This window comes from Strix aluco, chromosome 2, assembly GCF_031877795.1.
Source record: "Strix aluco isolate bStrAlu1 chromosome 2, bStrAlu1.hap1, whole genome shotgun sequence".
Classification (NCBI taxonomy): Eukaryota; Metazoa; Chordata; class Aves; order Strigiformes; family Strigidae; genus Strix; species Strix aluco.
The window spans coordinates 104,598,291-104,670,379 of NC_133932.1; the positions used below are offsets into that span (position 1 = coordinate 104,598,291).

General features: G+C 41.6%; 1 protein-coding gene across 1 annotated transcript; it reads left to right on the top strand.

The window, feature by feature from the left end:
* The first annotated feature begins 29,116 nt into the window (after nucleotides 1-29,116).
* TNFSF11 (TNF superfamily member 11) lies at nucleotides 29,117-51,887 on the top strand. Its single transcript, XM_074816950.1, has 5 exons — nucleotides 29,117-29,335; nucleotides 36,849-37,016; nucleotides 43,755-43,800; nucleotides 43,883-43,981; nucleotides 51,267-51,887. Exons 1-5 carry the CDS (start codon nucleotides 29,117-29,119, stop codon nucleotides 51,686-51,688), a joined length of 954 nt encoding a protein of 317 aa, XP_074673051.1. The 3' UTR covers nucleotides 51,689-51,887.
* Nucleotides 51,888-72,089: the final 20,202 nt, after the last annotated feature.

The window sequence follows — 72,089 nt, forward strand, 5'->3', positions numbered from 1 at the left end:
TAAATATCTAAAAATAGATAGTATGAATTCTCCTTGCTTAGAGCATCATTTCATAGATGCAGCTAACTGCTGAGAAAACAAAACCCAATCAAGGCACCCAGGCACTCGGGTCTCAGTACCCGAAGATCAACGTTTGGCTTCAAATCCATTTTCCTGCTTCTTAGGTTATACGCTGCATGCTGTAGCAGGTAAAGGAGCAGGGAAGCCAACCACCATTCTGCTTGTCTTTGTGCTGAAAGGACACAGGTTCAGCCCTGCCTGGCTGAAACTACGCTGTACTATAAAACCGTGTCTTTCACCATACCCCATCCCCTGACTATGGTGCACCCAAGACTCAGCAGGATGGGCCAGTCTCTTACTTGTATTCGGGCAGTTGGTACATCTGATGCCTTTGTCAGGGTCAGTGTGAAGCCATCAGCACCACAGCACTCTCTTCCGAAGAGAATGGGACCATGTTTGGGGGGGAGGAGGGGGAAGCAATGTATAACGGTTACAGGTGCTCAGAGATTTCTGCCAGAGATTTCTGGTGTAGGGGAAAAAAGGTGGCTAAAACATATGACAAGGTCCCAAAAGGCACCCGAGTCCCCTGAGTGACCAAGCCCAAGTGCGTGTGGACATCCTTAACCTCTAGAAGGGGAGAGGACAAGGTATTCCTGGGTCCCCAGGATACTTCCAGAGACATGAAACATCTAGCTACCTAATGACGACCTCCCTTAACTGGAAACACAGTTCTGGGAAGTGGGAAATGCCCTTCTCCAGTATCATCCCTCCCCTCACAGCAGTCCCCACCCGGCAATGGGCTGCAGCCAGCAGAGCATTTTAGAAGTGCTCTTCACACAGCAATGAGCTACTGTCCCCAGAGCCATCAGCTTTTTCCAGCCTTTTCCTCCTGGCAGCAAGCCACCCCTTTGAATCTTCAGGGGGACATGGTAGCCAGACCTCCTCGCAGAAAAAGCCTTCTGCCCTCAGCCCCATTCCTGCAGGGTGAAAATGCCCCCTCTGACTGCGGCAGCCTCTGCTCAGTGCCAGAGCAGAGCTGGGGCACATGTTGAGCCAGTATCCTGGCGGACAATCTCTCCAAATGGTTTAACTTCTGTGCTACCTGGCTTTGCAGCAAATCCCAGCTTCCCACAGGTGCAGAAAGAGGCCTGAAACGTGCTGTTCCTCTTTACTGCACAACAGTTTGGAACCAGGAGTAGACAGACACCCATCTGATACCCTGGGAGCTGAATCGAGATCCAAAAACTTGCATCTTTGGGTGATTAAAATAATGCTTTTTTATGCAGAAGAAGGAGAAATGGTACATCTGGAATAAGAGGACAATATTTGTTTGTCCTTTTTATTTTTGCTGTGCTAACAAAAATGGTTAAAATAAAATACCTTCTATAACAAAAATAGACTGTTTAAAAACCTACCAGACCTTTAACATGTTCTTAAGTTTTATTAAATACATTTTCCTCGTATTTCTTGTTCTATTCATCTGCATTCAGAAGTATCATGTTATTTCACTTTACAGAAAATAAAACAAAAAGAAAAAAAAAATAATTGAGTCACCCGGCATACCTATAGAATATTGGCAAAGTAGTAACATATTCTAAAAATGAAAAGACAACTGTTCCAAAGTCAGCACCTGCTGCTTTGAGTTTCATATTACTGTTTTTGCTGGTACTTCCATTTCTTATGGTTTGTAGAAGCAGATGTTGCCATTTGGGAATGTCTTTAGTTAACAAGACGACTCGTAATCAATCAGAACATCTTTCCAACAGTTTTATTCCTAAATGGTAATGTATGCACTTGCAGAGAAAATTCACTATCCACAGGATCTGAGCTGAATGAGTGTAACATAGTTCCCCAACCCTTCAAGCAATAATAGTAAATGACACAGTTAATGCAGTTCCTCATTAAGAGAATGCAAGGACTGATAAACACTTCACTCCTTCACATCTGAGACCAAGGCACCCACATTCCCACAGGACATCAGAATATTTTCCTTTACCCTTGTCAAAACTGTACAGTCAGAAGGTAATATGGCTGTCTCCCCCAGGCTACTCAGCTACGTTGGCAATGTTTTTACAAGAGAAGCCATACTACGATGACTCAGTCTGCAGTACTTGTCTGTTCGTATTGTGGGATTATGCTGCTTGCTTTCGTGTGGACAAAGTGAGCCGGAGTACTCACTGTTTACAAACAACACATCAAATCAATGTTGGTACAAATGAAAGCTGAATTTGATGAAGCTCACAATGTAAATCACTGCTGTGGGATTTTATTCTGCTTGCTATTCACTGCTTGAATGGGCTGCAGACAAAGGTGCTGAGCTCGTCTGGAAAATCCATGACCACATGGAGGAAATGAAACCCAGAGAGTTATTTGTGGTTCTTACCACTGTAGCTAAGCGTGGCATGAAATTAATTGCTTCAAAATTGTGCCTTGCCCTAATAGTCACTGTTCAAGCATAACATTCATCAGATTAGATTCATGGCCAGATAATGTACTTGGAGATGGTGATGCAGGTGTGTGCCTTGCCTTCTCCCATAGCCACAGCTCTTACACTGTGGTTTTGTAACAGCTGAAGATCACGTAAGCTGAAGATGATGTGATCCAGCTCTCCTTCCCTTGCCCTTGAATGGCCATTCCCATCCATTTCCAGTGCTGGTACTACTGAGTGTGAACATGTGGCAAGTCAGTTCAGGAAACTGAGACAGCTAAAAAATGACCTGTCAAAAAAAAGCCACTAAATTTATTTGTCTCAGCCAGATATGTTTCACGAACCACACACTCTGTGATCATAGAGATCACAGCCTGGGACACAGCTGGTGGGAAGGCAGTCACAGAATGTAACCCCCAAAATGAGATGAAGAGGCGTGAGTGTCCGTGAGTACATTCAATGAGGACAGTTGCCATATGCTGATTTATTCCTGTTGTGATTCCAACTATTTCTAGTGTAGCAGGATGGGCTTGATTTTAGATGTAGGCAGAGAAGACAACTGCCTTTGGCAGTTTTCTCCCTACTTTTGTCTCTGATAGAATCCTGGAAAGGTAGACATACTGTTGAGGCATGTTGTGTGGCAGCTTCTGCTGGTGCTGAACCCCCTACAAGTTATTACTTTATGGCTTGTTTCTCCTAAGCAGTAGCACAAGCCACAAGCATGGCTACGCAAGACTTTCCCCACCTCTGCTCCTTTTGTACCAGTCCTCCTTGAAGTGTCATGACACTGGCTGGGCGCTAGTTTTAACCATACTGTCAGCTCCAAAAACTCCCAAAACTCAATTTTCCCCTGCTCTGCTGAAAGGCTTAAGCTGATGTTGAAGTAAATCTATGGTCATCCTAAAAAGGAGCATAAAAAGAAGAAAATAAAAATTATCTTAATGAATGCAAGTACATGTGAGACACTTGTAAGTTGCTCATCTAGGCATGTGCTAACTTTTTATATCAAATGAGTTTCTTTTTACTGAACCCATCCTTTTCTCTGTATGGTTGTAGGAAACCTCCACTTTTCCCATTGATCCTAACTTTTCACAGCCACTCTTCTTTTCTTTTTTAATGTCATTTTATTCAAGACAACACTGCTCATCCTAAGCCTAAAGTTAACATCAAATGCTCTAAAAGAGTTTGTTACCTTTGGCCATGCTTTAGCAGAAATTAATGTGGCCTAATTGTAGGACAAGGAGTAACTCTTCACTGAGAGGGTGGTCAGTTGCTGGAACAGGCTTCGCAGGGAAGTGGTCAGGGCACCAAGCCTGTCAGAACTCAAGGACGGTCTAGATGATGCTCTTAGTCATATGGTTTAGTGTTAGGTAGTCCTGCAAGGAGCAGGGAGTTGGACTTGATGATCCTTATGAGTCCCTTCCAACTAGAGATATTCTATGATTCTATGAACTCCGGTTCATGCTTTTGTGGACAAAGTTGGAAAGCAGAAGAAAACAGACAACCAAATCCAGATTTAAATAACTAAGGGGTGGCCAGATATTATGCTGATGGGGAGCAAATGGTCCCCATGGCCAGAGGCAGACCGAGAAAAAGCTCTCTGCCAACCTGTATTGACAGGACTGCTGGGCTGGATCAACTTTTTTTTAATTGAAAGGATACATTCCTCTCCCCTGTCATTTTGTTACCTGACAACTTTGCAACCTCAGCCCTGGATAGAAAAAGTCAGACTTTGTCCTTTTCTATCATCTTATGCATGCCCATGAAGACTGAAGATTGCATGCCTGGGACTTGGCAATAACAGCATCCAGCAAGAAAAGAAGCAATAAACTTATGTGTGTCAATAAAGTCAGCAAGTAAAACTTGGAACACACACATGGAGCAAAACTGCTGAGTAAGGGAGAGTGACTTTTCCAATTATAACAACACATTAACATGTAGGTCAGAGGTTGAAATATTAAAAAGCAGTTAAAAGGTCTCTTGAGAAGCACCGCTAATGCACAGAAGCTCTGCATACTTGCAGACAATGTAAAAAGCCACAACATTATCCCTTCAAACCAAACACTTATGTGCAGAGCTCAATTAGTAAAAGCTGTTCAGGAACTGAAATGTTAGTTCTGCTGGGAGATGCCCTGCCTGGGAGCAGAAGTAACAGCACTGTGATACCCTCCAGGAGCCAAAAGTGCACTGCCAGGAAAGGAGCCTGCTAAAGGCTGAAGTAAAAGCTGTCAGAAAGCCATCAGCTGGAGAAAAAATTAATGGTTATGGCACCTTTTAACACAGATGAACAACCCTTCTCATGACTGGCCTTGGGTTTTTTATTGCCACAACTGCTTGAAGTATCAACACTTTGGTATTGATAATCTTAAATCCAATTTCAAGCCTGTGGTGCACCTCCAATTAGAGCTAGATTTTTTAATAGAAAGCTCTACTCCCTTTTAGTTATTATAACCTATCTCTTACGGTTTTTACACAATTCATTACTATCTTCCAACACACAGATGGACTGAGTGTCACTCGGAAACACAGTATGTGTCCTCACAACCTCTAGCTGAAGGGTTCTTATCAAATATATTTTCCAATATGAATGGTTTGGTGTAAGGGGGTGCTGTCAAAAGTACCCCAGGCTCCATGCATGACCTGCCTGAGCTCAGGTGTCCTACTTATCTCACAGCCCTATGCTATGGATGAGCCCATAGCCAGCTTCTCTGACCTATATTGTTTTATGATTTTGACATCTGCTCTATGGCACATATGCAGATGGACTAAGGTCAGTATGGAAGTCCATGATAGTTTCTAGCTTATCTGATCTGATGTATACATAGAGGGAGAGTTCAGATTTTCTGTGTTGTGCTCTGAGGTTGTTTGAGCAGGAGCTTGATTTCACTCTGTTTGAACATATACTGAATTTGAGATCACTATATGTGCATCCATGCTTGGCCTGAAGACAGGTACACATGTGAAGTGACAGTCTTACTAGCTATTCTCCGGTTTAGGGAAGAAACTAAGTCCCTGATAAAGCATATTTGCTTGCTTAGTATTATACTATAACTGCATCTAAGCCACTGGAGAAGAGGCTTTAGTTTGTCTGTAAAGTCCATGGCCTTTGTGGTTTTGTTACAATGATTTCATGCCCTGAATTGAAATAAATTGGGAAATAAGAGTCTGTTCTAAAGCCCACCCAAAAGATTGGAGGTCTTCCCAGCACACTGATCAGGCAATATGAAGGGAATGCAAAACCTACATCTGACCAAAACAGTATGTAACCAGAGTTTCTACATGCGCCGTGCCAAAAAACCAAATGCTGAGCCTGGCAATTTTTACAGTCAATATGCTCCATCATCTACATGATAACTTGATAGATGCAGTTAGATCAAAGGTTTCCTTTCAGTCCCAAAGCAGAGGATGTTCTACAGTGAAATCATGACAGTTGTTTCTGCTAAGCAAAGTACCGCCTGGCTCTGTCTGAGATAAAGCTCTGTCTGTTGGAAGGAAAATCTCATTCACTCTGTGGCTATGTCATCCTTGCTCTGGGTGGAAGCTGTTTTGATGGGTAACAGCTGTTATTTTCATTGAAATCTGAAAGACCTGTCTACATGTTTTGATGGTTTTTTTCTTCCTTGGTATAGGATGTGAGGGAGGGAAAAATAACTAAACTGACCTTTCAGTTGACTGAGATGCAGTGTAAAAAGACTCAAAGAAATGAATATCCTTACAATTATGCATACTAAGGCATTCTTACTCAGTTTTCTCATGTAAAGAAAACCAAGAAAAACAGAGCTATTATGACTTTACCCACCTACAGACAAAGCCTGAGAAGATCCTATTTCTCAGACCTTTGTCAAATTTTCAGTCTATTTAGTGGGAATTCTTTTTCCTCCCTTAAAAGATAAATATGTTAAGTAGTCACAAAAGACAATAGCTTTTCATCTGAGAAAACAAATGTCATCACTCTCTCTCATTCTCCAATCCTGTCTTCCTTCCCCTGCTCCATCTTTTAACCTTATCCCTCTGGCCATAGGAATACATATTCTCCTTTGCCATTAACCTCTCCTCTACTGGGATTGTATAACATTTGGGGACAATATATACTGAGACAAAAATTGCACTTTAGGAAAATTAGTACAACTATAACCTATCTTTCAGTTTGATTTAAGTAAAATGTAGTAGAAAACAAAAAGAATGGGAGACTTGCAGCCATTTAAATAAAGAAGTAAGCCACTGATAAGGAAAAAATATTTAAACGCATCATTGCAACCTCCTGAATCTGCGAACAAATTCACAACTGAGAAAGGAAAGGGGAAGGGGAAGGGGAAGGGGAAGGGGAAGGGGAAGGGGAAGGGGAAGGGGAAGGGGAAGGGGAAGGGGAAGGGGAAGGGGAAGGGGAAGGGGAAGGGGAAGGGGGAGGGGGAGGGGAAGGGGGAGGGGAGGGGAGGGGAGGGGAGGGGAGGGGAGGGGAGGGGAGGGGAGGGGGAGGGAAGGGAAGGGAAGGGAAGGGAAGGGAAGGGAAGGGAAGGGAAGGGAAGGGAAGGGAAGGGAAGGGAAGGGAAGGGAAGGGAAGGGAAGGGAAGGGAAGGGAAGGGAAGGGAAGGGAAGGGAAGGGAAGGAAGGAAAGGAAAGGAAAGGAAAGGAAAGGAAAGGAAAGGAAAGGAAAGGAAAGGAAAGGAAAGGAAAGGAAAGGAAAGGAAAGGAAAGGAAAGGAAAGGAAAGGAAAGGAAAGGAAAGGAAAGGAAAGGAAAGGAAAGGAAAGGAAAGGAAAGGAAAGGAAAGGAAAGGAAAGGAAAGGAAAGGAAAGGAAAGGAAAAAAAGGTGAATTACATTCCAAAATGATATTGAAAATTATGAACATTCATGTTACAAAACCAAATTTCTGCTCATGGAAATGGTACAGGAAGTAGGTAGTATCTTCAGCCCCTAACACAGGAGCTGGTTTCTGGCTTTAAGACTTGACTATTAGTACCAGAAATGATCTTACAGTCCTTTACACATAAGAATTCTCATCTATTGGATCACTATTATTTTATGACCCATAGCAGGTCTGGATCATGGGTCATTTGCTGGAGTTTTAGGACATGAGATCAGCATATGCTGTTGTGTTGTCTGCTGGTAATCCAAATCCCCACCTATGGGGCAAAAGTAAGCTGGTAGGGGCTAATATTGACTCATGGTCATTCTGTTTCAAGGGTGCAGCCCCAGCCATTTACAATTCATACTTTGTGGCTCTTGTGCATATGGTGATGTTGGTGTATAGCAGATAAAGTCAGACACATTGGCCAGTTTTCTTGGTTTGTGCACCATATGAATGGCTCCTCCAGCTCATCTGCAAGCTGACAAGCTTGCCATCTACACAGGTAGATACTGAAGCAACAGCATAAAAGTGTGAAAGTTTCCACTGTAACCAGCTGTGTTGCAAAACTGTGGCAGCAGGTTGTCCTTGACTGCTCTGCTGCTCTAGCCACACAAGCACTATGGCAGGAACTGCTAATGCTCCTGACCCTATGCAGAGCAAAATCTTCATGAGGTTGATAGGCACAGGAGGTTCAGCACAAACCTTGGAGAGATAGAACAGGACCTCTGGGAGTTCACAGCCAGGAGATACTCAGGGATCTCCCATTTCATGAGGAAATGGTCTGGGTACACAGCTGAGTCCCAGAGGACCCCACTACTTTGGAGCTAAAAAAATTTGTGGAGGCATATTTCTTCTCACTTCTATGGGGTGACACAACATACTTTGTGGGAGCCAGTCTTGAATTGCTTGAGACTTTAGAGAGAGAGTTTGGCCAGTTCTGCACAACTCTCTTCATTCTGATGCTTTCCCTAAATGAGGACTGCCAGAAAATAAACAATAAAAAAGTACCTTAACAATGAAAACTATATATGATGTACATACACGTTGCATGTTTCCTAAGTTCCTTAGCAATCTTTTTTATTCTCTTAAAAGATCTGTATGTCTCCTTCCTAGATTTTTAAAAAAGGAAACTGAAAGGATAGAAGTCCCAGTGCTCAGCAGCATTGTGCAATGTGAATTTAAGGGACTGGAACATTTCGATCTAGTACACAGGCTTCTGCTATTTGAACTAAGTGAGAAACTGACTTTGTGGGTAATTTAACATAATGGCAGGGAAAATCCCTTTAAAGCCAGATACTGAAACATCTGTAGAGCAAAAAGACTTCTTGTCTGCCAGCTGCTAATATCTCACTAACCATGTCCAAAATAAATGGTTTTGACTAGATTTCTTTTTTTTAAAGTTACCCTTAAGTTGGGGTATACAAATCAACAATTTCAACATGGAGAATGAAAGATCTACTGACTGATAAGAAGCTAGATCAGAATGTTATAACAAAAAGTGTTGAGCAAGCCTAGAGATAGGCAGAACCACCTTCAGCATTTACCTAGGTGAGAAAACAAACCCAAATACATTCCAAATTCAGGATTAAGTCTCAAGGATGTTGCTTTGTGCAAAATCTCAATGAGTCTGTTTATTTTTTTTCTCTTGACCTTTCTCACTTCTGCTTTCTTGAATTCTTTGATATTCATTGCAACATATCTACTTTGGTATTGCAACTGCCAGTTTATGAGTTCAAGAGAATGAGATATGATTTAGGCTACCTGTTCCCTAAGAAAACCAAACTATCACTTCATATTCAAGAAACAGAGAGAAGGTATTAATGATGCACAAACTCCTTCTGCAGATACTTGGCATTGACTTCACACTGAGAGACAGAAAATTGCAGCCTAGACTTCATGTATCACTCTTTGGATCACTGTCTGTTATTGCCCGCTCTACTGTAGACAAAGCTGATTTCTCCTTGATGCCTTATGATCCAGCAAGCTCAAGGTGAGATCTAGAAGAAAATCTATGTATGGGCATTTTAGGTAATCAGCTGTCTTCCCACCACCCCCTCTTTGCCCTATAGCTTGTCTGTGGAAAATGGGAGCTTTCCTCCACACCATTCCTTCCTACTTTCAGCTATCTGTAAACGGACTCCCGCAGCTGTATTGCAAGACATGCCGGGTTGCAGACTCATCGATACTATGCAAATTTACCCTGTAAGTACATTACCTGTTACTGTGGGAACAGACTAACCTGCATCTGCCACATTGCTTTCACTTTTACTGGACAAGGTTAATGATGAATATAGGGTTAATCTAGTAAAATGTTAAACACTTGATTATAGAACAGGAAATTGAGTTACAAAGAACTAAAACTATAAAACATGATGATAATGTCTTAATTTTGAGTGGTTCCTTCAGGTTTTTCTTTCAGCATTTTTAATTTGGTTACCACTTGGAGTTTGGAAAAGTAATATTTACACATTGGCAGATATTCTATACTAGTAAAAACGATTTGGTTAATTTCTATGATAAATAACACTATTTTTAACATGGAAAAATAAAGAGTTAAAAAGAAGGCATTTGGTATCTAACCCTATGTATTCTTGGCTTGATTAATTTTTTTTTTTTTTAATTGGAACTGAATCAGACCTTTAGCTGTTCCAATATTATCTTCAAGACTAAAAAAGGGTGGAGAGCACACATCTATTTGACACTATAAACTAGCTATACATATGAGATTACAAATATCAAAAGGTAAATCCTGCAACAAAGGTATTTTCCTTTTTAGCTTTCAAACTTGTCTGGCTTGAAGAGTTCTAAAATACCTGTTGGGGACTATTGTTGCCCACTCCTTCTCTCTCTCTCTCTTTTTTTTTTTTTTTTAATATGTTGACTGTACCTTACAGAACTACTTTCAGGTTACTTTTAGGCTTAATCCACCTCTTTGGCCCAAAAATTCAACCAGTAGTGACACCCATACAGACCATATAATGCAACCTCTAAAAACCATACCTGAAACTTAAATTTTAACACAGTTTTAGAGTGAACAACACTCGACCTTTGGGAAGCTCTTACCAGAATGGAGTACTACACTTGTTTTGTGATAACTAGCTCCCCAGGTATTGAGGTCTAATACTGAAAATGGCGTATTGCAAGCAAGCGAAAAGAGCAAATGGAAACTGCACAAACCAATTTGCTGTTTCACTTATGCTTCAAAGCTCTGAATGTCATCTTGGGTAGAAAATGTCTTAGCAGTTTCTCTAGCCATCTGAAACCATTCCAATATATTGAAAAATGGCAGTGGCATTTCCCCAAGATATTTTTACATTCAGTACTTGGTTAATCCTAAGTGAGAAGAGAAAAAAGGGCTCTGATTATAAGCAACTGAAACAGTGTCTTCAGTAGAACTGCTCTTTTATTTTCCCCATAATATATAGGTTTTTTTCTAGAAGAATCCTCATTTTCATAAAAACACTGTATGTTTAATTCAGAAATATAACTCTGAAGTAATATAATCTCTACTCTCATCTCCTTTCTTCTCCTCCATTTTCTTATAAAATGTAGACAAAATAGAAGCCGCAGCTATAATCTATTCAACTGCCATTCTCTGGTCAGGCTGAGCAGATCCTCCAAGCACAAGCTCTTCAATATCGGCAAAGGCATTTGGACCGGTAGGTAAAGAGTCTAATGATTTTTAAATGGATATTTCCTCTCTCCCCACATGGTGGTGATTGAGCTGTAAACAAGCTAGAGTGCACTTCAGGTGAATTATAAACTTTAGGTACGTATAGAAACTGGGAAATAGCTCCAAACCAGCCCTGGAGTTGCAGCTTCCACATCTGCCAGGTTATATAGTATCTTAGGGGTGTTGCCTTGTGGGAAGTGTGGAAGAATTTTTTAGCCAGTGCCATATAGACTAAGGAAAGCTCCTTTTCAGGTTTTAGATTCTCCTGGAGTGTCTGGAGCAATGCTGGATATATCTGTTCATGTTGCAGTTAAACAGACAACAGCTAGTGACACAAGGCGCTATAAATATTTTTCAAGTTATAAAGATTCACACATGTCCCCTAGAACCAAGGTGGAGTAAAACATATCCTGGAGAAGCTGGAGGCATACATGCACCTCATCTGGAAGAGCAAGATGACTCCACAGTCCCACTAGCATCAGGTGACAGCCCCTATATTTCTGAAAACAGAAATGATTTAGGATTAGACCTCAGCCTGCTCTGTAAGAATTATTGTCACTGCTTAGAATCATAGAATCATTTAGGTTGGAAAAGGCCTTTAAGATCATCGAGTCCAACCATTAACCTAGCATGGCCAAGTCCACCACTAAACCATGTTCCTAAGTGCCACATCTACATGTCTTTTAAATACCTCCAGGGATGGTGACTCCACCACTGCCCTGGGCAGTCTGTTCCAATGTTTGATAATCCTTTTGGTGAAGGAATTTTTCTTAATACCCAATGTAAACCTCCCCTGGCACAACTTGAGGCCATTTCCTCTCATCCTATTGCTTGTCACTTGGGAGAAGAGACTGACACCCACCTCGTACCATAACCATAAGGCCTTCCCTCAGCCTCTTTTTCTCCAGGCTAAACAACCCCTGTTCCCTCAGCCGCTCCTCATAAGACTTGTGCTCTAGACCCTTCACCACCTTCACTGCCCTTTTTTGGACACACTCCAGCACCTCAATGTCTTTCTTATAGTGAGAGGCCCAAAACCAAACAGAGTATTCGAGGTGTGGCTTCACCAGTGTCGAGTACAGGGGAACAATCAATTCCCTAGTCCTGCTGGCTACATTATTTCTGACACAAGCCAGGATGCTGTTGGTCTCCTTGGCCACCTGGGCTCACAGCTGGCTTTTGACCAACACCACCAGGTCCTTTTTCACCGGGCAGATTTCCAGCCACTCCTCCCCAAACCTGTAGTGTTGCATGGGGTTGTTGTGACCCAAGTGCAGGACCCGGCACTCAGCCTTGTTGAAACTCATACAGTTGGCATTGGCCCATTGATCCAGCCTGTCCAGATCCCTCTGTAGACCATTCCTACCCTCAGGCAGAGTGATACTCCTGCCCAACTTGGTGTCGTCTGCAAACTTACTGAGGGTGCACTTGATACCCTCGTCCAGATCATTGATAAAGATGTTAAACAGAACTGGCCCCAAAAATGAGCCCTGGGGGACACCACTTGTGACCGGCCACCAACTGGATTTAACTCCGTTCACCACCACTCTTTGGGCCTGGTCATCCAGCCACTTTTTAACCCAGCGAAGAGTACACCTGTCCAAACCATGAGCAGCCATTATCTTCAGGAGAATGATGTGGGAAACAGTGTCAAAGTCTTTACTAAAGTCTAGGTAGACAACATCCACAGCCTTTCCCTCATCCATTAAGCTGGTCACCTTGTCACAGAAGGAGATCAGTTTAGTCAAGCAGGATCCGCCTTTCATAAACCCATGTTGACTGGGTCTGATCACCTGGTTGTCCTGTATGTGCCATGTGATGGCACTCAGGATGATCTGCTCCATAACCTTCCTTGGAACCGGCATCAGACTGACAGGCCTGTAGTTCCCTGGATCCTCCTTCCAGCCCTTCTTGTAGCTGAGCATCACATTTGCTAACCTCCAGTCAACTGGGACCTCCCCGGTTAGTCAGGACTGCTGATAAATGATTGAAAATGGCTTGGTGAGCACTTCCACCATCTCCCTTAGTGCCCTTGTATTGATCCTGTCTGACCCCATAGACTTGTGTGTGTCTAAGTGGTGTAGCAAGTTACTAACCATTCATCCTGCTCCCCGTTTCTATCTTCCAGCTCAGGGGACTGGGTACCCTGAGAACAAGTGGTCCTACTATTAAAGACTGAGGCAAAGAAGGCATTAAGTACCTCATCCTTTTCCTCACCCTTGTCACTATGTTTTCCCCCTCATCCAATAAAGGCTGGAGATTCTCCTTAGCCCTCCTTTTGTTGCTAGTGTATTTATAGAAACATTTTAAATTGTCTTTTACAGCAGTAGCCTGATTAAGTTCTAGTTGGGCTTTGGCCCTTCTAAATTTCCGCCCTGCATAACCTCACGATGTCCTTGTTGTCCTCCTGAATTTCCTGCCCCTTCTTCCAAAGGTCATAAACTCTCCTTTTTTACCCTGAGTTCCAGTCAAAGCTTTCTGTTCAGCCAGTCCAGTCTTCTTCCAGCTCATCTTTCAGCACATGGGGATGGCCTGCTCCTGTGCCTTTAAGATCTCCTTCTTGAAGAATGTCCATCCTTCCTGGACTCCTTGCCCTTCAGGATGGCCTCCCAAGGGACTCTGTCAACCAGGCTCCTAAACAGGCCAAAGTCTGCCCTCTGGAAGTCCAAGGTAGCAGTTCTGCTGGTCCTGCTCCTTACTTCACCAAGAATCAAAAACTCTATCATTTTGTGATCACTACACCCAAGACAGCCTTCAACCATCACATGACTCACAAGTCCTTCTCTGTTCACAAACAAGAGGTCCACTTGGCTCACTCACCAGCTGTGTCAGGAAGGTGTCTTCCACACACTCCAGGAACCTCTTAGACTGTTCCCTCTCTGCTGTATTGTAATTCCAACAGACATCTAGTAAGCCTAAGTCCCCCATTAGAACAAGGGCTAGCAATTGTGAGAATTCTCCCAGCTGCTTATAGAATATTTCATTTACTTCTTCATCCTGGTTGGGTGGTCTGTAACAGACTCCCACCATGATATCTGCCTTGTTGACCTTCCCCCTGTTTCTTCCCCATAAACACTCAACTCTATCGTCACCAACATCAAGTTCTAGACAGTCAAAACACTCCCTAATATAGAGGCTGACCCCACCACCTCTCCTTCCTTGCCTATCCCTTCTGAAGAGTTTATAGCCATCCATTGCAGCATTCCACTTGTGCAAGTCATCCCACCATGTTTCCATGATGGCAACTATATCACAGTTTTCCCACTGCACAGTGGCTTCCAGCTCCTCCTGTTTGATGCCCATGCTGCGTGCACTGATGTAGATGCACTTCAGCTTGGCTATTGATCCTGCCACCTTTTTGGGAGCAGAAGCCCTAATTCCTACATAACCATTCTCAGGTGCTTCCATGGTTTCTAACACATCAATAACCCTTGCATCTTTGCTGCCGCAAGGTTCTCTATCCCCTATTTCCACTGAGACGGCAGACTGAAGGACCTTGCTAGCACACCATCCCTCAAACACCGGCGTGCTGTCCCCAGGCTTATCTCTAGCGAGCCTGGTTTTATGCCTTTCCCCCTTCTGGGGATGTAAGCTATTGTATTTCTTGCTGAATTAACTACATCCCTTGTGCCTTTTTTTGTGCATATATTCTAAGATAATAAAGGAATAATTTATACTGTCAAAAAGAGTCTTAAACGATTATCTTCCAAGTGATATTTTATTTTGGACTGGGACCAAGTAGGAGTTACTATTATTTGTGCATTTCTCACATAAAATCAGAGATAGGCTTGGACCTTTACTGAGCAAGTCAGAGGATTTATTACATAGCCAGGAAAGCCTGTGATGTAAAACCAGCAGTGCTGCTCATGGACATACAATTTTTCATGTGTGTTTATGAGTTCCACTCTGTAAAGGGCAGAAAAGCAGGTGTGAGAGGACTGGAATGAGGACAAAGCTGCTATGTATCACTTCAGAGGGTGAATTAGTGTCTTGATGCTTTATTAGTATTTGTATACATATTCTTGATGCATTGTATTGAGGTATCATTGATTTGACTCTGAAACAATTACTTGGGCTGAGAGCAGACAGCACTGCCAATGGGATGTGCATGGGATTTGTCAGTGGAAACCTCATTTCATTACATTTCCCAGCTTCTTGATAGAGTTGAACTAGTCTCCAAACCACCCCAAGTTAACATGCCTCCATTTTCCTGTCTGTTAGATGATACTGACAATGTTTAGAAACATTCCTGGAGATTCATGCAGCAGAGAGGACCACCAGCTGAGAAATAGGAACCAACATCTTTAGTGTTTTTATTACCTCTATTACCTTACAGACATAATGTCCTGGCACCTTAATGTCTGCAGTGTAAAGTGATCATGGATACAAAGTGAGGTCAGCAGAAGGGAGAATGCACCCACACCCATAAAAAAAACCCACTTCAGGCACAGAAGTGACCGAATGTAAATAATGTGCAGCCTTGTATGAAAGTAGCAGTGAGACCTGTGAGGCCAAGTAGCCCACTCTGAAAATCTCAGATGAGAAGTTATTGCTTGTTTGTTGTTTATTTTTTTAATTTTTTTTTTTTCCTTCAGGGATGTGCATGATGACTAGTGTTTATTCAGATAATCAGCTTCACAAACAAGATTGGGAACGTGAGCTGGATTTTATCCTGGCCAGCACGCTTTCAAAAGAATCGGTAAAGTGATTGTAAGAAAGCACTGGAAACATGATTCCTGGAAGTAATTCCCAGCTGTCATGTTGAATTACAGAGAGACTTAGACCTGCTAAGTTTTCCATGTCTTTGTTTAATCCTCTGCAAAGTGAGTAAAGTAAAACATATCTCAGAAGGATGTAGTGAGTTACCAAAATGATATTGTGAAAGATTTCCTGTCTCTTTGGAAGAGATGAGCTGTCTAGTTCAAGGTATTAGTGTTCTGCTGTGGTGAAGCAATTCTCTCTCCAAGATAAAACAGCAAAATCCTGTAACTTGGTGCTTCACTACTGATGACTGACAGCTCACTTTGAATTCATAATTATAGTCAAAACCCACATCCATTTCTTCATAATAAGTGTTTGTATTCGTGTAATTGTGATGTAAGAAGAAAATGTTTAGACCACTTCTTTAATTTCTGTAAAGAGGAATAAGGGAATAGCATCAGATAATGCTCCAGTTTCAAATAAGCACAATCAAAAATAATATTTGTATTTTGCTTTCCTATATGTTACACATTTTCCAGGTTATGTTATAAATACGTATTCCCTTCATATGTAATGTATTTGTTATTTTCTGGTTTTCCTCCAAGACATTTTGCCATTATCCTGCCAGGACTGTATGTTGTCTGACCACTTCCCCATTGCAATTAAGGATTGAAACCACTTGCTTACGCACAACGGAGACCATCATACCTAACCCCAAAGGAGGCCAGAAACTCCTAGCACACTGCATTTCCCAGACCAACCAGGAGGCCCAGGGCACAGAAGGACAGCGTGCTATTTGCAACAAGGGCTGGCACACTGACAATCCACATGTGTGGAGCACTTCAAAATAAAAAAAAAAACCAAACAAAACAAACAAATGATGGGGGGAGATTTAACACATCTCACAGAGAGGTACTGCCTGAACTTTCATAATAAAATGAGATAAATTACTTCAAAATCAGTTGTTAAGAATATGCTACCAAAGAACCAGCCTCAAAGAGTTATGTTTAACCAGAAGCTTTTCGTCAAATCATGCAGTATATATTTGGCAGTTAGTGTGCAGAATGACAGGCTTGATCTGAACAGAATATGAAGCTTGCACAAGCAACACAGCCTTCCCCAGGAAATTCATGTTGTCCTTCCTCCCCATTCCCCGCTTTTCCTCCTTTCTTTCTCTGGTGCCAAAGTCAAAGAGGAGGAGGAGAGATGATGCCTTGGGGTGCTGGAGGTGGGGTGTGAAAGAGAAGGAGGCAGTCTCTGACTCTAAATGGAAATATTTCATCAACTTCAGCGTGTTTTGAATCAGGCCCGTTGTACTCAACAAACTTAAAAGTGACCAGTATGCAATAAAGTAAGATTCAGAATCACATGATATGGAAGATGAAAGTGATTGCTGAGTCCAGACTACAGTTTTCATATATGTGTGTGTGTTTGCACGCATGTGTTTGGAGGCTGGGGATAGTACTAATCAATCATATTTATCAACCCATTGAATTAATCTTTAGTTTCTCTTGTTGTATTACAGAGCTGCGGTGATGTGTGTGTGAATCTGGTAATCTGTGCTGAAAATAATCTTTGCAGCCATTTGTTCCATGCTGATGTTTAAGGACTTTAAAATGAAAATCAGTTTGGATCACCAGAGAATACAAAAAAAAAAGTGAGCAGGATCAAATTGTATTAGATATCTAAGTCCATGTGGCAACATTTTGGCAATGATTTTACACAGTTATAGCGTGAGGACATGATGTTTTCTTAGGATGAGGAAACACTGGGAGAGGAAGAAGCCTCTCAAATGACATACTGGCACAGACATGCATACATATATACAGAGACCTGAGGTGTGGGGAGTGCTCTGTCTACATGCATATTTAGTTTGAAAGTGGTTCTGTTGGAAAGATCCAATTGAATAGTTAAGAGGAAAGAAATTACTAGGTTACCTTTTTTTTTTCCCTCTAAACTTTCATATTAGTCTGAAGCGAGCCACGGTTTGAAAATAAGAAGCTGTTCAGATTTATTGTGTTCTGGAGCCATTAATTACAGTGTGTCCTGTTTCTGTTTATTTGTCTTAGTTCTTCTTGGTGTTGAAAGACTGACCCTCATGGACATAAAAAAGATTATCTAGCTTCACTGTCTCACCATCCTCTGTGGCTCAAGTCCTTGTGGTAGGGCACTTCCCCAGACTACATGACACAGCCAGATGTAGCAATTGGATACTGGGCTATGAAATAGCACTAATTTCAGATGCCAGCCTTCACACTTCATAAAACAGGGAGCATATTACAGTGTACGTTAAATTCTAGAGCAAATAATTCCAAAAGTCTATGCGGATGTGTTGTAGATTTGAATAATCTGGCATACTGTATTTGGAAATATTCTCTAAATTTCCTCTGTCCCTGCCCTGAGACTGTGGTAAGTAGCACAGAGACCAGCTGTCCAGCCTTGTTTTTCTAAGCCATTGACTAAACAGTGAGTTCATGTTCAAGATAACTGTGGGGAACCAGTTCATGAACTTCTTGAACTCTGCTGTCCATAAGTGCGGTGATGGGATTGAAAAACTGACATTTAATTAATGGTGAGTCTTGTAACTAGAAATGAATCTTGGACCAAGTGGGTTTTTTTCATTAAAAGATGTCTGGAGAGCAAAAATAACTAAATGTGCTAAGCTGGCTAAGCTGTTGACTTTTTGCGAGGGAAAGACATTGTTTTGTAAAAGAGGGAGATAAAACCATCACCTCCATATACAGTCCAAAGACCTGCAGTGCATGTTGGCTTCAATGCCAGAGCATTTGCAAGGAGCAGAATTCTCCCTGTGCTCCTTTCCAGATTCACTTCCCAATTTGCAAAATGATTAACCTGGAGATCTTTCCATCAATGGTGTCTATTTTACTGCAAGAGTTTGAAACTTCCCCTTTTCTGTGTGGGATTTAGTTCTGTGCCAATTACAGGCAGAATAGGGATGGTCTCTGAGGGAAGAAAGCTGCATAGAACTTACAGTTGCAATCTTGTATTGCTGTTTCAGACTCTAAACCTTTCCATTCATGTTGATAACAATGTCTAGATGTTGAGCCTTTGTCCAATATAAGCTCTTTCATATTACATATTTTAAACACAGCCATATTGTATAGAACAACATACTCTGCTCCCCTAAGCTAGAAACCACATAATTCCACTGTGCTTCAAGGTGCATGCACCTTGCACAAGCAGAGCAGCATCTTCCCCTTAGTATTAGGAAGTGCTTGACATGCATAAGCAGAAGTCAACACAGAAGACGACCTTCTGAGATAGACCCCTGCTACCACAAGACTTATAAAATACTTAAATAATCCCTTTCACGGGTACAGTCAAGTCTATCTAGTTGAGGTTTCTAGATAAGTTCCCTGCCCCTTCTACTCTAACTGGTAGGTTATTCCAGAACATCACTCCTTAAATGGATAAAAGAAGAACAATTAAGTTAATGAAAGGTCTAGAGAACAAGTCTTATGAGGAGAGGCTGAGGGAACTGGAGTTCTAAGGAGACTCAGGGGAGACCTTATTGCTCTCCACAAGGAGGTTGTAATTAGACGGATGTTGATCCTTTTCCCAAGTAACAAGTGATAGGACAAGATGAAATGGCCTCAGGTTGTACCAGGGGAGCTTTTGATTGGATATTAGGAAAAAATTCTTCACTGAAAGCATTGTCAAGCACTGGAACAGGCTGCCCAGGGAAGTGGTTGAGTCACCACCCCTGGAGATATTTAAAAGACATGTAGATGTGGTGCTTAGGGACATGCTTTAGTGGTGGACTTGGTGGTGTTAGGTTAACAGTTGGAGTCGATAATCTTAAAGGCCTTTTCCAACCTAAATGATTCTATGATTCTATGAAAGCCTTCTTCTGATTTCCTGCTTAAATGTATTTCTTGCAAGTTTATATTAATTTGTCTGTAGACCTTTAGATTAAATAAGCTCTTTTCCCTCTTATATCCCTAATATATTTATGGCTAGCAATTATACGCCTTCAGCCTTGACTTTGAAAGCTCTCCACTCCTCTAATATTCTGGTAGCATTTCTCTGTTCTGTTTCAAGTTTGAAATGGTCTTTCTTGAATGTGGCTGCCAGATTGGGACAGACTGTGAGATGTCACTGGGGACTTAACCCTGCCCCCCCATAGAAACAGAACTGGAACAAAAGCATTGTATTTGGAGTCTCACTCAACTTCATCAGCTTGGTGATAATTACCTTTGAGTAAATAAATGCAGACATTTCAAACTATAATTAGTAGGAACTTCTCAACTAGTGAAGTATTATTTTCACACTTCGCCTTTATAGGAGGCATCGAAGTATTTTATGATATGTAATTAGGACCCAGATCTTCCATAGTGTGACAGAATAAAGAGCGGTGTTTCCTGTTTCAGTTCATTCTTTTATTGTGATTTTGTATGATGAAGCAGAATAGGGTGTAATCATCTGCAAGTAGCTATTCGTAAAGAAACTATACTATTTCTTCAGGTTCCAAGCTAAATGATGCTGGTTTCTACTTCCATTGTACCTGAAACCATTGCTGATTCTGTGTACTCTTTGTGCACTTGTTGAAGAGGTTATACAAGTTTTAGCACTACTGACCTACAGATAACTCATTATTTCAAATAAAAGTTAACAAGTACAAGTGCCTTCCTTTGCTATTGACTATGCTACAGTGTTAGGTGGTCTCATTCTGTAAACCCTGCCTCTGTTTTGTATCACTCTTGGGCAGCTTTTACTATGCTCTTTATTTGAACTGTTAAGTGGCAGTGGCTGCAGGATCAAATGAGATGATAAAGGAGGAAAAAAATAGTGGATGTGTGTTTTGGCAGGTTACTCCAGGCTATCGTGTAGGCTTTGATCATCTGCAGTGCATTGGGGCTGCCATGTTGAGCGCTGTGACACCAAACTTCATGTGATCCTTGCCAAAGCACTGGCAGACACTGTCCTGAAATGGGTCTGCAGTCTATGTTCTCCAGAGCAGGTACCTGGCATGAAACTTTCAGGGATTGATGATGAGCAGTGAGTTCCTTTGTGTTGCGTGGAAAAAGCAGAAAGAGACAGCAAGCCTCATAATTAGAGCAGGCATCTGCAAAGAGAGACACCTCAGCCCTGCATCCCTGCTTTCAGGATGTACATTCAATATCACATCATAATTTACATTAAAGCCTTCTCCAAATCATGCTGTCTCCTTTTTGCACTGAGCATCCTGCTAAGTCAGAAAACCCCTATGTGCTTTCCTTCTAACTATTCCATGCAATGTGGAACAGCTCTGACAGGTGGGCTTACGCAAATGCCTTTACTCCCACATCAGAAGACCAGATGATTGTACTCCTTCCCAGGCAAGTGGGACATGCTACTGTGCCTTCCTTCATGGAGGCAGAATTGAATCCAGATGCTCTTCTCCCATGCTTTAACCACGGAAATATGTGAAGAAAAGAAAGAGATGAAGACAGATGGTCCAGATAGGTAGATACTATCTCTAAGGCAGATGTTGCTTTTTATGGGAGAACACACACACACACACACACACACACACACATTGTCCTTCTTCCTGTCCACTTCTAAATCCCTAAAAATGCCATGCAAACTGGGAAAGCCCATCCTTCAGCCTGCTGACAGATGTGTGGTTAGGATTTCTTCTTGGGGATCCTGGAATATGTGTGGGCTTGAATCTCATTGGCAAGAGAGGAATGTGAAGGCAAGTCTCCCACATCCTGTGGAGTGCTTTAATCCATGACCTAGTAGATGAAACTGTGTGTCTGTGGGAGAATTCAGCATCTCCTGCCCAAGAGCTGTTCTGTGCCAAGCCCAGTCCAGTGCTCTGAGAGCACCTACCGACATGACTGGTGACAGCGAGATGAACGGAAAAAAAGTAGTTTGTGAAATCTGATGGGATTAGATGAGAGCACTGTCAAAACTTAAATGGGAAGAGTAGAGGCACCGCCTTTTCTCTTCCAAAAGAAATCCTCTTTCCTCTTCCCATATGCCCTGGGAATGCCATGTCCCTTTTGTAAGATAAAGATTTATCTGCATCAAATGGACCGTTAATTTATCTCAATCAACTTCCTTTCAGACATTACTTTGTACTTAGTACTAACAATGGCAGTCATATTTAGGGACATTATTTTTTAAGAAGCTTCTCTACTGTGTTGACCTCCAGTGTTTCAGTCTTGCTCTGTTCCCATGGGTCTTCATCCAGTACTTAATGTTTCCAGGTCTTCCCTGTTCAGTATCCTCTCTAAGGGATCTTTGCTACATCATCTGGTACTCCGTGTCCTCTCTTGTGAGCCACAAACACTGCTGGGTGTGTTGGACAGCTTCTGACTCATATTCTCTGTTGTAATTGCTGCTCTGTTACATCTTTCCTTTTTGTGTCACATCTACTTGTCCATGCCCCATCCAAGACTCAGCTCACAGCAAGGCTCCATCACATGTAAGACACACCATCAGAATCCTCAGGCATCTTCACGCACAGCCTTAAACATAAAAAAAATACCACCACTGGCTTAGGACAGCTCTGAGCCACAAGCTGCTGGGGTGTACTGGGAGGTCTAATTACATGCTTGTCCTGTTCTTTTATTTTTTTCCTGGGCATAGACTATTGGCCACTGCTACTTCTGAAATCAGAACGTTATTCTCTTGTTTTAGCTGGGTTTACTCACTATTGATTTTGTGGCTATTGGTTTCTTGAGCAGCAAGAGAAACTGGATATTGAATGAGCATGCAACTGTTCTACTGCCTATCACTGTGGATGTCGAACTGCAGGTGCTAGGGCATGATCCTGGGTTTGGGGTTTTTTTTGGCCTGAACCACTTTTCCAGCCAGTTTGAGAGTCTCAGACCCAGAAATTCCAGCGTGGTGGCTGGAGCTCCAGACTCCACTTGATTAACAAAGCTGTCCCTGTGAAGGACAGACCCCAGGGAGCTGCAGTCTGGTTTCCAAAGAGCAGGGCTTGGGCTAGCCACACTGCTTTCCACAGCTGGACGTGGCTACTCCTATTCTGCAGAGGCTGCCACCCACACAGGCGAATGTGAGCTAGATGGATCTCCGTCTGACTCAGTACTGCTCTTCTTATCCTCTCCTGTGAGAAAACTGTCCTTTGGCACAAATGCTATCAACAAATGATTTGTTTTCAATTATATGTATCTTAACTAAATCTGATTAGTAATAGCAGCAACAGCATCAGAGCAATTCCATCATTTCTAGGCAGTGCTGAAAGCAGTAGATGTGTAGTAGCAGCTCGGAAGATGGCCACAAGAATGTAAAGTTATACAGCTCCTAACTGCGTTGTAAATTGGAATCTTAAATTTTAGGCAGATGGTCTTAATAAAAACCTAGGGCTGCCTGTATTTCATCATAAATTCATGGAGAGGGAAAGGCTGCTCAGCGAAACTAGATAGAAAATGTTCAATTAATTCTGACAACACCATTTAATAAAAAATACTATTTGTGCAATGCTTTGATTTAATCAATTGATTGTATTGTATGGTGTTTAGTTTTGTTTTGTTTGGAAAAATAAAATTGAAACACTTTAAATTTATAGCTTGACCAGAGTGACTTTATTCGATATCAAACTCTTCTGACCAAAGTGCTTCACTGACTGTGCTCCTGGGATGGATTGTAAGCACTGGAATGGACTCCCATCTGTCACTGGGATGCCTCCCATCCTGAGGCATCACAGGAGTCTCACAGCTCTGCATGTCATCTGTAACTCAGCCATGGACCTTGAGGCGAGGATACGTGAAACTGGCGCTATAAAGAGATGTGCTATGACAGTCAAGTGATGCTAAAGGAATCTTTTCTACTCAGAAATGTTTCAGCATATCTGGCTTAAAGAAATACCCAGAAAGTCCCTCTTCGGCAAAAGAGACCTTGAGGCCATGTAATCCCAATGTGTGAAGCCTGTACAATACAGAATTAAATTGTGCAAATTCATATAAGGTGACTTTGAGTCTCCCAACTGGAGAAACCTGATCCAAAACCTATTAAAGTCCTGAAAAATATATTCACCAATTTCTTTGGGCTTTTTAACAGGCTCTGAGGACTCTGATTACTGAGAAACAATGTGGGTTTTTTTGGTTTTACCAAATGTAGACAGACATGAACATCCCCAACACCCTGTTGCTGATTTCAGTTCTAAAACAATGTAAGAACATTCCTACAATTTCATTTAAAGTAATTTTTTCCTGAACAGGGAAAAAAGCTATTTCTACTACCTTAATTTAAGAGTTTTTACGTAATCATAAAAGACTTTAATATACTAATTATTTCTGTTGAGATTTCAAAATCAGCTTCATTGTTTTGACCTTTGTCATACACACCAGACTAGAAAGAAACAGAATGGCAATTCACTGGGAAATTTAAATGACATTTTAATGCATTTTTCCACTGTTTTCAAATATAGCAATTATTTCCTGGTATATCAATTGCTGTTTCCCAGCCTTTTCTAGAATACTATTTTAAATAACAGTGTAAGTTTTCAGTGAGGCAGTCTGTGTTATTTGACATATTTTGACACCCTTCTTTTTACACTCACGCATTTACTTATATTAATCACTGTATAGCATGTGGAGAAGTGAAAAAATGGTTAAGTCCATTTCATCACAATTTCAGAGGTTGTAGAATTTCATTTCCTCCTAACATGCATGGAAAACACCTCTTTGCATATTTTCACTACTTGCATCAAAATGTCCCTCTTCACGCTAAGTAGATCAGAGTTTCAGTACAGGATTCTCTTTACATCACCTAAAGAGTCTGTTCTAGACCTTGGAAACCTTATTGTCCAAAACATGCTCAAAACTGATATATATCAATTAAATATTTGTGCCAGGTCCAAAACAACCTTTTGTTGATGAAATAATTTTGCCAACAATATTCCAACCTATAGTCATAGCAGAGAAGTTAGTTACGAACATTTCTCCACAGAACAAAATCTTGCCGGTGTAAGAATATAACACTTGTTTAACAACCCTTGTCAAAAAAATGACGCAGTTGGATGGATGGACTTACTGCTTTACTGAAATGAAATATTTCAGCTGCATAATCTCTTTTGAGTTAATAAATGCTGATGTTGCCTTATTTGAAGTGTAGGTCAGGAGAAGAATTTTTAGTGATTCTCCCTATTATGAAGGAAGACAAACTAAAATTTACAAAAGGACTTTTTTTCCTAATGTTTTACTTTGACCTGCAGGCTTGCTGCTCTTTGATGTTTTCAGATTTTTCAAGACTTTCGACTTCGCAATGAGAATTAACTTTGAAATGAGAACCTACTTTCACCACAGTCTTTTACGTAAACACTATGTTTCCTGTTTTGCTTCAAAGCAAAATGATGAAAAAATCCTAGCAGTTATGCAGTCTTACCACAACAGGTAGTATACTCACGATTGTCTCCTGCAACACAAGTGTATTGTAGACAATAGCAAAGAGCTGTGTTCTGCTCAGGGGCCAAGAGTTCACATTACAGAGCCAGGACTTTGTTCACAGGAACTGTTACCTATCTCATTAGTCCCCTCACAGTCCAAAGAAAGCCACGTTTTTTTAGGAAGAGAATAACTTTTATTAGGCCAACAGATACAGTTGGGTAAAGGAGATATCAGATAAAGCAGATTTATTTTCAGGTAGATGAACTACTCTTTGAGTCCAAAACATAGAATATGAAGGTAATTGTAGTTGTTTGCTCTGAATTGCACTTAACTGTTTTAGTCAGTTGGACATTTGAGAGAAAAGTGGTTGCTATTTTAGGAGCAGAGGGTGATCATGACCCTGCTAAGAGTATAAGAGATGACAGAAGCTAAATGATCAGAGAATAGTAATTCCATCAAAGATCAACAAGACTTGAGACGTGAGGAAACTCAGAAGTCTGTCTCAAATTCATCTGATATGGTGTCTGGTATCTGATAGAGTTATACATTTTAGATCTGTGGCCCATCTTTGATCTTGCAGTGTCAGGACTAGGACTGCAAGGTTAGAGATGGAGTAGATGTTTGGGGAATATAATTTTCCAACTGGTAACTGGGTGTTGCTGTTCTTTCCTAATTAGGTAGCACATGGTGGTTGGTTGGTTTCACCCACAGAGCTCCCCAAGAGCAGGGAATGCATTGTGTGATGCCTATGACATTTCAGGATGCACATGTGTAACATCTGTGGATTTTGGTGTTTCTGGTGTAGCAGGCATTTATCGTGAGAGTTGTGGCAAAATTTGGATCTGATTTTCTCAAGCTATCTGGTTCTAGCCAGCATACACTAGTCTGCTGGAAATGTGCTTTGAATGATGGAGCTAATGATGCTAAGTGTCATTTGAAGGGGAGGAGGGGTGATTCTAGGAAAAATCATTTCAAGTTATGATTTTTTTTCCAACATAAGTTGTAACTTGTTAACATTTTCCAGTATACATTTATTGCATATTGTGGTACCTGATACCCAGGAGAGGATTTTCTTTCTGTATTATAGTAAGTTTGTACAAGGTTTACGTGGCTTCTTCAAATAATACAATCCGAGAAGAGTGTCACTGTTGGATGAACATCATCTGTAGCTTTGTAAGGGTGTGTCATGAACGTTCTCCTCAGAGCAAATGAGGTGATGTCTGTGGGTTGGTTGTATATCAGTTTTTCTAGTGTGTTTTAGATGATGGTTTGTGGAAGGAGGTGTGTTGGTCTGTGGATTTTCTTCATATGGTAGTTTGAAGGTTGCTATTTCTTATGTTGACCTTGGTGTCTAGAAAGTTGATGCTGATGTAAGTTTTCCAGAGATAGTTTGATGGACAATTCTGGTCGCTGATTTGTGGTAGAAATCAATGAGGGAATCCAAGTTTTCAGTACAGATGTCATCTATGTATCCTAGTGTATCCTAGGAACTTGCACTGGTTTGGTGGAAAGGCTAAAGTCTTTCTCTTGAGGCGACTCCTGAAGAGCCTGATATCCTGGTGCTTGGATACAAATACCTGGGTGATTGTAGTTGCATCTGTGATTTGGTGAGGAGGAAATTGTGGATGAAGATGAAAAAGATGGGCTTGATATATATAAGATGCCTGTTAGAAGGCTGGTATCACTTAGGCATGCAGGTCAGGCATAATGCTTCCCTAGTGTGGCACAGTGATGATAATACGAAATATGATGACAGTAAGAAGATAGTTTATGAAGCACTGATCCTGGAGGAAGCATGTTTTTCTGAAGAAAGCTGCTTTCATATGTAACAAAGTGTTTAAAGATGGTGTCTGCAGATCCCCATGGCTCTTCAGTGACAGTCTCCTTGGGTTTCCATCTGTAAGAATCTAGAAGAGCACATTAAAGTCTTAAGGTGCAAAAGAAGGGTTTACACATTTTTTTCCTTCTTCATTAGAAAGGTTTGAGCTTCAAGGTGAAAAGAGCAGAGGTCTTACTTGAATTCCTTCTCATATGAAAGCATCAGAAATCATCTGCTGCATTACTGATGTTATCCTAACTTCTCCTTTATCAAGTGTTTAATAACTAGTTGGTGACTGGATTTTAAAAACTACGTAGACTCTTAAAAAAGCCAGTTGCATCTTTCAAAAAATTGTTTCACTGTTATTCCTCTCCTGAAAAAATTGTTATTTGTAGACCAATGTAAAATTCATTCAGGGGTGTTCAGCTCAGTATAATGTGACATTATTTTCATGGTTATTTTGCAGGGGATGGTGGCTAGTTTACTTTCTTTTTTTTCTCAGAAAAGTTGAGACACACTTAGAGAAACAATTCCTCCAATTCTCCACAGACCACAATGCTACCAATGTTTCCGAGCATAAATGTAAGCATTTGGAAAGAAGACATAGGGGTAGCCATCCAAGGTTGGGGTATTGCTCCATGACTTCCTGGTGGGTGATGTTGGGAAGCAGGTGCTTTCACCATCATTTCTCAGATGTGTCTCACTGTTGGTGAAGTAATTGTTATTGCACTATTTGGGTCCAGTTTTCAATGGTATCAGCTTATTTTGATAGTAATTTGTTGCATGGTGGTTTGGTGTATTTCAGACAGTTTCCTTTAATTTGTTGGAGCACGTAATCATGTCTGGTTCAGTCAACCTCTTTGGGAGGTAAATTTTCTCAGTTTCTTTGCTTAGGCAGACCTAAACAGGATATTCCGTCATGTATCAAGAGTCGAAAATTATACTGTTTTTCTACAGTCAAAATGACCTACATGGATCTGTGTCATTCTCCCATGTTCTTCAAAGCCTGAGCCAGACTTCAACTCACTTGCTTTTATGTCTGGACCATTTCCCCACTGAATTTTACAGGGCTGCAGGCCTAATATACCTGCACTGCCTTTGCAACAAGCACTTTCATAGGATTTAGGAGAATGCTTTCCACAAAGTGGACTAGTCAGGCACATAAGATGGATCTACTGAAGAGATAGTTACATCTCTGAAAGCATGAAACTGATGAGCAAAAGTCCAGAGTGAGGAAAGACTACATGGAGGCAGGAAAGGCTATGAATAGACTAAATGAGCAAGTATGTGAAGGGGAGACTGGACCCAAATGGGACCTCCAGAGGACCATGAGAAAGAAAGTGCCTACAAACAGTAGCATGACTTTACGAGAAAGAGGTTTCGGTATTGAACGCAAGCTGAGGCGTGGGGAGCACAGAAAGATGTCGTTCCAAACCAAGCATTTGGAAACACCGCTGCAGCAGACCAGCTGCGTGATGGGAGATGGAAAGGGTCTGATCTGGTTTCAGCAAGCAGCCAGTGGCCAGCACAGCTCTCTGCCATTTCTTCACCCCAGTCTTTAAAAAGACTGAACTGTGTTGCCTGTTTTGGACAGCGCAAGCCAACACCGTTTGTGGTCATTTTAGCCTGGCCTGAGTGAGGAGTGCGTTAACACATGGAGGGTTGACAGGCCTTTGGTCTGCTGAGGACCCGGACCACACCAAAGGGGCCAGGGGATGACGGAGAGGGCCCACCCGGGGTGCGTGCTGCTTCCAGGTACCCCGGGATTTGGGAGAAAAGGACCCTCCAGGCGCGACCACGGGCTCAGAGAGGCCTCGGCTGCCGGGGCGCACTGCACACCTGAGCGGGGCGAGGGTGAGGAGGGGGCAAGGGGACGGCGGCCGGCAGGAGCCGGCCGGTCAGGGCTGCCTGTACTGTGTTCACTCATGGTGGAGGGGAGGCGAAGAGTTTCGCTCCGCGAGGAGGAGCAGCGCAGACCGCGACCGCTGGGCGACCGGCCCGGCGGCGGAGGCCGGGGCTTCGGGGGCAGGGGCGGGCCCCGACCCTCCCCTCCCGCCGCGGGCCGGCGGGGGCCGGTCTCTGCTCGGGGAGGGGAGGCGAGGAGGGGGCGGTGGTGATGTGTGTGGCGGCAGGGGTGGCGGGGGGGGGGGCAGAGGCACGCCGCCTGGGGCTGATTGGCCGCCCAGTTTATAAGAGGTGCCCGGCCGGGGCGGCGGGGTTGTTTGCCGAGGCTGGGGAGTTCCGCTGAGCCGCTGGCCGCCCGTGGAGCCGTCGGAGCGGAGCGATGCGGCGCGCCAGCCGAGACTACACCAAGTACTTGCGCGGCTCCGAGGAGCTGGGCAGCGGCGCCGCCCACGAGAGCGCCCCGCCGCCGCCGCCGCCGCCGCTGCCGGCCCACCCGCACCCGCCGCCCGCCTCCCGCTCCCTCCTTGCCGCCCTCGTCCTCCTGGGGCTGGGGCAGGTGGTCTGCAGCGTCGCTCTCTTCCTCTACTTCCGAGCTCAGGTAAGCGGCGCCTCTGCTGGCGCCCGGGGACGGTGCCGGGGTGAGGGTGAGGGGGGTCGGCGCGGCCCCTTCTCGCCGTCGCGGCGGGCAGCCGCGCTGTGAGGGAGCGGCAGGGCAGGGCGGCGGCGACCGCCTCGCACCTTTCAGACGAGGGGAAAGTTCTCGCGTCGGTGGGATTGAGGCGGTTAATAAAAATTAAGGTAGAGAACACCTTTAACTGGCTCTGAAGTTGGGCCAGGTTCGAGAGGGGGTCGGGCTGGAGGGCTCCCAGCACCCTGCCCGGCCTGTGCTGTCCCCCGGTCGCTGGAGCTGCTCAGCCTGAGGTGTTCTAGGTAGTGCTCTGGCCTGTGGGTGGTATCGGGGTGCAGAGTTTCTCAGCGAGGTCGGACATGAGGGGTCCCCGGCTTGGGAAGCAGCGTAATGATCCTTCACCAGAACTCCTGCGGAGCTTTGGTTTTTAATGATCAGCTTTCAGCTGCTCACTGGAGAGGGGTTTGACATGGCTGGGGTCTTTGGCTGCCATAAATGTTTCACCAGCGGGAGGAATGTCTTTAAAGAAAAAGAAAAGCCACCACACAACACCACTTGGGATCGTTTGTCCCTCAGGCTGCGCAGGGGCACTGCGGAGCGGGGTCTGCGCGTTAGCGGGCATCGGCCGGAGGTGCCGGCTGTGGCCCAGGGGCTCGTTTCTGAGGGAGAGGGCGGCCCCTCGCCCACCAGGCCGCAAGCCTGCCAGGGGCATGGTGCTTCAGAAGAGGTAGCAGTGCGTGAGAAAGGGGCACAGGGAGGTTATCGCTGTGGGGGAGATGAGGTGACGAGCGGTTAGGCTTTCGGAGAGAAGAGGAGCCCGCTTCTTGGAAATGGCTCGGCTGGCTGGATTCACTTGCTGCTGCGTCTCTTACCCTGCACGGCTGAGCCCTCTCAGAGGAAGTGGGGGGCTGCTGGCTGGTTGCTTCTCCGGGCTAGGTGTAAGCTTTCTTCGTTGGATGCTAATTACTTCTGTTAATACGGGTCTCACTGCCTTCATGGAAGTGGTACTTCTGTTGTGTGTACTTTTCATTTGAGGTCAGTGGGGAGTGGAAACCTGTTTCTTTCAGTTTACTTTCTAGGTAGATGCGCTTGATCTTGATGTAGCAGAATGGATTGCTTAACAAAGTGCACTTGAAAACAGATGTTGCACAAATGTATATCCACTGAAACAGATGAATGACTATCAAATATACAATAATGCTGCTGATCATTTATTATGCAGGCCAGTTCATATTTTCTTACTGGCAATGGCTTTGTGTTTGCCATTTTTACAAAAATAAAATTGAACAGCAATACAGTACTTATTTAATCACATCCTGTATGCTTCAGAAGAGTGACATTTAATTTCTGGGACTCATTGTAAAGTAGCTTAAATCTACTTGTTTGCTTGACAGTGAAATAAATTAATGCCTACTTCAGCTTGTGGCAGAAAAATGTTTTTCCACTCCAGATCTGCTTGAACTTGAAAAGACGTCTTTGTCAAACCGTAGCTCATAGAAATGCACAGCTATGTATTGATTAGTAGGCTAGAGAGTCATTGCTATCAGCACAACTAATCAAAGTATACTTTTTGAAAACCTAGTTTTTCCATTGTCTTTACCTTCCCCCCCTTATTAAGGACTCTTTCTGTTAGGTTCATGTCAGTGCTTTGCACATGCCTAACAAAGGGTAAAAAGAGCTTTCTTACCATAATGGCTATTTTTCTTCTGCTTTCTTGATTTAAGAAATTACATAGTCTGGGTGTAATTCTGCGTTTGGCAGCTTAATTCTCTTGCCAGTTTCTCGTTCCTGTAGATTTGGAGTAATGCTGTTGTATGGAGTCCTTTGTAAACTTGAACTTCTGAAACATCTAAAAGAGATCATGTAGCTAGATGTAGACTTGACTGAAATCATTGCCTGAAAAATTTCTAATGGATAAAATGTCTTCTTTGCCATCACTGAAAAACAGAGTAATAAGTATACTTTTGAAGTAAGTACATAAGTCACAATAATAAGATATGGTAATCCATATTTGTTCACCAATTTCTTCTTGTGAAATAAGATAGATGGAAAAATATAGTAGATCCTGGAGAAGTTAAGTTTTACTTAACTGTCTTGCAGATTGTTTTATTTATATGGGACATGATCTGACCTCTTTCTTTTGAAAAGATTGCTGTCAAATTTAGTTGTATTAAGCTATCTCAATTTGTCCTTTTCAGTACAAATTTCAGCTATCTAATTTTGTACTTTAATAACAGAATTTAAGTATTGTGGTGTATTTTGTTAAAATAATGAGAAGTTAATAGTAGAAGCTGTGCATCAGAAGATTTGAATTGATTGGTTGGTGAATTAATCAAATGTGAATTAGCAAGATTTGATTGTGTAGGCTGATACTAAGAGATTATACATTTTGCAAGGTCTTTAAAACTCTACCTAAGAGGCTGAGTAAGCCCTGACTCAGTTTTACCATACACATTTTATCTGTATTTGCATAAAATCATTTGGGCTGGATCATGACACAATATGAGCTGAGACAATAGTTGAGGTTTTGGTTTTTCCTTAGTTTTGTTTATTTTGTGGCTTGAGCATTTGGAATTTCACAAGACATGTAACTAAGACTGACACTAGATTTTCATGGGTAAACACGTTTGTGTCCAAGAAATAATGCAGCACAATGCAAATAAGACAATGAACTGGTATATCTAAAAAGAAAGAAAAAGCTAAGAATTGATTTTTACCAGTATTCTCGTAACAGTGTTCTGAAATGTAAAAACGTGAAGGTGTTCTGGTTTTTCTTTTTCGACCATCTTGTGCAATGTGCTGAATCCAAGAAATTAAACGCTAACAAAATATATTGGTCTTAAGTGTTATTTTGCTTATACTTCATGAGGAGTATTTGCTCATGATCAATGAAAATGCCATGAAAATTTAGTTAGATACTCAGAGCAGCTGGAGATCATCACGTAAGAGACTCATGCATGGCACAGGGTGAGAGAGCAAAGTGTTTTATTTAACTTTCACTGGCAAATGTATAGTCTCCAAAAGCTTTGCTTTTAAATTTTTCTTTCTGGCCTATTTCGTCAATGTACTTAGATCATAAAAGAGTAGGAATGTGGTTTAGCACTGACTGAACTGGAGGGCAGTGGAACAAGCTGGAAGTGCTCAAATCCACATGTGGGTGCTGGATATCTAACTCCCATAGTTTAATTTGGAACTCCAAAATTATTCATTTTTCCTATTAAAAAAAACTATGTACAAATGTTAGATATTCTACCATACTGAAGAATTCACACTTGGATAAATGGGGACCTGGAAGTCAGATTTGTGTTGTCTTTTCATGCATCTGTGGAACTCTGACTTCCATTACAGTGTGTTTTTTAAACAGTCGCCTTTCAGACTTTCATCTGAAGTATTGTGAGCATTCTAGAGCAGTGGCTAACAGAAAACAGCTTGCTGGGAGTCATTAGCACTCTTTGGAAGCCTGGAAGAACCCCTTCTTGGTGGTTAAGAAAGATAGATCATGGAGTGCAAAGTGATATTTGATAATCTGGGAATTGGTTTAAGTTTGAAAATAAGGTAAAACATTTATTGTAAGGAGTAAGTATAGAATATGATACTGTAACATGACATAATTGAGGCAACATTTAACAGGTAAAGGTGGCTGGAATGTATTGTGTCTTTTAAACCCAAACTGAAACTTTTTAACATTGGAAAATTGGTTCTTAATTCTGTAAATTCATTTGGTCTCACCTCCCATGCTGGAGTTAATTTTGGCTTCCCTGAGTTAGGTGAAAAGATTCCAGAGATGCAACTGGAATGATGAGAGATGCTGAAAATCAAGGGGCACCGAAAGATTTGATTCCAAGGTCAGACACAATGGATATATACACAATAGTAACACAGGAAAAATAAGCTAGACACTCCTCTCTTTAAATAGGTTAATTCCTCTAGGATATTTATCTTAATGTGTTAAAAGATTCTCCAATATTTTTGGTTACATCTTGATATTTCTTTGAGGTATTAAATCTTTAGGACTTCATGCTGTAGATCTCTACCTTGCAAGTTAGCAAGATGCTTCCTGTTGACCATTCCAGTATTTCATTTTGCTTGTTAGAAGTTCTTCTCAAAACATGTCCTTGAAACTTTTTCTGTGCATCACTTCTTGCCCACAGTTTCGGTCTCAGCATTTGGTAATGTCTGTTTACAGCCATGGCAGTTCAGTACTTGTTCTTTATAAACATGTAAGATGCAGGATTTCTGAGAATGCCTTTTCAGACAAGCAAGCTAATTTCCATGGTTAAATGCGGTGAAGACAAGGTATTCTTTGAAAATGGTAAAGGCAACCAGGTAGATTAGCTAGTCCCAAGATCTGAGCTTCACCTTATCAAACACTGAATCTCTAGAGACTTGCAGTTTGTCAGGATGGGCTTCACAGCTTTAAGTTGCTGAAGCTATTTGTTACAGTGTTTCCATTAAGCCTTCAATCTTTTAACTGTAGGTGCAGAGATGGTGGTTTTCTGTCTTAAGCCTTCAGCAGATAAACTATAATCTGAGTAAGTGCTTCTGTACAATCTGCTGTTACTGTTCTGGCACAGTGTTGTGTGACACATTTGACTGATTGCTGATGGGTGATAGCTGTAAATCTATGCTACGCATGATTTATCATGCTGGATGCTCAGGCCTTTAGAAATTTCATGATCTTTGTGTGGTAAAACCTAGTTTTCTTGTCTACTTTTCAGAAAATGTGTTTAAATAAATCCAAAACTGGGATAATAGTCTCTCACTAGTAGAATTACTGATAAAAATGAGTATCTACTGGCAGTTATTTGCTGTGGCTTTCTATCTCCTATCCTGCTATGTGTGTGGAGGGGAGAAGACTGAGATATCCAGATACTGCTGAAGACCTTAATTCCTTCAGGTCTCTAACAACCCCAACACAAGAGACTACATCTGGAATAATGGGACCCTCAGTACCAGAGGCATATCAACAAACCGGATGGAGTCCAGCAGAAGACCACTGTGATAGGTAGGGACCATAGTGTATCAGAAATGGAGAACTGGATTCTTTGAACCTATTGAAGAATAGACTAAGCTGAGGGAAGCTAATCACTGTTTTTAGCTACCTAAAGATGGAGCCAGGCTCTTCAGAAGTGCACAGCAAAAACAAGAGGCACAGTCATACATTGCAGCAAGGAGAACTGTAGCTGGACATCAAAACCAGTGGTTTTACACAATAAAAGTAGTTAAACTGTAAAACAGTTTGCCCAGAGAGGTTCAAAGTCTCTGGTGATGGAGATTCCACAAAGCTTGTCTAGACAAGGCCTTGACCAACCTGACCTAAGTTACAAGTTGGCCCTGATTCAAGCAGGGGGCTGGACTAGAGACCTCCAGAGGTATCTTCCAACTCAGGTCATTCTGTATTAATTGCCTTTCAGTAGCAGTTGGTAAACATTTTGTGCTTAATTTTTTTTTTCTGTTCACAGTTAATTTTTTTTTTGAGTTCTGGATAATAGTGGAACATACTAGGAGAGATGTTTTTAGGGTGCGGTTTCACTGTTGTTAAAGCTAGTGCTGCCTTCCTGCTCTTTCATTCCTATGCCTGTCCCCGTACTGGCTCTGATGCTTGTCCAATACCTGGAGTGAGTTAGTTTCAGGGTGCTAATCTTTCAGGAAATTAGATCAGCAAAAATTCCCCCAGGTTATTGATTTAGAAGCTGAGATTGAGAACCAGGATGAAATTTTGTGGTGAAGGAGAGAACACAGAGGTACTGGTTTAGATCAATTTAAACACTTAATGTTAACAGTTAACAGAAGTCATTAGTGTAGTTTTTAGTGCTCAATTCATAGAGCTGTAATGGCTATACACTGGTTTTCTTTTGGATTCAGCTGTGTCAGGCTATTCCAGGAAGATGTTACTGCCTCAAAGCCATACTGTAACTCATCTCTGCCCCTCTGCTCAAAGCTGCAGCATCTTCTTATCTTCAGGTGAACCTTTTCTGACACGTTTCATTCCAAAACTGCAGGGATAACCAAGATAGCTAAACCAGGTCACAGGGGGTGACATTGGTCTGAATGAATTGGGCAAACAGCTCTCATCTGGAGACTTTAGCAGAAGGATGGTGACGGAGGAGGCATTTGGTGTTGCCATCTGTGGAACAAATGTTTCTTTGCACTGTGTGCCGGTTGGGCTGGCTGGTGTAGACAGAACTTCTGCCTAACCTTATGCTTTTAAATTAACTCAGTTCTTTTTGGGGGTTAGGGAGTTGAATTTATGTTTGTGTGAACAAATGATATAATGTGTTTGATTCACTCTGGCTGTTTTGTATTCTACAAAACTTGATTTTGATGTTCTGTTTTGTTTAGTGCTAGGTTAAAGGAAACTGAACACTGGTCAGGCAATATCCATAATGTCTTGGCATTCCCTCATCATGATTACAAATCATGTATTATCTTTTGTAATTCTCAGATAAAATTGTTCCTTCTTCCTTCTACCTTATACAGAAAGATAGGAATAAATGTTCTTTCTTAGACCATCTGATACAATTAGAGAATTTAGACAAGGTTTTGAGTGCACAAACACTTCAAGCCTGAAGTAAAGTGGAATAAATACAAGTTGAGAACAATTGCTGAGAGTCTTAGGCCATTTCTGAAAGATAGTGGTTAATATCTCTTGAGTGTAAAGTGTATGGAGTGTGGGAAGAGAGGGTGAAATGTCTTAAATAATATTTATGCAACTAAACTCTGCCAAGGCACAATCCTAATCCTTGGAATATCCTTCCAATTTATCTAAGTGATAGAATTCAGGAGTATTTTAAAGTTACAGTTTAAAAGTATACTTGATTCAATCACAAAGACTGATTACTAAAAATATCTTGCAGATATTCTAAATTTACCAGTCTGTCCCATGAAGTAGAGCTGTTTTGTGGTACAGTTTTATTATCTCTTTGTCTTTTTGAATTTGTGCTGTCTTACTTGGTGACTGTTTCATGCAGCAATATCTCTCACCCATAAAATAGTTTCAGTGATAACTGGCTTCTGTTCTTCTGTTTCTCCTCTTGAAAATGCTGTGCTAGTTGTTGAACATACTTTCCCCAAGTTCCTCTACTTGGCATTTGTGTGTCATCTTGCAAACTATAGTTTTTACAGATAGAATGGCTGTGTATGTTGCCTGCTAAAATAATTGTGATATTGCACTGAATGGTTGAAAAATGGAATTCAGGATTATTGATTTTTACTGTAAGTGTGGGATTTATCTTTTAACTTTTGAAAGTCACATATCTAGTCTAAGCTAGCAAACTAGGCAGCTCTATCTCACATGCTTCTTGGATGAAATAAACCTCCATGTGGGGAACTTTTTCTCTCTTCATTATTTACAATGAAAATTTAGATAATAAACTTAGCTAGGTGACTTTTAGATGGCTGAAAATTCTCCCTGACTTGAATGCCCTTCATGTCACTTGGACTGACACTTAAAACTGTGGTTGTGCTTATATTTTTGTTTCAGATGGACCCTACTAGAATTTCAAAAGAACATGCACACTGTGTCAGAACACTTTTTGGTCATCAAGAAAATACAGATTTGCATGATACATCCTTTGAAAATCAAGAAGCGAAGTTAATGCCAGAATCCTGTAGAAGCATGAAACAGGCTCTCCAAAGAGCTGTGCAGAAGGTGAGTGGCAGACTGACTTTATTTTGTGCTCCTGTTGAACTTACAACAATTTTTCCAACATCTGTATTGGGAGGTGAGTTCTATAGAGTATTTTCTGGTGTTTGAAAAATACCTGAAGTTGCATCCAAGGTCATACTGTGTTTGCTTGTGAACATGATAGCAGTTAACTGATTCTGTATTCAAACACATTTTACTTATTTCTTTTTTAAGAAAGGAAGACTTGAAGTTGCACTGAGAATACTGTGATTGCAATTAGTTGATTGGCCATTCTGGCATTTGGTTGGGCCTGAATGGTAGTTATTTATCCTAATATTTGTATAGGCTTGCCAACAATTTGAATGTTCATAAAAAAGGACAGTTCCACATTTTTTTCAAAGCAGTCTTCCTGACCATGTTTCTGACAAGATTCTCCCAAATCAAGATCAGCAACAAAACTATTGCCTGAAAGACAGAGGAGATAATATTTGCTCTCGTTTGATCTTGTTTCTTACTCTTTCTGCAGCCCAAAATGATGGATAGTATGTCCTTTATATTTTTTTGCGCACTTTGCCAGGTCTGTTCTGTGCAGACCATTCCCACACCGGCAGAAGAGCTACTTTGCCATAGCACAATAACTGGACAGTCTTTGCCTGGCAGTTGAGAATGACAGCTTGTTCCCAAACACGAATAGCAAAAGTAGTTGGCTAAAGAAGTCAGCCCTAATGAAGAGGCCTAGGCAAGCTGGATATATGTACCAATGACCTCTTACTGCAGTTACTGCTTTTGATCTCTTTGCATGTTCCGGATAGTGTTTAGTGCTAATTATGGGCTATTTAACAGCTGAATGTCTGCTATGGTATTTGGTTTTCCTGGCTTACCAGGTCCATTACAACTTTACTTCTTCCTATCTGCATAGGACTGTCAGTTTTTCATAAAGGGTACTACATTAGATTTGAGCTGAACTTGCATATGCTTTACAGAGTGAATTGTACTTGAGTTAATTATGGAGTACTTTAATTGTGCTAATGTAATGTTTGCTTTTAACAGAGTACCCTGAGTGGCAGATCTTTTTGTGAACAAAACTTAAAGAAACCTAGGAGTTCATGTCTTGTCCCTTTAGCTAGCCATCTCCTTTAAAAACTTAGGGAGGGGAAAAAAAGGGGTTAACTCTGTAGGGTTAGCTCTTTTTACAGAGTCTCATGCTATACCTACTTCTGTTCTGTGTGCTGGTACTACTGCTTGTTCATGTGCCTCCCATGACAGAGTGAGGAGCTTGTTACAGTAAGTGAATGGGAAGCCCTGCATTCTGGTCATTCGCTGCTGGTTACTCAACAAAGGCATTGGCTTTAGTTGAGGCTGCATATCCTGCCATTCTGGATGGAGGTTAAATGCTACAATGTCCGTGGCCAAGATAAGTAGTGAGCAGGGATAACTTTCTTGGCTGATGACCATTAGTTTGAGAACAATAAAAATTCCCTTGGCAAAGTATTCAGACTCTGAATTTCCTTTGAATGCAACAGAATGTATTAAGTAGCTGTGTCAGTGTTCTGGATGCTTTGTCTTCATATATTGATGACACAGAAAAAAATAAAGATAGGAAAATGCTTGCCTGGGGCTACATTTGCATCTTTTTAGTATATCAGAGAAGTGAAAGAAACAGTGTTAAGGCAAAATTATACTTCATCATGTTCTGTAAGCTCTGCCTTTCATTGGCTCTGCTACAAGGAAGGGCAGAGATGCAGCTGAATCTTCTTTCTAGTTGTGCTAGTCCTGTATGTGTGGGACTGCAGCTAATGTGACTTGAAAGAGGTTTCCTGTTGTCTGTGCTTTCTTCAGTTTCCGGAAGGAGAATCTAACCTGTGTGTGCTTTAAGAACCAGTATCCTTATTTGAATTGACAGCATGTTAAGTGACTGAAATGGAACACTTTAAAATACCGTTTTGTGTTTTTTTTCAATATTTTGTCTTTTGCAATTCAAACTGTTCAGGAAATGAAAATAGACAACTTGCTTTTGCTCAGGTTTATGGTCTGGTTACAGCTTTTAGCTTACTGCATTTGTTCTCATCTGTTTTCTTTGCACACCTGTAGACCTAGTGCTTAAATCTAAAGCAGGGATTGACATTGAGAGTGAAAGTGCTCTTATGAAAACCAGTGTAGTAGGGCTGCAAGGTTGGGTCTATAAACAGGTGTCTCGTGAAAAAATAATAATTAAAGATTTCCTTTTAATCAAAATCTAATGGTGAATTCCTTAACATATTCCAGCATAAAAGTACTGCTTAGGGAGCAGCTTATGCAGTAGAAAGCACATTTTTAATATTGCGTATAAACTTTCAAGTAAATAATATACTTTCCTAGCCTATCTGTTTGCTTAATTTTTTTTTGCATGTAACCCTAAAAACCTTTTGGCGGTCCAGATGTACTAACCACAGTTCTTATGAAGTCTGTTACAAGCCTGAAGTAGAAAGAACTACAAACACATCTTGGGTCAATTCATAAGTAACTTTTCTTGGCAATACTCCCAGCTTCTAGCAGCTTGGGCTAGTTCAGGCGTAAACTAGTCTCCCACATGGCAACAGAGTACTTTGCTAGACCTCCAAGGCAGCACTTACAAAGAGATCTATATACTTAGCAGACATTTAAAGTGCGTGTGGTTATGGACAAATTCAAGGTTTCACAAGTGATTGGTGTAAGTTGTTAAAATTTCAGTTTCCATCTTACAACCTTATGTGCTTTTTTTTTTTTTTTAATGCAGGCAATAGACTGCTTATTTGGTAGAGGTTGTAGTGCTGATCTCAAACTATATTCTGATGAATATTGGTTGATGTACTTTCTACTTCACTTCCTTCCTGATTAGCATTCTTCAAATTGCTGAATTTCTGGCAAGATAATCAGATACTTCTTCCTGGTATTAGCTGGACTTAAAGCACTTGGGTAGTAAAAGAAATAACTGCATAAAGGAGTTTCAAGATCACAGCTGAAGCAATACATGAATGTCCAGAGGGGTTCTCTTCTGATTGGTCTCAAAGGGCTACTTAGAGCTGCTCAAAGTAGATACTGATATTGTAAAAGACAAAGAAGACGAAAAAATCTTCACAGATGACATGTGTTCAAATGTAGCCTTGTCTCTGCATCCTCGATATCGGACATAACTTGAAGAGCAAGAGATGTTTTTGTTTTGAAGACACTGAGATGTTAAAACCTGCAGCCTGCCATGGATGAGGAAAGAGCAGTTCCCAACTTTCCACGTACTTAAAGCATGATTTTAGCTTTTAAAATGTGAAAGCTTTGCAGCTTCCCATGGCCTTACATTTTTGGAATGAAGGAAGACACATTTCTCGGTTTTGTGACTGGCTACTTGTCTGTTGTTTAAGCAGTGACTGTATGAAGGAGCTCGGAATGTGGGAAGCAGGCCAGCAGAGTTGTCTTGCTGGGCAGTGAGCGAATGACGCAAAGGTGTACAAGTGCAGCTTATCATAAGACTAGCAGAATGGTGTGATTTTTGTGTAAAGTTTTTCTAAAAATAGCTCAACAGCTTGGTAGCGCACATGGTTCTGTGGGTGGCAGACTTAAGAGAAGTCACTGGTAATATTTTGTCAGCAGTTCTCATGCCGTTATAGCAGTGTCTTAGTGACAGGTTCTGTTGTCTCTGCTTTCTTACTGGTAGTGTACATTGGATTAAGTATGAGATGCATAAAGACATTCAGGTGCTAAAGAATGGAGTTGATACTTTAAAGATTTGGAAAATCCTAGCTCTTAATTCCTTGCAGTATAAGATACCAGGGGGTTTTTATAATCCCCCTAAGAGGCCATCTTTAAACATGTGGATATCTTCAGACATCCACTGAAAGATGTGGTCCTTAAGTCCTTCAGGGTCAGAAGCAAGTACATGCTAAAATGCTTTTCTAAGGCAGGTTGTGTATCAGCACCTTGGAACTGCAGAAACATGAAGTAAAAAAAAAATAAATCAATAGAAGTGTTGAACTACTTATTTTTCAGGAGGAAACCCACAGCTTCATCTCTGTTATCTAGGGACTGGTTCATCTATTTCAGCTTCCTTTTGGAAGCCTGGGAAACAGAACAGAAAGGAATATCAAAATTTTGTGGGACTGGCCAGAATCAGGAAAAGAAATTGATGCTAGTCCAGTGTTTGGAGAACTTGCCTGATGGAGGGTTTCTGTTTTCTGGCCACAGGCTAGCCACTTCTAATCCAATGACAAGCACACACAGAAGAGTCAATGAACATGAGCCAGTCTCCAGCTCTTCTCAGTGTGTTAGTGTGAGGCTCACGCTTATAATCGCCCTTTTGTTCTGATGACACTTGCATTCCTAATTGTATAGTGGCATAGCTTCAAGAGGAGTACAGGAGAGTGTTCCTGTCAGAGGCATGCTCCTAGGAAACAGGAAAGTAGGCTCAAGGCCATCAGGACAAGGAGAGTTGTAGACCCAAGTCTTCCTGGGTAGCTGTTGTGCTTAGCAAGTGGTGATGTTGCAGATGAACAGCACCACCGACAGTTAGAAAGAAGGTAGCTCAGACTGTGTTTCATGACCGCATAGAAGATGAGCTGAGTCAGGCTGCTAGATCTCAGAAGGTGAGGTACCCATAGCTGCTGAAGCTAGAGCCTCTTTGGAAATGCTCAGAAGCAGAGCTCTATACTCCTAAGAAAAATGTAGGTTAAGAGGAGGATAGTAATTGGCCAGTTCAGGGTCTTCCAAGGCCTGTGCATTTAGCAGCCACAGGGGTTTTTTTAGTACCAGTTTAGATAATAGGAGATTAAAACGTACATAGCTCTTTTTGGATCTGCCCAGTAGGCTCTCCAGGCAATGACATTATCACATCTCCCAGAAGGAAAGGATATGAAAGCAAACTCCACTTCTGAGAAGTTTCCATTAAGAAAGCAAGAAAACAAAGGAGTCTTCCCTTTCCAGGGAAGGGGTTGGGAGTAGGTGTGGTACAGTAATCTCTGAGAGTGTGGTCCATCTCCCAGTCTCTTATACCTTATGTCCTGTTCTCTTCAGAGGCTTTTGTCACTTTGCAGTATCTAGTGCTTGCAATTTTTTGTTGTCTTCCTACTTCTGATGAAGTTAAAGAACTCAAGTGTGGCTAGAGGCTGATGCTGGTGTGCAGCTCCTAGAATTGAGCTTCATGTTCGTGCTCCTAGAACTGACATAGAAGTAGGAAGATCAGAGAGGGGAAGTGAATGTAAGTGGGGGAGGTGGACATGAGTTTTGCTTCTTTTGAAGTTGCAATTCTTCTGCTTTTCTTCTCGTCTCTACAGCAGAAAGCATCTTAATGATTATCTACAAAATCAGCATATCTCTGCTAAAGTATTATGCTTTGATAGTCATACTACAACTTCCGTACTGCTGTGGCTTTTCATTTTGGTTTAACATTTAAACACCTACTGAAAGGGGAAAGTGAGAGTAATAAATGCACTGGCGAAGGCATTGCAGATTTGACTGTGGCTGCAAAATTACATAAAAGCAGGGCTTCAGGTGTTTTCAAAGCCGGATTTCAAATTCTAGATTTGAAATCTAAATAAAAATCTAGTGATTGGGAGCACAGTGGAACATTGCTGATCTGGCAAAATCTGAGGGGTATTGAATACACATGGTATTGAATCAGATGAACAGCAAGATGTGTGACATAGACAAAACAAAGGACCATTCTTTGGTTTCAAAGATTGAGATATGATTTGCTATCTTCAGCAAAATGCTTACTTTTAGTAAATATCGTCTTGATGGCTCCATGGTATAAAGTATTCTGAATAGCAAGTAGAATATTACCCCTGTTTTTCAGAAAACAGGTGAAGAGAGTCATGGAGGAACAGGAGACACAACTGAGGACTGAAATTAATATTACCAAGACTCAATCCAGGCTTGTAACAAGAACAGGCTGCTTAGATTTTTGAGAACTGTGGTTTGTATGTTTTTTCAAGAGGAAAACAGGTGTGGATTATTAAAGGCAAGGCTTTTTGTGGTGCCTGATGTCTGTTACTTGTACTGTTCTTGGTTTTGGGTAACATGGGTTTCATTCATGTTAAAATTCATCTGCAGTTTTGATGAATGCATGCTTCCAAACTCTGGCATGCAGTTCATTTGGCCCAGTACAGATGTGAAAGATGATTAATCCTTCAGTTCCTGCATACCTTGTTAGAAGTGAGCCTTGATTATAAAGCCTTGTAGTCTTGCAGTCTTCCCTGTTAGTGGTCAAGTGTGAGGGATGGAGGTTTTCATTTACTTCATTTAACTCCTCACAAATGAAATTCAGAGCTTAGACTTCATTAGTTGTTAGTGTGATTACACATTAGTCCCTCTGTAAAACTGCCTCTTTTGTTACCTTTTGACCCCAAGTAATTAAATTAGTTCACAAACGTCATTGTTTTATGTGATGCATTCTTAGCAGTCATTGTTCCATTATACTTAGAGAAATATTTCAAGTACAGTAAGTAGGAAAGGTTGTAAATGTCCAGTCACCACTACTTCAGTAAGTAGTGCAGTGATCATACACACCATCATTCCTATCCACCTTTATCAGAAGTATTGGACAGAGGAAGTAATTTGATTGTGGCAGCTAAACTGTGTGTTCATATTATACATATTCTCATATTTATATAATGTATCTCAGACTTCTGAATATACTGTAGGTAGAACCACCCCCACATATACACACACACAGTGTTGTAATTGTGCAAACTACCTGCAATACACACTGTTACAAAACCAAGACAACATCAAAACAATGGCTCTTTCTCATTTTAGGAAGTCCAGCGTGTCATGGGAAGAGCACCACCAAGACCAGAAAAAGGTAGGTGCTGGTCTATGTATAAGAAATATTTTAGTTCTACTAAACTTGTTTTTTTGAGGTAATGAAACTCTTTTATCTTTAGCTGCAATGGAGGCATTAGGAATGGATCTGTACAAGAGAAACAAACCTGAGAAGCAGCCATTTGCCCATCTCATTATTGATGATAAGAATATTCCATCTGGTAAGTTCAGTTTGAAGTGAATACTTTCAATGCTAGTATAAATGTCTTAAACAGTGAAGTATATGAAAATAGTTCAGCAATACTGGCAACAGACTGGGATTTCAGAAATGGCTTTTGATAATGAGAATAGGATGCGTTAAAGGATTTCGGAGGCAGCAGGGGTAATGTTACAGGAAAAAGCTCCCCTTTGCCTCAGGTATCTTATATCAGTCTTATGTGCTGAACAGCCTCCACTTCAAATGACCAGTTTTCATGATCCAGCTCTGAGGGCTTGGCCTGCCTCTGTGCTGTCTTCAAGTGAGGAATGAAGATATGCATTGAGTGCTCTCCTCTGAAGTTTCTTAATTTATTTGACTAGTAGGGCTCATTTGGACTTCTTCACTCACACTGGACATCAGCTGTAAGTGTACATACACACAGATGTATGCATACATACACAGATAAATACAAGGATATACCAGCACAAAGATTGGCCAGAATCCAGATCTTGCAGGTTGGAAGATTCTCTTCCATTGACTTTAAGATTTTTTTTGTCCTCTTGTCAGCTCAAGAGATGTGTTCTTTTCTGTTATAAAATTCAAGAATGTCTTATGTCCAACTTTTTAGCCCTTCACAGCAACTCTCCTTTTGTGTGTTGACATGTAATCAGGTCTGTACTGGGTAACACAGCATTTGTCTTCAGGGTGGATCTGGAAGATAAGAATCTTAAGTGAATACAGAATGCACACGCATGTCAGGTGCCCATCAGTGTAAGAACTTGCCATAAAGGAAGCACATCTTTCATTTTGAGGTGTTGAGAACCTAGAACTGCAGTCCCGTTGTCATTATTATAACTTGTGTGCTAGTTCCCTGCCCCCTGTGGATACATTGCACTCTCATAGCATAGGGCTGAATTTATAGAAGGTGTTTCCTTTTGCTAATGGCATGTTGAAAAGGTTTTGTCATACTCCATTCATTATTATGTTGCAGAGCTGGTATAGACTTTTTCACATCAAGACTCCCAGGGCCTTCCTGACATTCAGGCATTGCCAAAGCGTCTGCATCCATCTAGTCCAGTAGCAGGAAGATCAAAGATCATAGCATTATACTCTGAGCAACAGAGTTTCTGGTCAGTGTGTTGACTTGGATGCAGTATGTTTCTGAGCTATTGAGCAGGGGGAAAAAAATGTTCCTGTGGCTTTTATCTGCCCCAATAAGAGGATGGCATTCTTTTATCTTGCCAGAGCTCTTATTCTCTACCCACAGGTATCTTTGGATTGCTTTGGGAATATCCTTGCTAGTACCGTATGAGGGAACAAGACATGAGTCTGCCTTGGAACACTCTCCAGAGGAAAAGATTCATTCCTACAATTTTAAGATATCTTAGTACTGTTTCCTTTTTTGCCCTGGGGCACTGTCAGTTGAGATTTTTCCTGCTGTATTTTCAACACAATCATCATCATTGGTGTGGTAGAAGTAAACCAGAGTTTATTCTGAAGCTGTTAGACAGGGGATCTCAAGATGGGAGGGGCCATTGATCACCGCTGTCTTTTTCCTCTGAAGATGTATACATTCTGCAGTGCTGAACTCCTTGTTAATTAAGCTATGTGCATTGCTTTTCTGTTTTATATAACCAAACCAGAGGGGAATGCTGTGTTGATGCTTGAAATCTGAGGTTTCAGCAGCCTGCAGAGTAATACCTTGCTCTTGCTCTATCTGAAGACAAAGTATTTCTGTACACAAGGGGTTAGCTCCTTGCCTGGAGGGATAGGATTCTTTCTCCCTTTAAGTGCATTGGCATTGCCGATATCTAGAGCTTTATAAGCAGAGAGCTTAAGCAGCTTGTCAGATGGCAGCCAGAACTTCTACAAGCTTTCTTACTAGCTCAAATGCCTCCTGACAAGCTTCTATTTCAGTCAGATTTTTGGCTTTTGACATAGGTCAACAGTAGAAGATATCAGTAAACTTGTCTTAGCATTTTGTCTTTGGAAGGATTCAATTAATTTGCTAATCCAGAGACAGATCACTTGTATCTACAGAAGTGGAGTGTGTCAGAGTCACACTTGGTGAAATCCACCTTTTCCTGTGGGGTATTTATTGCTGTCTACTTGGATGTTGCTGTAAACTATTTTTATCAGGTCTAGCAGCTGATAATTTTTACTGTTGTGCATCACTGCATTAACCTTCTAGGGAGTGACATAGCACATCTTTGGGTAATGGCAAGGGAGGCATTGCTCTTGCTTGCTCTCTTCACTTCTTTTTTTAACAGCACAGGCTGCAGCAACTCTCAGAACTACAGTGCCTGTGACAAGCTGCTTTGTTTCTCCCTGGAGCTGATCAACCCCTTACCAATGTGATGAGTTGGACATACTTCCTCCTGATCTGGCACATACGGCTTCTGCCTGTTTTGGAAGAGTATTGCCAGGATGTTAATCAGGGGCACAGCTTCTGCGGTCCCTGCAGCATTGCAGCAGAGAGGGGCTGCATGGGTAGCTGGAAACCTGAACTTACTGGTTGTGAGGCACTTCAGTATCATACTTGCTGCATGAGGGAGTACCCACATGGTTGGGTGGCATAGAGGCTAATGACAGGCATAAAGGATGAAGAATTTGGCTGAGGGTCACCAGAAGTTTTTTTCTCCCATCCTATTTCCTCAGACTGCAAATGGCAATTTCTATTTTCTTCCCCTGATTCCTTACCCTACATGTCTGAAATCCTTCTAAATTGTTTTATGCCATCCGTGAGTCTGGACAGATCTGTTCTTAGTATTTTAAGGTTCTGTCCTGTCATCACTCTGACCCAAAATAAACAATGTCAGGAAAAAAATACCAGTCTTCATTCACTGTCAAACAGGACTTTAAGTAGTTTGCCACTGAACACCCTTCATGAAAGGGCACTGAGCAGTGTCTGTGAGGGAACATTTTCCTTTTACCTGGTTCACAATAATATCAAGCCCTAAATGAACTTCTGCAGCTGGGGGGAGTGCGAGGGAGGGGGAAAATAACCCTTCCCAGATCTTGGTGTCCCCACCCATCATTTGGCTGCAGAAGCCATAGTGGTTTGGCTTGCTGTGTGTATTTTTTAGGTTTGCTGCCTTAGGTTAAAGCTGGATGCTTGCTGGTTGGTTTTTACCAGAGCTCACTATAAATGCTACCTAGGTTTTAAATGAAAACAGTGAATTTTGGTTCATAAATTGATGACAGAAATTAGTCACAGTTTAAAGGAGAAAATCACAAACAGAAATAAATATAAATGTTAAATATATCATTTGGGATGTGAATTGATACCTTTAGCTGTCTAAGGAAATGCTGTAGTATTCTGAGCTATTCTGAGTTTGACTCAGCTGCCCTTTGCCTCCAAAACAGTTTTTCAGAGCAAACAGTGCTTTGGTCCTTCCCTCAGGCTTTATACCTGAAAGCTACTAGGATACAAACAAATTAGCAATACAAGGCTACTTTCTCCTCTGTTACCCTCCCATCTTCTTCTTTCTTACTAATTAATTTTATTGAAATTTCTTTGTATTAGACTTAGTTGATGCTCACAAATATCCAAGACATTGTTTTGATTCAGTTACCAGAAAGACTGTGTATTATCTTGACTTTTTTATAATGCTTTTTACCATGTCTGGAAGGTTATCTTACTCATTATCTCTCTGACCTCTTTCTTCTCTGTCAACATGACTTACCTTGTGCTATTTTTTTCATGGCTTCATAGGAAATTTTATCACAGAACATACTGTACTGCAGCATTTCTGACTGTCCCATGGCTTGAGTTATGTTTCAGAGTTTCTGATAGATGGACAGGTGATGTGGCACTTGTATACTCCAGATTTTTCCTCTGCCTGTGCTTTGGGATGCTGATTGTTTTGGTGTCTCCAAACTTGAGTGTCTTACCATGAGAAGTGCTGAGAATCTGCTCGCTCCTTCCATTAAAGGTTGCATGGCATAACTCCTACCAATGCGTCTTTGTGTTGTGCTGCTGTCTGTACCATGCCTCTTCTCAAGCTCAACTGTGGCAAAATGCCCATTTAATACAATCATAGCTTTATAATAGAGGTTGGAAGGGACATCCAGAAGTTATCTAGGCTAACCCTCTGCTCAAAACAGGGTCATCTTCCATCATCTCTTGGCTTGTACCTCCACCTGACATGGATGAATGATGCGTATTTCCTTCAAACACAAACAGTGTGAACAAACTCCACCCAGAGCACCTCGCAACATCTCAGTTGTGACTGTGGCACCTATTTTCTCTCTCACACTGCCTTCAGCAGAGAATTGTGTATTCCCACTAAGGATTTCTTCAAAATTGCTACTTGATTAAGAATGGCAACTAAAAAGTTTACTTGCCAGGTAAATAAAATCTGCCTAACAACTACCCAGTGTGCCACCAGTCAGTCACAGCATGCCAGCATGCCTCTCTGCTCTGTCAGATGTATACATTCCTGTCCTGTATCTCTGATGTGGCTCTTCTCTGATCCAAGCAGTGATTTCTTGCCTATCCTCATCTTGAAGGTAGCCCAGCCTCCTTGGGGCAGCATTTCTGGCAGACTTAACACTGCACAAGAAATTCTACAAATTCCTCAGCTATCCCCAGTGCTTCAGAGGTGTACTCTGGTACCCCTATCTCAGCATCTCTTGCAGGTGAATAATTCCAGGCGAAGAGACTTAAGATCTTAGTGTTGCTTCCAATTAATTGATGGTTTTCAGAGGGTTTTTTGAGGCCCTGCACAGAAGATGGCTTCTCTGTATCATCTTGCTTGTATAATTTCTGCTTGGCTGCACTGGAGCCATAGGGGAGCAACTATTTATGATCTGCCTTTGACAGCCTGTGCTTTGCTCAAGTCTTTGTGGAAGAATGCCAGAAGCTTTTTGTTCTGGACTACTATTAAAGTATTCCTCTCACATGTAAAAGTTTCTTGCCCTTGGCAGTTAGGGAAGACTCATAGCTCTCAAATTCCCTTGTCCCTACTTCCCCTCAGTTCTTTCTGCACAAACAAATCTAAGACGAATCTCTTTAACTAATCAAATGTACTTGGGGCTTTTCCCCAACATGCTTGTGAGCACTGGTGGTTCTGGGGTATGCCTTGATACATGCTTGGAGGAGAGGGTACTGGGCCCTGCCATCTGCCATGGAAAGTTTGGTGAGAATAGATTGCTTTGTTGGGAGAAAAAGGTACTGAATATTCCCAGCAGGCATTTAGATGCACTGGGAGCTGAAGGTGTAAGGTCCTCTGGTGCCCGTGTGGACCTGCAGCTGTGGGAGGGAGCAAATGGAGTTAGTTTTGTGTGCTGAAAATTGCTAGTGGTTAGGAAGACAAGCTGTCCAACTCTCATCTGTTGTGTTATGCCCTGTGTATTACACTGAATAAATGGTAGAGTGTTAGTGGCTTGTGCGTATCGGGAAGGGTCAGGGCCTGTGTGGCTTTCTCAGGACAGTGCTGTTTCCTCTGGGGGGGTCTGCCTGTGGGCCTTGCCTGGGTCTTCTCCTCCCACTGTTTGTTCTTCCTCTGTTTTTGCAGGCAGAGGTTGTGAGTTGAGTGGGTGCTATAATGGGATGGTGGTGAATCTTGGGAGGCAGAAGGGACTGTGGGATGTGTGCTTCAGGGCATGCTCCTCAACAGAAAATACTGTGATAAACCTCTACGTAATACACGTGCTGTAGTAGCAATGCTGTTTGGGCTGGTGTTGTAGGCTGCTGCTTAACACTGTGCCACCAAAACCAATCTGAAGTGTCAAATGTGACCAGCTTCAGCAGGAAGACTCAAATGCTTGCTCTCAGTGCCTATGTGAGCTCCTGCTGGGCCATCTCTTAGCACAGCCTCAATAGTAGTATCTAAATGAAATGACATCTGAGTCTTGACCAGCTTGAAACCTCCAGTTTGATACAAAGTGGCTACTTGGTGATAGTACTCAGGAGGTGCCTTTCAGACCAGAGTTCCTGGGGGACATTTGTACCTGTATATGTGAAGTTAGCTTTTGGTGACTGTGCTAAGCTGATGAACTAATCAAAACATCTCCAGTTTTTCAGCTCCTTTTTGTTCTTTTCACAAAGTATTCAGTCACCTTAACAGATAAGGGCCAGCTTCCTGTTTACCAGGTCACCATCATGCAGGCAGAACTGAAAAGACTTGTGTACCTGTTAGAAGGAATTCAGTAATGCTTGTTTACATACATTGATTCTATTAATCTGTCCTTTCTGGTAGTCACATTTGGTAACTGTTACACATGTGTTTTGCTTCCCACATGCATGATGTTTTATGGAGAGATAGAATATTATAATAATTTTTTTTCCTAATTTGTGGATCTCCAGCTTAAGACAACTTGAATGGGACTGTTCTCCTCCAAGCATGGCATATCAGCTCATTGTTTCTAGCTTGAAATTTAAGATACTTTAAAGTAAATAATTAAATTAAGGAAAGAAAAGCAATACCTCCAGATTCACATCTGTCTTCTAAAACTTTTTCTAAGACATTCTGCTAGATATTAGACAAAGAATCTGAACTTACCTCCTGAATATCTGTAATTGCCCAGCTATAAGTATTTGTACAATTATCAAAGAATTAACATTATGCTGTGGGCCACTATCCTAGATATCTAGGATATGACTAAACCAGATTGTAGAGCCTTGTTCTGGTATATGCAAGCACTGGGTTAAGTCTAAACATTGTTTTTGCATAAATACTTGAAGTGCTATCTAACATCTAGGCAATCTATTGTGTAGTATTAAAGATGCACAACTGTACTGATTTTTTTTCCCCATTTCTTTGGTGTTCCCAAATGAAAATATGCTTACCTTTGTACCACTACAGTCACAAGAACATAAAATATGGGAAGGTTTCATAAGCTTTCTCTTCAGGGAATTAGCAGTGTAACTTGTTTTCAAATTTTGTTTAGTTATTCCTTGCAAACACTTACAGGTTAAAGACTGAAAACAAGTTTTCCTGTTTTTTCATTAGTAATTTTTCTTTTCAAACTCAAGTATTTGTTACTCAAATAAAATTTTAGGTGGAATGCAATTTCTATACAGAGCTTGTTGCATGATTGCTTAGCATTATCAAACTACTGGCCAAGCATGTGTTTTGTACCATGGTCCAGCAGATGTTCTGGTGGGAGGGCAGACAGTTATAAATAACAAGTCAAATATGGCAGTACATGATGAAAAAAGGAAATGTATGAATTCTTATAATTATCTAATACTCACTTTAGCCTATATAACTGTAGTTGCTATTGATTCTGAAAAACAGGGATTGCTTTCTAAATGTTGGGGTTTGTTAAATGTTTATAATTTTTTTTTCTCTTCTCTTCAGGAACTCGCAAAGTGAACCTCACATCCTGGCATCATGACAAAGGCCAGGCAAACTTATCAAATATGACATTCAGTGATGGAAAGCTAATTGTTAATCAAGATGGTTTTTACTACCTGTATGCCAATATTTGTTTTAGACATCATGAAACTTCAGGAAACCTGACTAAAAGAGGGCTTCAGCTGATGGTATATATGACTAAGACAAACCTTAAAATAAGGCGCTCTGATGTGTTGATGAAGGGGGGAAGCACCAAATACTGGTCAGGGAATTCAGAATTTCATTTTTATTCTGTAAATGTAGGAGGGTTTTTTAAATTAAAATCTGGTGAAATGATAAGTGTCCAGGTGTCAAACCCATTGCTACTGGATTCATCACAAGAAGCAACTTATTTTGGGGCGTTTAAAGTAAGGGATTTAGACTGATTTTTTCTTTAGCGTGCTGAAAATTGTTTGAGTTTTTAGCAGTCCAGAAACAACTTGAAGACAGAACTGAAATCTTTTGCAACCCAATTGCATCTGTATAAGCCATATATCTCTAAAGACACATTTTTTCCCTGTGCTGACTCCAGCGGGAGTCCCACAAATGCATAGAAGGGCAAAAGTACATAGTTCTCCTGATTCAGTCTTATAGCAGTTTTACTCCACTGGCTTGAGTAGAGTCATTATGACTTTTACATTGGTGTAGTTGAAATCAGAGCAATTAGTACTATTGAACTTCTGTTTCCAAGTTCTGCCCTGACTTTTTAACCTCTGCTACTCTTACTAGTTTTGGCACAAACGTAGGGCAGGACAGAACTTGGCTCCCAACTTGCATTTAGGGCTCAGTTTTGCTTGGGGTTGAGTGTTCTGACCCTGAGATGGCAAAGATTATGAAAGTATGACTAATCCCATTGCATTTGATGTGGCTTTTCACATGTTTAGTTAAGCCTGTTCTTGCTTTGCTGGATTAGGATTGGAGAGCTCAGGCTGTGGCAGAAATGAATTGCAGAACATCTAAAAAGTTCAACTCAAGTTTTTCCCTGATTAAAAGGGCTATTCCAGAAAGAAGGGTGATCATCTGGCCTTGCAATTCTAAAAGGTTAATTACAGGTCATTTTATTATTGTTGCACAGTTAATTGCAAATATAGATTGGCAAAATACAGTGTGCCTTTAAAGTATTACATTGTGCCAGAACCTGCAAAGACATTTTTTAGACAAAAAGTATGTATTTTTATATTCTGTAATATCTAAAGTTATATTTCAGGTGTAATGTTTTGTGTAAAAAAAAAAATGTAAATTATATTGTCCTATAGTATTTGATACAAAATATTTAAAATCTCTTGCTGTTTGTATATTTAATGTTTTAAACTGTTTTTAATGTACAGACATGTTAAACTGGTGCACTTTTTAATCCCAATGGGAAAAATTGCAGCTAAAAGAGGTTGTTTGCAATTAGCAAATGTAATATATATCTTTGTTCTTTTTAACTTAATAGATTCCTGTTAAACTTGTCAGTATTATTGGGAGGGGGGGAAATCACACCAATGTAATGAATAATTACACCAGAATGCTGGTCACTGGGTGCCTTTCAAACCTGGAGGGTAATTGACATTACAAAGCTGGCATTACCTAAAGAAAAAGTAAATTAAAAAATAATACATAATAAACCACAGAAATATATTAGGGGTATTTATAGTTACTGAACAGGCATATTTTCCTACAACAAAATCTGCAAGTGGTGAATTCTGCAATTGAGTAATGACTTACTAGCTTAGTTTCCTGAAAAAGTGAAGCTTATGTCATTGCGTTGCCTGTCCTTGTCTCCCCTTCTAGCTTTTAAAACTCTGCACACTTCTTGCCAGATTGGGCAGATGATTGGCAGTGTTAAGAGATATTCTTAGAGGTTTTATGAGAACAGACAGCTGAGAACAACTCAGCCATTATACATGATTTGTCAGTGGCTGGCCACTGTTCATATTAGCCAACAAATTAATATGGGGGGACTCCTAGCTAGCTGCAACGTGTGTTGTTGCTTGTGTAGTTGCTTGGCCAAAAGAGGTAGGTGGATGTAATCTGAGGGTGGGTTTGGGGGATGTGGGAGGGAGCTGCAAGTACTGTGGGTCATGTTTAGAGCACAGCTGGGCAGGGAACAAACAGCAACTTGTTGGGGAAGGGATGAGGGAGGTTTTAGGAGTGTTTGTCTGTGTGCTCTAAGGATGATGTGGGGAAAACCTGCTCTTTAATGCGGTAAGAATCACAGAAGGCAAGACTCAAATCTGTAGGAATTGAGGCTTCGTACAACTCCTCAGGCTTTTTTTTTTTTTGGTAAGAAACTGAGTTGAATTCAAGCAATTATTTTATACTGTATAATAAACATTTCTTTTTAATGTTAATATTGTTTTCTTACAAAATATATTTCTAAGAAAAAAAAATCAACTTTCTGATTTCTTTATTTTCCTGTGTCCCTGTATTTCTTGTGCAGCTTTAATTTTTTTCAGATTGCAGAACATGCAGGCTTGGTATAACTCACTCCAGAAAACTGAGACACAAATCAAATATTTTGAGTCAATTACAATTAATTTTATGGAGTTTTGATTTGGCTCCAAACATGCATCCAGCACTTTCAAGTAGGGTTACATCATCAGGGGTTGGAAATTTAGCTGGAAATGAGGACTTCCCATTTATGTTTTACACCAAATAGTTATCAGTTCAAACCCAGAAATGGCTGAAGAATCTGGGGCTTTTTTATTCAAAATTTCAAGACCTACAGGTCACACTCTATATTTTTTTCCACTATAGCGATGTCCAGCAGCAGGCTGGGAGAAAAATGTCTGCTCTATTTGTCTGTTCTGGGGTTAAGTCACCTCTGGGGAGGTAGAGATGGGGGCTTGAATGCTTTGAAGGTTGGGTTAGACTTAGCAGTTAGTAGTTGCCCTTAGCAAACGCTCTGCCTAGGTATGGTGTTTATATGAAGGAAGGGACCCACCAGCACTAAATGTCATCTGAATGACAGTGGCAGTAGCTAGGAGTGTGTGCTAGGTAAGGTCACGGCACCTGTAGCATGTGGTGAGCCCCTGGGAAGACACTTGTTGGTTACCTATGCATCCTGAGCCACCAGAGGCTGGAAAAGGGCTTCTGAGGCTCAGCTTAGTAGGACATCTCTGCTCTTTAGGAGTGCTGTAGGCACCTGAATTTCACAGTGTGATATAGGGCTTTAAATTTCCATTGTGTGATGATTTTGCGGTTTAAATGACTTGGGGTGGTTGGGTTCTTTTTGCCTCAGTGTCCTCTGGGCTAATTGTCCAGCTGTGTGGTGAACTAGGTGGGAGGGATGTGATAAAATAGTTCTCATGGGGCTATATAGGCTACCCTGGGGGTTTTAATTAGGAACAACACTGGCTATTCTCTCTACAAAATAGAAAGCAAAGAGGAAGACCTATTCTGCCTGCCTTGCCCTGGCCCTTGTCCCACTTACATGTGTTTAAAAGGAAGCAGGCAGCTCCGTGTAGAGCTGTTAGTACAGTTTGATTTTGCTCTTTACATCAAAACAGATTGAAAAGCTTCAGTGGGGTCATCTGAGGCAGCCTGGGCACATATGCCAAGATGATAAAGTAAAACCACCTGCTCTGGCACTGACCTTCCTAAAAACAAGTCTTCCCCCAGAAGTGTCTGTTCTTTTCTGTCTGCTTCATTTATTTAATTGCTTCATTGGGACACAATTAATGAAAAGAGTAGACTAATCAATTAATGAAGAGAGTTACCTTGAGAAGAAGGTAATGCTTTCTTGGCTAAGAAAGGTACATGTGATTCTTATTTTGTAATCTTCAAAAGGTAATTGGTCTGTGGATAGAGGATGATTATTTGCTGAAATTTGAAGTTAAAAAAATTACTTGGAAATAGTTTATTTGGAAATCAGTGTATTTCCATGCATGTAAACACCCATATATTCTTACTGTGTTTGTGCTAAAAAAGTAAATTTTCATACATGGGGTTACAATTGCATATTTTGGCACCTGGGTACTCCCCTCCACCCCCCGCCTTCCCCACTTGCTTTCCAGCCAGCAAGTGTTTCTTTTTCTGTCTATCCCACTTCCTTTTCTCTGGCTCCTTCCAGCTGCCAGTGTCTCCTGCTCACCCCACTCTCACTGACTGACAGCTCTTTTTCCTGGTGGTAGCAACAGCCTTGGGTCAGATCTAGGCATACTTCCCCTTCTTTGGCCCACTTTCAGGTGGCTTTGCTGTGTCTTTGGATGGAAAACAAGAAGAATTATGTTTGTCAAAAGATTTTTGGGGCATTGATGCAAGGGCTGAGCTGGATAGGAACAAAGAAAAGTAGTTGGGGAGTAAGGAATCAGCAGACTGGATACACGAAGCAGTCCATACTGCCCCTTGGTTTGATGTATCAGCTTTGGAGGGCTCCAAACAATTATCGCAGTCTTATACTTTTGCTGTTACAAAATTAGTCTCCAGCAAAACTTCACAAATATGACTTTATGCAGCATTTTGCTGCAGTGATTTGAGAAAACTCACGCTTAAACCAGAAAGTGTTTTTACACATATACAATTTCTTGTTCTTTCTCCCTCTCTGTATTGGTGTCTTGTCCAGTATTTCCTGGTTGCTGGTATTTGGGATTACCTGTGGACTTTGCCAACTGTTGGTTTGGTTTTTTTTAACTCACTGGGGTCTGACCCTGTAGATTCCATACCTTTGTCTAATGTCATCATTTGTGACTAGCTCCAAAGCAAAGCTCAGTCATGGAAAGCTGAGAGACCTGTGTCAGCTCGAGATTGTTTAAATTGGATTTCACAAATTTCTAGGCAACTTCGGATGCTTCTTTTTTCTGCCTTTTTTTTTTTTTTTTTTTTTTAGCCATAAGTCTGAATGTGCTGGGTGTTCTTTCTGGGTTTCCAAGGAAGTATTTGTGCTGAGGTGGAGGTGAGGAGCTGGGTATCTTTGATTTACTGCTACCTGTTCACAATCTGTTTTATGAAGTTTACAGAGGGCATATTTTCCTGACATTTGTTCAGTGTTTGAGCCATGTGGTCTCTACCGCCTGCCCTCTTGCATGAGACACATTGCTTTTCCTCAGACCGCACATCACCAAATCCAATCAGTTTATGTTTGGCTATTACAGAAGACAAGCAGGAACTCCAATTGCTTTCTGCTTCTTACATGTTCTAAGTCACAAAATGATAGATTCATTTTCCAACCTTCTGGTTCTTGATTCATTCAACTGCATGAGAGATCCCTGGTTGTTCTTTTAGCAGAGGATGCTAGAATCCTTTGACCACCAAGCTCACATTTTAGGTGCTAACATGGCTTCATAACCATGATGTAGATGTAGCTGCTGCCTCATCCAGTAGGTCCCAAACTCCCTCAGTCCCTGAGTCTGTACTACTGGGTGTAAGGCTGCCTGGTGGGAGGTTTTGGGGACCCCAACTCCGTAAGGGCAGGATTCACAAACAGGATCTTCTCCCCCTGCCCTCTTCCCAGCAGCTCATGGATCCTGGAGCACTGAAACATGACCACATGCAAGGTAATTGCTTGGGAAGTTCAGATATTCTCTTGTACACAACGTTTTTACCTCATGTCCCACCAGTTTGAAGGATTTTAACCTACTCTTCACTGTTAATTGGACTGACTGAATGAAATGCTTGGAACGTCACAAAAAACCACCAGATGTCAGAATCACAACTTTCCATGGACACAGATACAATCAGTTAACCACAGATGTTGGCTATAAATGCATAGAGTGGAGCAGCCCTTCATTGCTAGTCCATAGTTCGTTTGCTGACCTGGTGCAGGTTCATGTGCCAGCTCTGACCCCAGCGTGTGTTCTCCACCGTGCTGACATCCTGGGGAACTGATGTACAGCAAATGACATAACCTGCACATACTTATTTTTCCCTCTGGGAACTAATAACTAATGATACTGCTTTAGTCAGTAACTATCTGCAGATTGTCTATTCTTTTTCGTATAAATATCTCCCAAATATAATGCTTTCTGTGTTACACAAAAGTTTGACCAGCTCCCTGGTTACCTGCAGCATTTTGCAATGTGAACTTCAGTAATTATTTTTTCTGCAGTACAATATCACATGCAGTAACACAGCTTAAACAAAACAAGGTCGATCTGGTTTAATGGTTTATCACTCATCATGGCTCCAGATCTTTGCTCTGGAAAAACAGCTGCAGTTCTGGAAATGGATAGTTAGGTTATTTCTGTCCTGCTAACTGGAAGAGGGCTGGAGTTATGAGGCAGTGAGTGGCATACAGCCTTGCAGCTTAAGCCAGCCTCTCTTAAGCAGGAGATCCTACCAAGTTGCAACCCACTAAGTTGTGTTTTTATCGCAAGAAATTGAGCATATGTGCTGCACACCCTGGGGCTCGATGTAGAGGGCTTCTTCAAGCAGGTCAAAACAGAGCCAGCAAGGGAACTAAAATAAACCCATGTGGGCAAGAAATGTCCAGGCCTGAGCTTCTGCCTTTTTCTTCCTTGATGTATCACTGTCGATAGAGAGTAAAAAATTAGAAAATAATGTGGCAGCACAAATAATTTTTAATTTATTGACTATTCCCTGAAAGCAGCTGTTGATTTTACCATCTATTGTCACCTGTAAAGATATAGTTGAATTACTACATGTGTGAATGTGCATTTTCCCTCAAATCTGACAGTCCTATTATATTACTATGAATAAGAAGAGATAATTTTATTTTAACCTCATTAACCTTATTATAATTATTAAAAGTAATATTATAAATTAGTATCAAGTGTGTTGGACTACAGTCCAGCATTCTGCTCCCTGTGGATCAGAAGCACTTTATTCTATTTCTGCTTTGTTATCTGTTTCTTCTTCTTTTTTTTCAATTTGACTGAAAATTACATTTAAAAAACATTGTTTTTTTCAAAGATATAAGCCAAATAGAAATGCTCCCATGATTTATTTGAAAACAGCCAAACAAATTTCCTCAAGTTTGCTCTTGTTCTCTGGTATATGCCATCTGTACACTAGCAGAATTTTGCTGATGTGTGAGATAGTGAAACAAAGCAGCTCACATAAAAAAGATAATTGAGAAATCTATTGGCCCAGCTGTGCTGTAAGACTTGCTGAATGTGAAAAATTCCCCCCAAATACATAAATTGCTTGTTACAATTCATTCAGTTTTATTAATCTTGGTTAATATGGTACTGGTAAGAAAGGGCTTAGCTTCTCACTTTGAAATCAGTGGAGGTTTTCCTGCTGACATCAATAAGATTAGTATTATAAATAGTCTTACATGAGACAGTTCCTTTTTAAACCTTTTTTAAGAGGTGGCTATTTTAGTGTATGCTGGTATTTGTCGCTCTGTGCGGTATAAACTGCTTTAAAACATTAGCAACAATGTAAGTAATGTTTCTTCTACATAAGATCCATTAGTTGTAGCTATTTCAAATACAGTATATATAGTCTACATGTAACTGAGAATAATATAGCCCTGGGAATAATATTTGGTAGTTGGTGACATATCTTATCTTTGTATCCCTTGTGAAATCTGCCACAAAGGAAGATTATAACTTGTTTTGGCATTTCTGTGCCTGTGTTAGAAGGATGATACCGAATGACTATGACAGCATCAACAACTAATGAATAGATGATGGAAATGCTGTCTTTGCTCACCAAATGTCCAGAATGACCCATCTCTTGTCAGCACCCCAGCCAGGAACAGGCCAGGAACAAGGGCTCATAGTTGCTCCATCCTAACTCTTGAGGCCATAATCTAGTGAGGGAGAAGAGGTATGTCACACCTGACTTGCCAGAGACTTTCACATTGCCTTATCAATTGTGCTTGTGCAATGTATGTGAAATATGACTCAAGCAGACATTCTGCCTTAGTGGTAGGGAGGATATTTTGGTTTATTTTTGTTGGTTTTGTCCAGGTATCGATGACACTTATGAAACTGAAAGGCGGACAACAGAGGAGGCTCCAGTCAGCATCCGCTCTCCTCCGCTTGCGAGCCAAATGCCCGGGAGCACAGATGGCCTTTATGACCATTATGGGCTGGAGACACATTCAATGAAAAGTAATTTAAGTTCTTACAGAAAAAAAAAAAAGTATATGAATGTGGGTTTGCTCCCAACACGAGACAGTCTGAATCAACAATGGGAATGGGCCAGTTACCAAAGAGTCTGCTGGAGCAAGTTCCCGCTGCCAGAGCAGGATCTCCTCTCCCTCTTGGCCATTAGAGGGAGGAAAAAATAACAGACTATAAGAGCCACTAAAATAAGGACCAACACCAAGAATGTACCATGGGTTTAATACCAGCTCCTCCTCTCGAAGTAATTATAGCTGATGTTGCCCAATGGTTACCGATGAACTATCTTTCATCGCGGTCTTTTGTTTGGAGTCAGTAGTTTGGGTTGAACATCAAGACCAACACACGCCAGTCGGCTTCTCACGGAGAGTAAAATAGGACTGAAGGTGATGGTGAGCACTGTGCTGCTTTAGCCATGAAAACAGGCAGCTGAGTTTGGGCTAGACCAAAACCCTTCCTATGTGTTTGTTTCACACTGTATAACCTTTACCCAAAAGTTCACCACAGCACTAATTTTAAAGTGAGAAAAGGCCAGGCTAAACGAAATACTGGTATTTCTCATATTATCAACTTCTGCGTACTCGGAAATGTGGTACTTGCTAAAAATGTATCGGTAAACTCAGAAGTTTTCTTTGAATTTCTTGATGTGACCTAGATTTAGGTAGTGCAAATAACCCTTACAATACCATGTTCATCTAAGCCATTCCTGTTTATGTGCAAAGGACGTGACATATAACCACCACCATGACTCCTCCATGCTTGTGTTTGTAGGGCAATTATTTTTTGTTAAGAGGAATATTAACTCCGTATATGCCTCTGAAGGCTCAAGTTCGGCATCGCTCCTAAACTTCAGTGCTGCACATTTTGGTATTTCTTCTGCTATGGAAGTGAGGCATTCATTAGATGTCTGGCTCATTGCTCCAAAGACAATGATGTGATGGATGTGATCATGCATAACTTTCCACGTAGAGGAACCTCCATTTTAATTACAGCAGCTAATACTACTAATATTATTCCTCTTCTTGTTCATCTGGTTGGATGTGACAATGAACAGTGCTCTCAGTTATTTCCAGTGTTTAAGGCAGAGCCTTATTTAATGCAGTGGAAAGTTTGGAAAAGTAATACGAGACCACATGGAGGTCTCTACAAATGGTAGCTAGCAGTTAGGACTGGTTTTGATTCCTTTGCTAGAGCTGTGATGTGCTCTGCTAGAATCAAAGATTTGAGAGGAAAACTGCTTCCAGAAAACCACCAGATCATTTCTGTGTAGAAGGACCTGCCATCTCTGTCTGTCTTTGCTTTTAAGGATGCAAATTTTTCTGATTTTGCACATGGTCAGAACTGTCCCCATCTGAGCAACTCTTGCCTAATCCAGGTAGAGATGTAGATTGAAAGCATGCTGGTGCTCTCTCCCCAGAGGAAATAAGCCAACTGCTGTACTAAGATAACATCAAAGCCATGAATAAGTCCAGACTCTTTATAAAACAGTGTATTTGCTCAATGTTTAGAGGTGCTCAAACATCTAGCCATGAAGTAGGGAGACCAGAAAAGCAAGAAGAATTTTCCTCCACAATTGCATACTGTTTGTGCAGGAAGTAAAAAACCATCAGCTGTGCTCTCCCCATGTGCCTCTGTGTTTCTCCCAGGTTGTTCCCTTGTCAGCAGTGCCAACCATTCATAGTGCCTGAGCTTCTCAACCCAGCCATGTCTTCAGTGTTGAAGCGGTCTTAAACTGTGGCCTTCAGATGACCACCCTTTGCAGGGATTTACAGAAGGGCCCTGAGGCCTTTTTAGATTGTTGGGGCTGGGCAGCAAAGTGTTTGAGGACCTCAGTCTAGGAGATCACGTACCTCTACATTTTTTTCATCCTGAGCTTTCTAAATTAGGCAATGCTGTTAACTTTTCAGGGGCCAGATGAGAAGGAACAATGATGCAAGGTGACAGTCCAGCTCACTTTTCATGAAGAGAAGATTTCCAAATTTTATAATGCTGAGCTGAGCACAATGGGTGCAGGCTACCTGTAAAACTAGGTCACATCTTCAAGCTGTAACTTAATCTAGGTCATACTTTCTGACAAGTGAAGAGGGGGAGTATGAGTTTCAAAAGCTTGTAAATTATCATTTCCTGGAAAAGACCCAACATGATTAAGTGCTATCCAAAAAATCAACCAAACCAGCTTGACACACAAGAGGAAGTTCATAAAACATCACTTTATCTTCCTCCGCTTCATGAAAATGGAAATGTATTTCCCATTCAAAATAATTGGTGGTGCAAAAATTGATGCTGCTTGTGGTTTAAGCTGCTACTGAGTCATTTAAAGTTTTGTGAGCAGGAACATTCAACACAGGCTTTTCTGGGTCCATTCCTATAAATTGCATAAGTAAGTGGGAGGTTTGCTCTGCCAAGCTTGAAAGTCACTTGGGTTCGCAGGGGTCATAGAAGAAATGTATAACTTCACTTTCTAAATTCATCAATGAATAATTTTATCATTAATAATCCTCACAATAACATGCAAAGTAGGTAGGTCTGGGAAATTATACATTAAAAACTGAAATACTCAACAGGATTTTTAGACTCACTAATGGGAAAATCAGCCTCAGATGTCCACTTCTCTAGAATCATTTGATCAAAGCTAACTCTTCTGACACTTTGACATCTCTGTGCTGTCCTACAAGCATTGATTTCTGTGCAAGGAAGGGTTGATGTCCACAGGTTCTTCTTAACATTTCCATTGTGTCTGAACTCAGTGTCATAGTGAACAATAACTGGGACATTGTTTAGAATCATAAATAATGTGCCTGGCCAAAAGTATATAAATACAGAATAACAACAGCAATGAATGATCTGGTTGAGATTTTTGAAGCTGGACTCAATTGTTTAACTACCAATTTTGCTGAGAGCTGAGCGCTGAAATTCCTTCACTGTCTCAGAAAAATCCAGGCTAAGATTTTATCCTCTGAATCTTCCTGTCTGCTGTGTGGAAAGAGAAGAGTCCAGACTAATGTCTGTAAGGGACGATGAGCAATGCTGGGATGTCTGTTGGGAAGAGATAAAACAGGACCACATTTTCCCAAAATAGTACCTTCCCTCCGGCCCCAGGCTGGTGGGGGGAGACCTCTCTTGACTTAAATCCTCTCTGACTTGCATGACAACACACGTCTTGCCTCCACTCAGGGTCCTGGGGAAACCCTGCGGCCAACAGGCTTGAGAAAGCATGCCAGGGACTTTTGCCGCCTTCATTTTTCCTCCCTGTGCTGACAGTCTGCTTGCTCACATCCTGCTCCTTGCGGTGTCTCTGCTGCCCCATCGCTTCACCTCTGCTCAGCTCAGGTCCTCCTCCCCTCCATACTCTGTCCCTCTCCCTCACTCTTTGTTAGCTCACCTGTCCCATGGCAGCCTCTTTCCCACCCTGCAGAAGTCCTGCATCCATTTGGCACTAATACGGTCTTTGCCACGATGACTTGTTTTGCATCTGCTGTGAGTCTTACCTGCCCCCACCAATGCCCATTTTGGGTACAGGCTTTAAGGACAGAGACTGCTTCCTTGTATCTGTGCAGCCCCTAGTCTGATGGGGTCCTTGGTTAATCCTTAGACGTTGCCATAGTAATTGTGATTAAAGCTAAACTATGTTTTACATGGAGCTGAGGTAACTTGCCTCAGTGGGTCAGTAGATGAGACAAGTGGGGTGGGGTTTTTTTGACCCCTGTATCTATGCACTGGAAAGCTTTCCTTCTCTGCAGCACAGGCTGGCCAGCACATACCCCTCCAAGGGAGGTTTGGGGGGGGGGGGCAGGGGGGAATCATCATCTCCTCTTCTCCCCAGCATTAGTGTGCTGGCTTTGATGACTAAAAAGGAACATGTGTCCTCTCAGGGTCCTTCTACCTCCTGTGGTTAGGGAGGTGTTAGTCCCACTCCTCCAGTGACTGTCCTTGGGAAGACCCTGCCTCCTTCTGTTGTTTCATGTCCAAAATATAAATACCTCAAAGATCCAAGCATACTGCCATTTCCTACCACTCTCCTCACCCCAAAACACACAAAGTTCCCCAAATGTGGTGTGCCATAAAGGGCCCACATTTGGGGACCTTCTTTTGTGTAGTGTGTTGGCAGCTGCTTCTTAGCAAGCAAGGGGTAGATATTGAGATATTTGCAGTATCTGATCTGGCCACAGTTGCAGAACCTAAGGAAGTATCTGCATTAACTAGGACCTATGCTGCTTATCATACTCTGAACCAGCATGCACACCACTAAAACTGCACCAGAAATCAGCCATTGGCAGACTGAAGTCATATAACACAGCCAGGCAGCTGCACTACCTAGAATTTCCTCTTCGTTTGAAATACATAATAAAAATCTGAAGCAGGAAACGGGTTATCTCGTAAAATTTCAAATGATGCTGTTATCTTGTATAACCTCAGTGCATGCTAGAATTCATCACCTGCCTTCCAGTCCTTGAAATCAGCTCAATTGTGATGAGCTGTTAGTCATTTAAATTCTCCTAGTAAAGGTGTAGACATGCACACTTTGGTCTCCTCTATTATCTGTGGGTTATTCCTCCAAAATGCCACTTTCAGCTTTCATCTAGGAGCTGAAATTCACAGGTGTCAATGTGAATTAGGCAGTAGGATTATGATGGAATACACATATATACATGTATGTCCTTACATATTTTCTAGATAAACACTCACAAATGAAAATTTTCACTTCTGAACTAACTGTTCATTTTGTTTCCCTGGAACCACAGTAGCACAAATGGATCCAAGAAGGTTCTTGTGCTGTCTGGTAAAACACATCCCTTAATAAATGTTTAAACATTACAGATGTCAGAGAAACACTGCCATTAACTAACTAGTTAAAATGGCCTGCCATCAGTAGGGCACAATGGTCCTTGGCCTTTCAAGTGCCAGTCATGTGAAGATTAGGTTTCTGAGACATTTTTTAAATCCCATGTAAAGGGATAAACAGGACAAGAAGATGTAAGAAGAAGTGTGGTACCTGAAGAGGTAAATAAGCCTTGGGCTGTGCTTCTAAAAGGAGGTGAATTTTTAACACAAATCAGAGTAAAGAGTGGTATATGATGCCAACTTAGTATTGAAGCCACCTCAGTTTCAGCCATCTAAATGAGGCCTATATCCAGGCTCTTCAGTCAGTGGAGACAGCAGATGCCCTAGATGGGGATCAAATCGGCTGTAAAAGAGGAGGTGGGAAAGGTGGGAGGATGATCCTTGTGAAGGTGTCCATCTCACTGGCTCATGGAGGCACTTCCGGGAGGCTTCTCTACCCCCTCTAGAGCTATTCAGATGGACCTGTTTGTTCCTGGTGAGTACAGCTTTCAGTATCACTGGCAAATCCCATATTTCTGGGACTACCCCACAGAAGCCTTCCAGCACAGACAAATGTTTCCCTGAGCGGGAGGATGAGTTGCCAAGGGTAGGGGAAAATGGGCTACTGCTGAGCTCCCCAGGAGATGAGAGCCTGGAGGGAGAGATCACCTCTGCCAGTGGCAAAGGGAGTAAGGAGCGCTCAGAAGGTGCTGTAAGATCCCCCCAGCCAGGCAATAGCACATATTTTGGAGTCGTCTGCAGCAAGGTCTTGGTCTGTGCCAAAGGGTATGGCTGTGCTGCTAAGTAAAAGAGGAACAGGAAGCAAGTTTCAGCACAGGTTCCCTAGTTTTGTGTGCTGCATAGCTGTGGCTCTGTTTTTTGCTGCTGCAGCTACTACCTCCCACCAAACAGCACTGCTCTGCACAGGGCATAGCTCTCTGCAGGGTGGCTGGAAGCCCATCTGTGGGCTTGGCCTCAGACTCATCCCTGGGCCTCTTTTCTGTAGCAGTGTAGATGTGGCCTGAAGGACTTGACAGAAGAAACTCGTGGTCATTCTGGCCTGGAGACTGGTGGTTCCTTAGAAGGAAAGACTTTGCATTTAAAAAACAACCCAACAAAACATGTGAAGTAAAGGTGAAAATGGCAAAAGGGATGTCAAGAACCAAAGCAACCTCAGGAGGAAGGTTTCTGACTGTTCACCTGAAGGCTCTTGGTGGTGGGTGCCAGGTGAAATCAGCTGGTGGTTTCCACAAGGTTTGGGTGTAAGAGAAGCAAGGACTTGGTCCCCACAGCTCCATCAGACACAGCACAGACAGCCCACCTTCCCCTCCTGCTGTGCTGGTTGGAGATGTGCTGAGTAGGAACCAGCGAGGCAGAGGGCTGAGGAACTCAGCTGTCCCTGCTGGACACTCGTAAATGAGGGAGATGCGCAGACTGGAAACCAGAGAGGATGGATGTGGCCTTTAGCTTTTCCCTTGGCAGGCTTTGGTTGATTTGACTTTTTGCCACCATGAAACACAGCTGAAAGAGCTTTCCAAGTCAGCAGCTGGTCTGCTGTCTGCTCAATTTGCTTGACAGAAAATCAAAACATTTTTGAGCAAAATTGAAAATTTTCTCATGGAAAATTGCCTTTTTGTGAGGACAGTGTTATTTTCCCACTAAAATAATTCCAGCTATCTCTGTGTTATTGGTGCAAAGCTGACATAAGAAACTGTGAAGCAACAACTCTGTGTGGGGTGAAAGTCTCAAGGATGTAGAAGTCCAGAGAGTCATGACTGTCCAAGCTGTTTTGCTCCTTTTTGCCTTTCACGCCAGTTTCAAACATACTTCCCTCATGCATGCTCTGGCAATGTCTTTATATTCTTTCCTGATAGCCTATGTCTGCTCCCCTCTTCCCTATATATCCTTTTGGCATTTAAGTTCAGTTGACATTTCCCTATTCAAACAGGTTGGCCTCCTGCTGTATCAATGCCATGTGCTCTGTCTTGCACATTGAGGTGAACTATTCTTGTGCAATGAGGTGGTTGCTCAACCAGCTCTCCTGGGCTTTTTGAGCAGCATCTCAAGGGATCCTGACTACTATTGCCCTGAAAAAATGAAGTCCACCCTTCTGAAATTCATAACAATTTTTGCACGAGTTGCCTTCCTCACTTCCCTCAGGATCTTAGGCTCCCATTGTCCTCCCAGACAACACTGCTATCAGCTATCACATCCTTGATTAGTCTTTCATTATCCATGAGCAGCTGAATTGTCCGAGCACCTCCCTAGTTGTCCTGTCCGGTACCTGTGTGAAAAATCGCCCTCAACACATCCCAGAAAACTCCTGGCTTGCCTGAGCCCTACATGCTGCCCTTCCAGCAGATGCTGGAGTGAGTAAACCCCCACCTTGAGAACCAGGGCATGAGACCAGGAGACTTCATCCAGTTGTTCAAAGAATGCATCGCACACTCCTTTTTCTTGACCAGGCAACCTGCAGCATAACAGTAATAGATATAACATAACAATATAGACAAGAACAACCTGAAAATGTATCTGAGCCATACAGTGTCAAACAATGTCTTCTTGTCACCAAAAAGTAACTGGATGTAGTGTTTATTATTGAGGACCAATTCAAATAAAAGACTGCACGCAGAAACAATGCACGCAAGACTGTGAAGAGTCTGGAGGTGAAAAAGATAATGATTTATTCTTGAGTGTACGCTTCAGTTCTAATGAGAGTTTGATTTCATCGACTACGACCTCAAGTCAGGCTGGCAAGCACACAAAACCTGAATTTAATCAAGCCTTTCACTGTTTGCAAAGCAGCAAACGATATGCTCGGCAAGCAGAGTAGACATATCTGTACGCTGGTCTCTGCAATGTGTGCCATGCACAACTGGACTGTGGCTACTGCTGCCAAACTCCTCTGAGTAAATGAACAGAGCATATCAATTTACAGGAATAAAGAGGGCACATCAGATTTCAAACTTCTCCATGTTCTTGGGAAAATATTAACAAATTCAGCATCTGGGGATGGTAAGAAGAAAAATTCAGAGCAGAACATTGTTAGCTGGAGAGAGCTAGTCTGAAGAGACAACCATCACTCAGATCACAGCTCAGATAAAGAATTGCAGTGGAAACCTGGAGATGTCAAAATTCAGTGGGTTAGTTTTGGACCCCTGTACAAGTCATAATTCTTTATAGTCTAATTCTCCTTTCCCCAAAATATCACTCTCTGTGTAGGCCTTCCTGAGAGAGATGTTAAGGAATTGTATCTTTATCTGGGAATGTAATTGAATACAACTGCCTTTCCACCACAGAGGTGTGGAGGAGAAAGAAAGGAGAGAGAGCACAGACACAGGAGATGAACAGGAACATGTCTGTCAAAGAAACCTGGGTGTTGTGAAGCAGCCAACCCCCACAGATTTCTCAAGTTTTAGGAGCCTAAACATCTTTAAAAATCTGTGCCACAGAGGTTATTTTGTTTTCCCTTGCATCTTGAGCTCAGGCTTTGTCTGCCAGTCTGTATATCTTCAGTTCCTAACTGTAACACTTACTCTTTCAAGGGTCAAGACCTCTGTCTCCGAATGTTCTGCCTTACTGTCCACACTTACTCTGGTGGGCAGGACTCCAGCGCATGCCAGTGCCTTCACAACCCTGTGGGATTTAGTGTCATGTCTCCAGTAAGGAAGGTCAGGGAGGAGCTGCCAGGAATTTACCTTCTGGTCTTCATAGTATACTCGATTTGTGCAGAATCACTGAATATTCTTTGATAGATTATGTTATTCAGGACTAAACATGACCTTGATTGAAGATGTACACACTACCCAAATCAGGTACAAATTGTTATTTTACTTTTACCTGGTGACATAAAAGGGCCTGAACCATAGGCCTTGAACCACAGGCCTCGAACCAGAGTTGACTTCTGAGTGAACCTCCCGACCAGCATCGTATCAGCATGAAATATGACCATGGTAATATCCTCTGAAAACTATAAAGAATATATATTTTTGGACCCTAAGCCAGCTGTTTTCTAGAAGACAGGAACTCCTCAGATGTGCCTGGGATCCTGGCCAGATCCGGGATGCATCCAAGTGAAGTGAAGCCAATCTACCAGATGTTTTCGTGCCCTTTTTAAATATGATTTGCTTGTTAAACTGTATAAAAACAGGACCCTCTCACAGTGAAGGTGGAGACCTCACCTATGAGTGGATGCACTGCGTAGGACTTCCCAATTGCCAGGAGCTGTTCTCCAGTCCTTCGCTGTGACGGGGGTCCCCAGCTGAAGCACAGATCTGGATGATGGTAAAGTATTAGGGCAATTGTTGATGTATCTTTCTTAATCACTATAGCTAACCTTATGTAGTAATGATCAGGTGCATTACCTTGCTTATTCTTTCTGCTGCTTTAAACTAAAGTAAAATAAGCTTAGCTTTTTAACTTGGTGTTTGTGTCCTTTCTGTTGACCTTGTCAATTGGCAAAACACCTGGGAGCAGAGTGACTGGTGTCATATCTCCTTATACAGTTCCTTCTTGGCCAGAGTGCTCCTGGATGTTTCAAGAACTGCTTAATCCCTTGTTATGGTCCAGGGAGTTGATTGCTTGCTTACCACCAGCCATGATGCTGTCCACCACAATGGTGATGACTGCTGCAATGCATGTATCACTGGTAAGTGCAACACTCTTCTAACATCCTGTAATTAGCCATTAATCTTATATAAACTCTTTCTATGGGTACCTTTTCAATAAAGTATGGCTGAACATCCACTCTCCTTTCAAGGTAGGATCAGATTCTCAGGGGATTTTTGAGTACCAAGTTTCTATTCAAATGAGCATTGGACATATAAATACACTTGCAAACCAATGCTTGCCTTTGGAGCTGTTTGTACAGGCTGTTCCTAACTAGTGGAATTCGTTGTGGCATTTAGAAAGTGTTAAGGCAGTGCCAGGGGCACAGGGATGGTGCTGTTTATGGTTTGGGAGACTCCTTTTGATGGGGCTGGAACTTGTTTAAGGCCCGACTTCTGCTCATTGTTGCAATATGTTGTAATAGTTGAGCCCAGCATTGGTGGAAGTGTAGGTGATAGAGGGAAAGTCTTATCAGTCAGGGGGACAGTGACCCACACAACTTTGGTTGGCAAACCTATCCCAGAGGTTAACAGTCCAATACTACATGTAATCCATTTGGACTTCAAGTTGGTAAAACATGAATCTTCTTCACCCATACAGAAATGAAAACACTGCATTTCTACCTTACTTTCATATTCCTTATGATTCAATACACAATTCTCAAGGGATACTCAGTCATCCAACTATTTCTTGATATGATTTACGTCCACCAGGGAGGTGCCACAGACAGCCTCAGAAGGCAGACGTTGCTCTGCACCCCACGCTGCAGGAGCCTGGAGGTCCACAGCAGAAAAGTGGTCAGCTGCAGAGACCTGGATGGAGACTTTCAGGCTCTGAGTCCCTATCACTACCCTAAAGCACAGCTAAGTGTATATGTGCATTCCTGTATAGCATTCATACATTACATGTATCTGGAATTTAATAAATGTGGAGTTTAAGCGGTGCCCAAAAGATGGCACTGTTTATTTGTGCTTTTTTCATTCTTAATTGCATACTCTCTTCTAGGCTGGCATATCATCTGACAAAATTAAGACAGGATTTATATACTCTATAGAGAAAAGTGGTACAAATCAAACTATTGCTGCAGTGTGGCCTTTCCTGTGACCTTTAATGGACAATATTTTAATGGAAATAGACACATAGATGCTGCTTAATATTATAACTACAAAGTAGTTGCCCTTTTATTTCCATCTAGTATTTTCACCATAGATGTTTCAATCTCATACATTTCATTTAATACCTGGTGATTGAAGAATGTGCTTCAGTTATTTAAAAGGAGAAAGAATTATTGACAAGAGATGGATCAGAACCAGAGTCCTGCCTTGAGGGTCCTTGAAAGTTAGCATAAACATCTCTGCCTGTGCAGTAATCATTATCCATATGTGCTGAAAAAAACCCCAACAAATGCCAAAGAGAATGAAAGCCAAATTACAATGAATTGGTTGCCCACATTTCTGTTTGAACAGCGAAATCCCAAGTCCTACCTTAACAGCTTGCTGCAGCCATAGAACCAGAGCGAATGTGGAAACACAGTTTACCTTGCAGCAATGAATTTAATGAAAGGTTTGCTGGTAACCATAGCAAATGACAACATTAATCCTCATATCAGCTGTCAGGTTTCTCCAGGCCTTTAAAACTAGAAGGTGTGCCAAACAAGCAATAGTAATAATAACAATAACAACAATATTAATAATAACAATAATATTAATATTAATAATAACATCAATGATAATGCTTTATTTCATTAAATCAAAGCTCTTCACAATCTCAACATAGGAATTGCTTCACCTAGCACTGACATCCAGCCATTTCTGAGGTAACAAACTTTAGGTATCAGAATACCTGACAGATGGGTACAGTGGCTTTTGACTCCACATTTTCCTCATGCAGCTCTACATTATATTATTTATGGCTGCTACATGAAACCAGTGGGTACCAACCAGTGAGGGCCCAATGGGAATATAAACTCCATTGCCTCTGTCCCTTGCCAGAGCCTCCCCCAGGCCTGGTGCCTCCTGCACGGAATATAGCTGGTCAATGGAGGTAAAGACAGAAAATCTGTGTTGCTGTTGCTCTCCAGGCTGCACAGCACCAGTCCAGGAGGCAGATGAACAAATATCCCTCAGACATAAAGCTTGAGACTTGACAGGTCTAAATGGGTGATAGCCACAATTGCACAGGCATCTTTCTGGTCACGAGACCTCCATTAGGTTTCATTGTTAGCAGCAGCCTCCCTGTCCTAAATATATTTTTCCTACATCTGCATCCTCTTCTGTCCTCCTCCTGTCCATAATATTTGCTGCTTGCTTTCCCTCCTGACTCCACTCTTGCTCAGCTCTACCTCGATGTGGATCTGAAAGAAATATGGTAGGTTCAGATGTGCAGGACTAAAACACTCTGTTGCTTAAAACCAGTCACTTCTGAAGCAGTGTGTGAACACAGTGCTGGGTTGTGTCCTGGTGATTCCTTCATTGGGATGGGCCTTGTTTTCAACATGAGGTGCCCATGAGGCTGTGTGTGAGGGGGAAGAGGACAGAGAAGCCAACCAGCCAGGCAGGCAACAGAGATGGGTGACTTTTAAATCCCACCTTCCTTCTGACTGTGGATACTGGTTAGCAGCTCTGAGACAAGGGAAACAGGGATTCAGTTTGACTGTCTGAGGGACACTTGCTTCTGGGTCCATCCTCAGGATGAAGGAGTTCGAGGCTGTCCTTCCTCAGGAAGAGTCCTAACCACCAGCAAGGGGTTGGAGACAACCACCCTGCTGAAAAGCCTTTAGAAAAAGAAGATATAGTCAAGTCCCAGGGTTTTAGCTCTCATCCCCAGTGAACCATGAACTAATGCTGGCAGCTCATAGCTCAATGAGTCCCAAAACACCAAAGTCTGGGTTCTAAATGCCACATCAGGAACTGGGACTTACAAGTCAGATGTTTCAGGCTTTAGTTCCTAGGGTCCTTGTATTGAATGCATTTAATTTTTGAAAACCTGTTTTGTTTTGTTTGTTTGTTTTAACCAGGTCTTTTTTAATGAGATGTTCGCTAGGCTGTCCCACTTTGCTTACACCTACTGTGGGAGTGCCTGGCTTTTGCAAAGAACAGTTGTGGTCATGTTTATTTGTACTTTCAACTAAATACATAGAGGATACCTAAGAGATGAACTATGGGTTACGTCAGGATGTTCAGTTATTAACTGCCTGCAATCATGGGTGCCAAAGTTTGTGCTTGCAATACTGACAGTTGTTTTTGAGAATTTAGTTCCACATGGAGTTAAAGTATAAAATGACCTATTAGTTCTTCCTTATCTAATTTATTTTTGTGTTTAGATGTTCATTTACTGTTCA

Bases quoted from the DNA above. Each gene is read 5' to 3' on its own strand.
- TNFSF11 (XM_074816950.1), top strand. From the start codon at position 29,117: ATGCGGCGCGCCAGCCGAGACTACACCAAGTACTTGCGCGGCTCCGAG. The intron at 37,017-43,754 runs GTGAGTGGCAGA...TTCTCATTTTAG, and splicing joins TCCAAAGAGCTGTGCAGAAG to GAAGTCCAGCGTGTCATGGG. The intron at 43,801-43,882 runs GTAGGTGCTGGT...TTTTATCTTTAG, and splicing joins ACCACCAAGACCAGAAAAAG to CTGCAATGGAGGCATTAGGA.